We start from the raw sequence: 72089 nt of genomic DNA, 5'->3' as shown, positions 1-72089 counted from the left end.
CCTTCACTCTCCCTATCTCAATCTCATCTCTAATAAAGTGCAACTTTATGTCTATATGCTTGCTCCTTTCATGGAAACCCGGATGTTTAGCCAAGCATATAGCTGAACTGCTGTCACAATGAATCACCATTGTTCCTTGGTCAAAACTAAAATCAGAAATCACACCTTGTATCCAGAAACTCTCCTGTACAGCTGCAGTGAGAGCTATATATTCTGATTCTGTAGTTGAAAGAGCAACTACACTCTGCAAACCTGATTTCCAACTGATCACAGTTCCAAACATGGTAAACAAATAACCTGTTTGAGACTTTCTGGTGTCCAGGTTTGCAGCATAGTCTGCATCACAATACCCCTGCACAACCTCCTCAGATCCACCTTCCCAGCCATTGAACACAATCCCCCAGTCCTTAGTTGACTTCATGTACCTCAATATCCACTTAAGAGCATTCCAATGCTCCTTCCCCGGGTCTGCCATGTATCTGCTAGTCACTGAGATAGCATGAGCAAGATCTGGTCTTGTACAAATCATAGTGTACATGATACTCCCAACAACACTAGCATAAGGGATAGCCTCCATCTCATCAGCCTCTTGCTTAGTTTTAGGAGCTTGTTCCTTTGATAATCTGAAACTCTGGGACAAGGGTGTTGAAGCAGGTTTAGCATTCTCCATTCTGAATCTCTGCATAACTTTGTCAATATAATCAGTTTGCAGCATCCACAGCTTCTTGCAGCCTCTATCTCTCTGAATATGTATGCCTAGGATCTTCCTTGACTCTCCTAGATCCTTCATTTCAAAGCTTGACTTCAGATCTTGTTTAACTTTCTGAATTTCTGTCATAGAAGGCCCTGCAAGTAGCATATCATCCACATAGAGTAATAGGTAGGCAATGGGAGTCCTGCCTGCCTTCTTGATGTAAATACAATCATCATATTCTGACTTGGAGAAGCCAATCTTCTTCATCTGTGCATCAAACTTCTTATTCCACTGTCTAGGACTTTGCTTAAGTTCATAAAGACTTTTCTGTAACAGGCACACCTTGCCTTCTTCTCCAATCTTCACATAGCCCTCTGGCTGTTCCATGAAGATAGTTTCCTCTAGATCTCCATTGAGGAAGGCTGTCTTCACATCAAGCTGTTGTAGTTCCCAGTCAAGCTGATTCACCACAGCCAATAGGATCCTAATTGAAGTGTGCTTCACAACAGGTGCAAACACTTCATTGAAATCGATTCCCTCCTGCTGTGTAAAGCCTCTAGCCACCAACCTTGCCTTGAACCTGACTCTATCCTTATCAGTGGTCTCAATCTTTCTTTTAAACAACCACTTACAGCTTACCAGCCTCCTTTCCTTACCATCTGTACTCAGCTTGGATTTGTCCACCAAAATCCATGTTTTGTTCTTGAGTAAAGACTCTATTTCCTCATTCATGGCTTCAATCCATCTTTCTCTATCTTTACTCTGCATAGCTTCTTTATATGTGAGTGGATCTGCACCATCAATACTTTCAGCTGCACACAGAGCATAATACACAACATCAGAGAACTTTGTTGGTGGCCTTGTTTCTCTTCTAACTCTGTCCCTTGCAAGCTGATAGTCTCTGATAGAGTCTGATATAGACTCACCAGCCTGGTTGCCCTGAGTTGGAGCCTCTTCTTTATCTGAATCAGACTCACTCTCTGAGTCAGTAACTCCACCTGCTCCTAGGCCAACCCCCACAGGCTCCACCTTGAAGAAATCACCCTCATCTTCACTGGAGTATAGCTTATCTTTCAGGTATGGCATCTGATCCTCCAAGAACACCACATCCCTACTCACCAAGACCTTCTGCTTACCAGGCTCAATACACCAGAGCCTATACCCCTTAACACCCCTCTGATACCCCAACATAATACATTTCAGAGCCCTAGCTTCAAGCTTGCTTTGCCTAGCATGAGCATAGGCCACACACTCAAACACCTTGTACTTTGAGTAGTCACTATGAGCTCCATACCACATGTAATCAGGAGTTTCAGATTTCAGGGCAGTAGATGGGCATTTATTTATGAGATAGGCTGCTGTATACACAGCCTCACCCCAGAACCTGCTGCTCAAACCAGAACCAAGAAGTAGGCACCTCACCCTCTCTAGGATTGTCCTATTCATCCTCTCCACAACACCATTTTGCTGAGGATTACCAGGAACAGTCCTATGCCTCTTCATACCCTTCTCTTTACAAAACAGATCAAACTCAGCAGACAAGAACTCTAGGCCATTGTCTGTTCTTAAGCATTTAACACTTCTACCCTTCTCTAGCTCAACCTCCTTACACCATATCTTGAACTTTGTGAGTGTTTCAGATTTTTCTTTAAGAATATATACCCACAACTTCCTTGTATAGTCATCAATGATAGCTAGATAATACTTTCCTCCACCAATTGAACACACCGGTGAAGGCCCCCAAAGATCACTATGTATGTAGTCTAAAGGGGCTGTAGAAGAGTGAATACCTGTAGGATAGGGTGCCTTCTTAGCCTTTCCAAGTATACACTGCTCACAGGGGTTCATCTTGTTGAAATCTCCAGAGATCAGACCCTTCTTGATGAGTTCTTTCAAGCTTCCTTCAGCTGGGTGGCCCAATCTCTTGTGCCATAGCATTATGGAATCATCTGACACTGCATTGCTTTCTCCATCAACAGCCTTAGCCTTCAGATAATAGAGAATATGCTCTCGTTCAGCCTCCATCATCACTGCATCTCCAGATTTAACAAACAATTTTCCTTGACTCATCAATATGGTGAACCCTCTCTGCTCCAGCATTCCCAATGAGATGAGATTCCTCTTCACTTCTGGAATATACCTCACCCCAGTTAGGATCTTTATAGAGCCATCTTGTAGGCTTAGCTTTACCTTCTTTATTCCTCTGATCTGACAAATGTGATTATTACCCAGCACCACAGTGCCGGCTGCTTCTTGAAGGTCATGAAACCAGCTCCTATTTGGGCACATATGGAAGCTGCACCCCGAGTCCATAATCCACCTATGACTGACCCCACTGTCACTAATATTCATGAGTTGAGCCGGGGGATCAGCACTCTCCACACAATCAGATTGGTTGTGTCCCTCAGAGGCCATCTTTCTCTTCCATGCATGACAATCTTTCTTCAAATGTCCAGGTTTCTTGCACCAATAGCAAGCTCTGGTTTCCTTCTGAGCATCAGAACTTAAGGGTTTAGAGCCCTCAAACTTCTTCTTGAAGTTCTGCTTTTTGAACTTCTTTACATTCAAGGCCTCTGCAGCTTGAACATTGGAGCTTGCAGAGCCTCTGCTGGCTGTCTTCTGGAGTTCTTTGGCCATCAAGGCTTAATAGACTTCTGCATAGGTGATAGGTTTATCTCTTCCATAGATAATTGCATCACTTAACTGGTCATACGAGCTAGGCAAGGCATTCAATGTGAGAATGGCCTTATCCTCATCTGAAATCTTGACATCAACAGATCCCAGGTCATCAATGATCTTGTTGAACTCCTCTAGCTGCTCAATGATGGACCTATCTCCAGAAAAACTATAGGCATACAGCCTCTTCTTGAGATACAGCCGGTTAGCCAAGGATTTGGCCAAGTAAACTTCATCCAACTTGTCCAAGATCTCCACAGCAGTCTTGGCTTCTTGAACATCCCTCAAGACCTTATCTCCAAGGCACAGAATCACTACAGAATGTGCCTTGAGCTGCATCTCTTCCATCTTTGCCTGGGCTTTATCATCAAGCACTGGAGCCTTTCCTTTCTCCTCTGGTTTTGCAAGAACTGTGGCCAAGCCTTGTTGAATCAAAACCGCCTTCATCTTCATCTTCCACAGGCCATAATCATTTTTGCCTGTGAACTTTTCTGCATCAAGCCTTGCTGCCATCTCTGAAACCGATTGATCCTCTGCAAAACAGCTTCAATCCCTTCCCACAGACGGCGCCACTTGTTAGGATTTAAACGCACAAGACTTTCACACACTCAGGTAGATCACACACACTCTCACAGTTGTATGAGAACTCACAATGCAGAAGAACACACACACTCACACTTAGAGTATTGAAGATGGTAATCTTGGAGAAAAAACTTGAAAACTCTTTATTGAATGAATCATCTAAACTACATACAAACGAGCTATTTAAAGCTCTACAATTCAGGTAGCAACTGCCACTAACAAACTACAACAAGAATCAAGAAAGCAAGAAAGCTAACTGTTACATTGAACTAACTAACTGCCATTTCCAACGGCTAGTTCTCTAGGCTGCTTCTTCCTTCTTCTTACAGCTGAGATGAGTACTCTATTATTACAACATCTTTGAAGAACCTACCCTCATATTGTTCTTGTAATTATAATTGTTTTGTCAATTAATTTTACCATTCATTTGGATAGCCATGCAATTTAACATACTTCATTCTTTAAAAATAGATACTGATCGCACTGATAAAAATATAAATTTTAATACCAAATTTATGAAGTATGAAAAAAATGAGATCCACATTGTAATGTGCAGTAAAAAAAGAATTTGAAAAAAGAAAGTGAATAATATTGGGGTATATTGTAAAATGGCAAAAGAAAATTAAATTTTGAGGACAGATAGAGTATTTTTTTTCTAGGTAAATCAAATATGTTTGAACATTCGTTACTTTAAAAAATTTCAACGATATATGTAAAGTGCTAGTATCTTGATTTCTACTATAATTGTATAAATAAATCCATATAATATTATTTTTCAAGAAATTTCTCTGAGCTTTTGATCTTAATAGGATATTTTTGAGAAATTATTTTGAGGTGATTGTGAATTCAACTAATGCTTATTAGTTCTTCTTAGTAGTAGTTCATGATTTAATGAATGATTAAGCTATCTTGGTTTTTAATGTGTTTTTTTTCATAATATTGATGAAGATATATAACTTTTACATCGGGACAATGATAGTATGATACAATGTAGGAATTTCCACATGCCAAGTGTAATTTTCTCATTGTTGATAGCACAATTTTACCATGTCAAGTGTAATTTTTACATTGTTGATAGCACAATTTTACCAAGAGTGAATGCATACAAATGCAGAGTATGTTTGAGCACTATTTTACTGAGAGCTGCAAATATATTTGCTTGTTGCTTCATCTAGCTACCAATCAAAGATGTTCACATTATTTTACAAAAAAAACTTTGTATTAGTTCTGTAAAATTTGGTGTTTGATGTTATTCAACTAGTTTTATGTTCGACTTTGTTTCAATCTCTACAATTTCCACGATTAAATTATGTAAAAAGTAATTCTACAACCAACATCGCATTTATAAGTTTCTCTTCACAAACTGTGCTTATATAAGATGTAATGATGATTTTAGAGTGATTTTTCACTGGTTAGAACAAGAAGGCAAGCACAAGTTTTTTTTTATGTAGTACTCCCTCCGTTTATGAATAGGAGTCTCATTTCTTCTTGGCACAGATTTTAAGAAATTTTAAGAAAAGTGGATGGAAAAAAGTTAGTGAGATCTATATAAATTTACTTGCAAGACTTTACTGCTAATAGGCCTATATATGATTGAAAAGTAGAACAATATTTATTTGTGCAATCCATCTTATAGTTGGGCTGGGCTGGGCTAAACTCAAGTTCTAATTCAGCCCACACTAGAAAGGCCTAGACTAGTCTTCTCATGTAAATTTTACATTTGATCATTACAGTATAATGTGAATTTAAAACTTTAATACTACCACTATTGATAAAGTCCCTGTAGTGCTTAGCCTGTATATGTGGATATGTTTTGAATTAAAATAGATGGTGGATTTAATCTCCGTGCATCATTATTTTAAGTTGAGATTTCTTTCCCATTAACCCTTCATAAAAGATAGAATATTTATATTTAATAGGAGTATGAATAAATAATAAGGCTCATTTACAAAATATAAGAAAAAAATAAATAATTAAAGATAACTAAGCTCATTTAGTGAAGGTGATCTACAACTACAAGATCGTGCGTGTTGACTATTTCAAATGTGGATGACTACAAGTAAAATTCCACTAATGGCGTGCAAAATCGACTAATTATAGTTAAATATTTTAATCCAGTGCGTCAAAGAAGCTTCTACTACTAATTATAGTTTAGGGCACTTGTAGATATATTAATTAGTTTAGAGCACTTGCAGATATATTAATTAGTTTAGAGCACTTGCGGATATATTAATTAGTTTAGTCTAATGAGGATTGACAACTTACACTATCCACCTACCTTTTTCTTTTCTTATTTTCTATAAGACTTAAAAGGTCCATTTTAATCCTAACTATATGACTAAAATATAAATTAGTCTAAAACATTCACTTTTTAAAAAATAAGTCCATAAAAAATGAAATCTTTGTCGGGGTGGTCCTTTTTTGTGTTTCGTCAAAAAAACAACGGTCATGTCACTGTGCAATTAGAGCTAACTGTTAGTTTTTTAACAGAACCATAAAATAAGGAGTGACATCTTCATTTGTTATGGACCCGTTTTTCAAAAAAGTGAATGTTTTGGACCAAATTTCTTATTTTGATTATATGTTTAAGACCAAAATTGACCTTTACTGGTTCTATAACTATTTATTTATTTAGCTGAAATACTACACAAATAAATATAAAAAGTAAAAGTTAGTTAAAATTTAGAGTTAGGATGTATATATGAACAAAGGGGGTTATACTAAAATGACCGCCACAGCTAAAATTACAATGTACCACCAATGAGAATCCTTAGATTTAGGAGCAGATTCAATCTTAACCAGCCACGTGGCAGGTACCACCAATGAGAAATCTTATATTTACGAGCAGATTCAATCTTAACCTGCCACGTGCCAGGTTTGCCCTATGTATCGTAGATTGCTTGATTATCTCTGATTCCGTTTCGCTGATTGTTGTGAACCATGTGTCAAGTTATGTTTTCTTATGTATTTCAGATTGCTTGCCTAGGTTATTATTTTGACTATAGTGTCACCATAATGCTCTGATTTTGTATCACAGATTGCTTGTTTAAGTTTTCATTTTAACTATGATGTCAACATAGTGCACTCCTATGAACAAAAGAACAGAAATTGACTAAATTACATTTTTGATTTCTAAACATATGGCTGTGTTATAAAATTGGTCTAGAATATTTTCAAAAATCCAATCCCATACAAATAAAAAAGTCCCAAACAAATAAAAATGTAGCCAAAGTCATCCCTTTTTAGTGAAACCGTAAAAAAACTAACAGTTAAACGCCAATTAAGCGTGATTTTGACTGTCAAACAAACAAGAGAATTTTTGGACAAATATTTTAATCCACCAATCAGAAATAGGAAATGTGTTCACAATGCATAAAATTACGTGTGAGTGTAGTAATGGATGAAATTTCAAACTTGGATAACTAATATTCCACTATAAAAGCATCTATGACAGTCAATCTAAAGAAACCAATCACCAAATTAATGGGGAATTTCACCTTTTCCGTTGTTGTTTCAATCTTGTTATTACATAGCTTTGCCCTCTCCTTGAATTCTATCACCACTGATAAGCATGCACTTATTTCCTTCAAAAACTCCATCACTTCCGACCCTTATGCTATCTTGAGCACCAATTGGTCCCAAAACAGCACATCAGTCTGTAATTGGATTGGTGTGTCGTGCGGCCTCAAACACCACCGTGTCACAGCTCTTAATCTCTCTGGCTACGGTCTTGTTGGAACTGTTGCTCCACATCTCGGAAACCTTACGTTTCTCAGATATTTGGACATCAGTTTCAACAGTTTCACGGGGATCTTACCCTTTGAGCTCTCTAAACTGCGTCGCTTGAAGGTGATGAATGTGGGAGCAAATTCATTCACCGGAAAAATACCCACATGGTTGGGCAGTTTACCTCAATTAGAGAAACTCTATTTGTACAAGAATTCTTTCTTAGGTATAATTCCTTCATCTTTGTCCAACCAGATGTTACAAATATTAAACTTAAACTATAACCAGTTGAGTGGGTCCATACCATATGCTATTTTCAATGTGTCTTCCCTTAGAGAAATTAGAATTAGAAATAATAGCTTATCTGGTTGGCTACCGAGTGATATGTGCGACAATCTCCCAAATATTGAAGCACTTGATATTTCGGCCAACCAACTTTCTGGACAAATTTCACCCAACATATGGAAATGCAGACATCTTCAAGAGCTGGTATTATCTATCAATCATTTCAATGGAAAAATCCCAAGTGAAATTGAAAGTTTGAGTATTCTTAAAGAGCTGTACTTGGGCTTGAATGATTTCAAAGGTAAACGCATCTCTATTTAACTACCTCTGCATTTGATTTCTATATTACTATTCCATAATTTGAAATGGATAAATTATTTGAAAGCAATTATATTGTCTATTCTGTATACCACCTTCATCCTTAAAAAATAATCATATTTTTCCATTTTACCATTTTAGTATCTCTCTAGCTAAGTGAGTTTCATTTATTAATAATATTTTAGAAATCCTATGCAGATGCTCGCAGAACGGATTTACAGTTTAAAGCAGGAGACAAGGTCTTTCTGAAAGTATCCCCATCAAAAGGGATAACCAGATTTGGCGTCAAGGGCAAGCTGAAACCGCGTTTTATCGGACCTTATGAGATCCTAGAAACAGTCGGCCCTGTGGCGTACAGATTAGCGCTCCCGCCAAGTTTCGGGAATGTTCACAATGTGTTTCATGTATCACAGTTGAGAAAGTACGTGTTTGACCCCAAACACATAGTGCACCAAGAAGAAATGGTGTTAGAACCAGATTTGAGCTATGAAGAAAAGCCAGAAGCAATTCTGGACAGAAAAGTTAAAGAGTTGAGAAATAAGAATATTGTAACAGTGAAAGTCCTATGGAAGCATCACGGCCGCGAGGAGGCGACGTGGGAGCTCGAGGACCAGATGAAAGAGAAGTACCCACAGCTTTTTACCTAACCGAGACAAAATTTCGGGACGAAATTTTTGTTAAGGGGGGTAGAATGTAATAGCCGAGACTTAGATTCCTCGGGAGTTATGAAATAAAATACTAGAACTTTTATTGACGAATGAAAGAGTATTTTTATTTCTTGAATAAGGGTACAAGTACAACTTCAGAAATTTCAAAGCCACCAAATTTCAAGTGTTTGGAATTAAATACACACCAATAAACTTTTACATGTTAAGAAAAAGAGAGAATTTCAAATAGAAACCCTATCTCTTTACAAATGAAACTACTAGCTTCGGGCCCTTCTTCTAGCATGGTTTCGGCCCAATTTCCGATGGCCCGATTGGGCTGAACAGACGAGACAGCAACCGAGAAGAGTCAGCCTCTTGTCCCTGCCAGAAAGCAACAAGATAAACAAGAGGTTACATAAGACACTAAAGCTTTTAGTTGGCAAAGTAAGCAAGGATAAGGAACAAACCTACTTTAAGCTTTGAAGACCAAAACTTACCGAAAAAAAGAAAGGTAAGAGGTTGCTTTATCCCTGCACTCCACGGCTCACACCAGCCAAACGAGCAGCCACCAAGCACGGCAGTTCGGCACGAGCTCGGCAGTTCGCCACCAAGCACGGCAGTTCGGCACCGAGCTCGGCAGTTCGCCACCAAGCACGGCAGTTCGGCACCGAGCTCGGCAGTTCGCCACCAAGCTCGGCAGTTCGGCACCAAGCTCGGCAACTCCGTGATCTGGAGAGAAAGATCAAAACATGAAGAAGAGCTCGGCTGTTATGACAACTCGTTTCAACAGCCGTTAGATCTCCTCAATCGTTTACAGAGACAACAAGAGAAGTGTACTAAGAAAGGGAAGGGGAAACAATACCTTGCAGAAATGTGAGTGGGTGTTGGACCGAAAGAAGCAAACTCCAGCCAGCAGGCTCCCCTCCAGCTAATACTCTGCAAAGCTGCAAGTAACAGCCCTTGCTTTCCCTACCCAAACCGGTTATAGTCCGGAAATCAGCCCCCACAGTGTCACCTCTAGTGTGCACCTGCAAAAGAAGACAAATTCATGAATGAATCAGAGTACAAGGCAGCACAAAAAACACCAAAATCAGTTAAAGAATGCTGCAAGGTCAGCCAAGTACCTCAGTCATTGTGCAGCTTTCAGTTACAAGCTGTGCATAAATATGCCAATCTCCTCCTCAGTTCCATCCCCCACCACACAACAAACTAGTTACTAAACGGAGCAGCAAGCGGAGGAGCAAGAGAGGTCAAGACCAAGGAAGGGAGTAGCTTAGCAAGTTCAGCGGAGGTACAAGGGAAAGGTAACACCCATCAGCTTAAATCTCAAGTTTAATGGCATCATTCGAGCATGATAGAAACAAAACATGGAAACGATTTATGATAACATGAGAATCTGAGAAATCAGTAAACCTCCCTTGCACATACCCCAGCCTCATTAGGATGCATGTCTAGGGTAGTGTAGCACTTTTAAGACTGGAGGAAAGGAACCATGGAATGGTGTCCTCCACACAGAATCAGTCACATAGAAGCACAACCACATTGCTTTTCAAACGCGAACTAGGACTAGACTATGACAAGAGAAAGAAGATAACTAGTAGGAACTTAGCTTCGGCGAGGTGACTGCCTGATTAAACGGCGCACTGCTACGAGGGTCTCCGCAGCGGCAGAACCGCCGTCTGCGTGTCACCCCTAAGCCGAGGGGTCCAGCGTCGCCGAAGGGAGGAAGATGGAGGCGACGGCAGCGTGGACCGAGGGATGCCGCTGAAGGACGGAGAATACGACGTCTTCCCTCCACGGGTGACCCCTCCGCGAACAAAACGTCGTCAAGATTGCCCGTACAAGGTTATGCCTCAAAGGGGGAAGAGATGGTGGGTAGTGGGTCGCCGGTTAGACAGCGACGAGTCCTCCACCTCCCCAGGTTTCCGAATTTTAGACCCCTTCTTGCCGAGTAGGAGACAGAGGGTGGGAGCGGTCGTGCGATGCGGAGAGGAACGGAATAGAAATGGGCTGACTCCGGTTCCTCACACGCCGGCGAGGAGCGCTGAAGGTGGCGGGGTGCGAAATCGCCGAGAGGAAGGAGAGAAAGGGGGCTAGGGTTCCTCATTTTCAATTTGGGGATTTTTGAGAAATGAGAGAGAGATAGTGACGATGGTTGGTGAAGGGGGTATTTGGGCCTTTTCCACTATTCATCACTTGGGCCTGGAATTAATTAAGCTGGGCCAGATTAAATGAGAAGAAGAAAAGAATTGGGCCAATTAGTTAAGCTGGACCGAAAATGCTTAATGAAATAATACCTTGGCCCAGATTAAGTAAACGCCTTGCTGGACTTAAGAAATTAGTTCTTGGTTTAATACTTTTAGTGAAGAGCCTCTTTTCAAGTATAATGGAAATTATTTCCTAAGCCACGGAAGAAAAGAACTTATAAGCCGTGAGTGAAATAAAAGCCAGTGAATAATTAAAGCGGACTTTAATAGTCACAGAAAGTATTTCTTAAAATACTTAAGATAATCCGAGAATTCTAATACCGAACGGGTCAGCCGGTTACAGAACAAATTAAATCACCGGTTTATTTAAAGATTTAAGACTTCTAATTTTAGAAGGCAGAAATTAAAATAATAAGCACACGCTTAGGCATGCATTCATGCAAGATTTTTGAGGTCTAATTTAAATATATTAATTTTGTAAAGGAACGTCGTCGTTCGACGCATAATTTCAGAACAGGGGAAAGCACCTATTTTGCAAGAGTTAAGCAATTGAGGTGTGGGCTTCTTTCCTTTTTATTTACAGAACTCTATGAGAATAAGTGTGAACTTTTGAATGAATTGTCATGCCATGTTTTATTTTGTGATTGCCATTCATGGTTAAAACGAATTCGGGTCCCAGTAGGTCAGTAAATCCTACTCGGACTAGTGTACACATAGGGACCGTGAGCTAGCGCAAGGTTGGCCGGTTCGTGGGTCGTGAGCTAGCGCCAGGTTGGCCGACCCAGTGATCGTGGAATGTGGCCACATTCCCGATTCACACAGCTTGACATGGTATATCATCAGAAAGTTAAAAGACTGCAGTCTATTTCAGAAAGAAATAACAGATTTTAGTGACCGGGACTTGTTTTCAGAAAAACCCCGCGTTCACTCAGCTTGGCAGACAATTAAAAAAGAAAACAGTTTTCGGCATAAGCCACTGAGTATATCAAGTACTCAGCCCTGCATATTGTTTTCCTAAATGTGCAGGTTGATCGATCGAGGCAGAGGAGGTGTTGGGACTGAAGATGAAATAAAAGAAGGGTAGCTAGTGTAGTATGTCTCCATACATGTTATACTTGTCTTGGAACTCTTCCGCTGCATAGACCTAGCTTTGTCTCAGTAAAGACAATGTCCCCCTTTTCACTCTGATGTAATAATTTGCTATTTTGATGACTTTTAGACAGTATTTCCTTAATTTCAGTAATTATGATGATGTGTTGAGACAGTTTAGAATTTTTAGTCGCGAAATAGCTGCGCTTTCTTTGACTAGGAAGTTGTGGTCGTGACAGAGTGGTATCAGAGCACTTTTCTTTCGCTCTGACCCAAGAACCTTCTTTCTAAGCCTTAGTCCAGAACAGTAGCACTAGGCTAGGAAGTGAACAGAATGATCAGTACAAGATCCCAACACCTCAGCTCGACACGATCAACTGCAGCAGAAACAGGGGTCGACGCCCGCTCGTCCAGAAAAGAAATTTTTAAGAAAAGAAAATATTTTTCCACTTTGAGAAGGAAGATGAAATTTTCTAAGTTTTCAGAAAAAAAAAAAAGAAAAGAATTTTCACAGCCCTTATGGGAATGAAAATGTTTTTTTGAAATGCTTGCAAGATGCAACGTGATAGCTGATACTTTGCATGAGATATGCTTACTGTATCTGTGTTTTATGAGCTTGACATGAATGTATAGATGTCATGGGGACTATGTATGTGAACCTAGAGTGCTTTAGAGAAGTACCTTAGGTGAGACATGCAGAATCAAGTATTAGCAGAATGAGAACTTGTTACCGCCTTCCACGGCGACGAGACCAACTGAACTCATCAGTTAGGAAGAACCCCTAATTCCACAGAATTTCAAAAAAAAAAAAATATCAATCAACAACGAACCAGAAAGTATCGTTGCAATATCAATAGACAGCAAAGAAAGGAAGTCCATTCCTTTGAGCATACAGATAGTACACATATAGATATATGTGTATACCAGCCGGTTATGAGACATAGCCACAGACAAATCTAGTACGACCTCTTCGAGAGACAACGACTCAGTTCATACCATCTTTTACAGCTTTTCGCATACTTGTATATGCATACTTTCAGTTACGAGCCGTTTTGAGGGCTTTTCTTCTTTTATGTAGAGATGGCACGACAGCGTTTTACCCACCGACGCCCACTCCGGACAGGTGCTGATCCAGATGCGGTGGTACGTTACTACAGGACGTACCGGCATTGCCACGGGGACACTCTCGCCGAATTCGTCGCCCATTATGGTAAGCTATGGGAGGAGGCGAATTGGCATGGGGTGAAACCCTACGAGGGCATCGTGAGACTGGTGGAGTTGTTCCCACCGGAGTGGCAGGGGTGGATGGCAACCACAGCCCAGTTGTACACTTCTTCGCGGCCTCCGACCTATGAGCCGATAGGAGACATGCCGGGCTTCTTGAGTGCAGTCTCGGCAGGGTGTTTCCACTTTGGGAACGGGCCCCCGCCAGACATGCAGGCCCCGGGGAGTGAGCGGTTCCGTAGCCTGCCACCTTTGGCCCTGATGCGGGCGGCAGACGGGGTATTTGAGGAGGGACAGTCGTCCCGAGTTCCCGGCCGTCGCAGGAGTAGGGCAGAGATAGGAGATGTGTCGGAGTCCGGCGACGAGTTTGAGCCGATGGAGAGTGGCACAGGAGGTGGAGAGAGCAACGAGGATCCCGAGGAGGATCCGGAAGAGGAGAATCCAGAGGAAGAGGATCCCGAGGAGGATATGGTGGGGGATGATGACGACGACGAGGAGCCACAGACTGGCGGCCTCACGGACCTGATGACAGATACCAGACCACCACAGCCTCTTGAGCCTCCACTAGAGATTCCTCCGCCCCCTGTGGAGCCTTATCCTGAGGAGCCGCAGCTGCCGCTCCATCCGGTAGACCAGGCTTTCTACGGGAGCCTATATCTATACGCGAAGTACGTGGATCCCAACTTTGCCGCCGATCCCAACATACCAGTGGCGCCTTATGTGACCCCAGTAGTTCCACAGCCTGTCGCCATTCCCAAGGACGAGGAGGAGCTGTGGTCACCACTTGAGATGCCCTTCCCAGGGACGAGCCACGGCGACCCGGTATGGATCAGCAGCGACTCGGAGTAGGGCTCGGTCAGACGGGTCATAGCCGTGCTAGCGTAGTAGATTAGTTTCCTTTCTTTTGTAGAACTTCGATGATGTCATATGTAAAAGATATTAAGACCTCGCGAGAGGCAATTTTCCACTCTATGATGAATGCATATGACGTTGCACAAATTATGGCTCCTATTGATTTATTTTAAGTATATGCATGAAAGAAAATGCATAAGATATGAAATGAATCCTAAAGAGATACACACTTTGTTATTGAAGAAAGTGAATAACTAGTACTAACATCACTTTATAAACAGAATGCCTCCCAGAAGACAGGCAGGCAGACCAAGAAGGTACGCGCAAGTACCAGGGAATGTATCCCGGAGAAATCAAGCTGGGGAAGCAGGTGCACAACCGCCACCTCCTCCACCACCGCCTCCTGCAGTGCCGGAGAGGCGAGTGGAAGAAACATTTCTCAAACAGAACCCACCTGTGTTCAATGGTCTGGGGAATTCTGCTGCAGCAGAGACCTGGGTGCGTGCGATCGAGCGCATCTTTGATTTTCTTCGGTGCACCGACAGAGAGCGACTCTCATGTGTGAAGTTTCAGCTGGTTGAGTCCGCCGACTTCTGGTGGGAAGCTAGGCGAAAGGTTATGACTCGCGAACAGTTGGAGCACCTGACCTGGGAGGAGTTTAAGAATGAGCTGTACGGCAAGTACATCCCCAAGAGCTACCGCAAGGCCAAAGAGGTGGAGTTTTACAGTTTGAAACAGGGAAAGATGACAGTGACCGAGTACGATAGGTTATTCTGTGACATGTCACGCTATGCGCCTGAACTAGTAGACACGGACGAGAAAATGGCCGAAAAGTTTTGTACTGGCCTGAGATCGGAAATAAGAATGGCTCTGGCCAGTCATGGAGGTCTGTCTTATGTCGAGTCATTGGGCCGGGCCCTGGACATTGAGGCAGCTATGCCCAAAGAGAGGCCGACGACACATGTCACCACTGCTCCACCGCCGCCACAGCAGCGGTTCCCTCGAGAAAAGAGGAAATGGGAAGGAGACCGAGTCCCGACTGATGCTAAGAAACCACAGTTTGCCCCTAAGCCACAGCAGAACCGTTGGTACCAAACTGCCCCGACTCCAGCTGCGGAGCGCGGAGCCCAGGCACCTCTATGTGCGAGATGCTCGAAGAGACATGACGGCGAGTGTAAGGCCGGGACTGGTGGATGTTTCCACTGCGGGCAGAAGGGACATTTTGCCAGAAACTGCCCGAGCAAGGCGACTGGAACGGGAGGACAGCGTCCGCAACTGCGGGCACTCCAGGTTGAACCAAGGAGAGAGAAGGCGATGCTCCCTGCACCACGTCCTCAGCGACAGCTACGCCCGAGACTTCCCCCACAGGCAAGAGCCTTCGCACTGCAGCAGAAGCAGGCCAGGGCCGAGGAAGGGAAACGGGAGCAAGGCAATTTGGCAGGTATGGGAACTCTCCTCAACGTACCAATCGCCCTTTTGTTTGATACCGGTGCATCACACTCCTTTATATCAACATCTTGTGTGGATACTTTGAACTTGCCTACGGACGTGATGGAACATAGTATGAGGGTGTCCTCACCCGTAGGAGGCCTGATAGATATCACACGAACGTGCTCAAACATAAAATTTTCCATGGGAAACCTGAACCTAGTAGCTCATAACTTACATGTGATGTTGATGTGGAGCGTCGACATTATACTAGGAATGGATTGGTTAGCCGAGAACTACGCCACAATCCGTTGTAAGGAGAGACAGATAGCGCTACAATACCCTGGGACAGAACCCGTAATGTTTCATGGGATCTCCATGAGGAAACGAAAATCGATTATTTCTGCCCTGCAAGCAACAACCATGATGAGGAAAGGATGCCCTGCATACCTCGTCTTTTTGAACGAAGAAGAGAAAAAGGACAAGAAAATTGAGGACGTGGCAATAGTACGAGAATATCCTGATGTATTCCCAGAAAAGCTACCAGGCTTGCCACCAAACAGGCAATTGGAGTTCAGCATCGATCTGGAACCAGGATCAGCTCCAATATCAAAGGCGCCTTACAGAATGGCACCAAGGGAGTTAGAGGAACTCAAAATGCAATTACAGGAACTACTAGACCTGGGCTTCATTCGACCCAGTGTGTCGCCGTGGGGCGCACCAGTACTTTTTGTAAAGAAGAAAGATGGCACCTTAAGGATGTGTATCGACTATCGAGAGCTGAACAAAATAACCCTCAAGAACAAGTATCCTTTACCGAGAATCGACGACCTCTTCGATCAGCTGCAAGGAGCTGGAGTGTTCTCGAAGATGGATTTGAGATCGGGTTATCACCAGTTGAGAGTTCGACAAGACGATATACCAAAGACTGCGTTCCGCACCAGATATGGCCATTATGAATTTACGGTAATGCCTTTTGGGCTTACCAATGCTCCAGCTGTGTTCATGGACCTAATGAACCGCGTGTTCCACCCGTACCTGGACAAGTTCGTTCTGGTCTTCATAGATGATGTGCTCATCTATTCGAAGAACAAAAAGGAACACGAGGAACATTTGAGAACCACCTTGGAAACGTTAAGAGCCGAGAAACTCTATGCTAAGTTCAGCAAGTGTGAGTTCTGGCTCAATGAAGTGAATTTCCTTGGACACATAGTGACAGCAGAAGGGATCCGAGTAGACCCCGCTAAAGTTGAAGCCGTGCAACGTTGGCAGTCACCAGCAACGCCCAATGAAATTCGAAGTTTCCTAGGACTGGCAGGATACTACCGAAGATTCATTGAGGGGTTTTCTAAAATAGCAAGGCCGATGACTCAACAACTCAAGAAAGGAGTTAAAGTCAACTGGACCCCAGAATGTGAAGCAAGTTTCCAATTGCTTAAGGAAAAGTTGACCACAGCGCCGGTGCTAGCCGTACCAGAGGCGGGAGTCGACTATGTGGTGTATACAGATGCATCGAAGGTCGGACTCGGGTGCGTGCTGATGCAGAGGGGTAAGGTGATAGCATATGCGTCACGCCAATTGAGGCCGCACGAGTTGAACTATCCGACGCACGATCTGGAATTAGCAGCAGTGGTCTATGCGCTGAAGATTTGGAGACATCACCTCTACGGAGTTCGGTGTGAGATCTTCACAGATCATAAGAGTCTCAAATACTTTTTCGAACAGAAAGATCTGAATATGAGACAGCGCAGATGGCTGGAACTAGTCAAGGACTACGACTGTGGTATAAACTACCACCCAGGCAAAGCCAATGTAGTAGCAGATGCTTTGAGCAGAAAGACAGCGCCTCAAGCAGCTGTTTTCCTCACACGAGAGGAAGAGCTTATCCGGGAATTCGCCAAGATGCGGCTGGAAATAGTAAGAGCCCCGGAGACAGTGGACAGCAGAATATCCACCTTGGTCATAGAACCAGATTTAAGAGCCAGAATTGTGGAAGCCCAGAGAGACGATGACGCTCTAGAAAAGATCCGTCTCAGAGTAAGGACGGGAAAAGGGGAATACTACCACGAAGAGGCGGATAATGCTCTCACTTTCAAAGGGAGATTATGCGTACCCAATAAGGAGACACTCAGAAATGAGATCATGAGTGAAGCTCATGAGACACCCTATACTGCCCATCCTGGAAGTACGAAGATGTATCAGGACTTGAAGAAGCAATTTTGGTGGGATGGCATGAAGAGAAGCATAGCGTCATTTGTGGAAAAATGCCTGGCTTGTCAGCAAGTGAAAGCTTTGCATCAACGACCCTATGGAAAGTTGCAGCCTCTCGAGATTCCAGAATGGAAATGGGAGCATATAGCAATGGATTTTGTGACAGGATTGCCAAAATCACAACGGGGAAACACGGCCATCTGGGTTGTAATCGATCGCCTCACCAAAAGTGCTCATTTCATACCAATTCGTATCACATACGGTTCAGACAAGTTGGCACAGATTTACGTGCGAGAGATCGTACGTTTACATGGTGTCCCAGTAACGATCACCTCAGATCGAGATTCAAAATTTACTTCTAGATTTTGGATAAGCCTACAGCGAGAGTTAGGCACTCAGCTGAATTTCAGCACAGCGTTCCATCCACAGACGGACGGACAGTCCGAAAGGACGATCCAGACATTGGAAGATATGTTAAGAGCTGTAGTGCTCGACCGTGGAGTGAGCTGGGAGTCAGTACTTCCACTTATAGAGTTCGCCTACAATAACAGTTACCAGGCAACTATTGACATGGCTCCATACGAGGCATTATATGGGAAAAAGTGCAGATCACCACTTTACTGGGATGAAGTTGGTGAGAGAAGGATTCTCGGACCGGACTCGGTAGAGGAAATGATAGAAATTGTCCGACAAATCCGAGGGAGAATCAAGGAAGCTCAAGATAGACAGAAATCCTATGCAGATGCTCGCAGAACGGATTTACAGTTTAAAGCAGGAGACAAGGTCTTTCTGAAAGTATCCCCATCAAAAGGGATAACCAGATTTGGCGTCAAGGGCAAGCTGAAACCGCGTTTTATCGGACCTTATGAGATCCTAGAAACAGTCGGCCCTGTGGCGTACAGATTAGCGCTCCCGCCAAGTTTCGGGAATGTTCACAATGTGTTTCATGTATCACAGTTGAGAAAGTACGTGTTTGACCCCAAACACATAGTGCACCAAGAAGAAATGGTGTTAGAACCAGATTTGAGCTATGAAGAAAAGCCAGAAGCAATTCTGGACAGAAAAGTTAAAGAGTTGAGAAATAAGAATATTGTAACAGTGAAAGTCCTATGGAAGCATCACGGCCGCGAGGAGGCGACGTGGGAGCTCGAGGACCAGATGAAAGAGAAGTACCCACAGCTTTTTACCTAACCGAGACAAAATTTCGGGACGAAATTTTTGTTAAGGGGGGTAGAATGTAATAGCCGAGACTTAGATTCCTCGGGAGTTATGAAATAAAATACTAGAACTTTTATTGACGAATGAAAGAGTATTTTTATTTCTTGAATAAGGGTACAAGTACAACTTCAGAAATTTCAAAGCCACCAAATTTCAAGTGTTTGGAATTAAATACACACCAATAAACTTTTACATGTTAAGAAAAAGAGAGAATTTCAAATAGAAACCCTATCTCTTTACAAATGAAACTACTAGCTTCGGGCCCTTCTTCTAGCATGGTTTCGGCCCAATTTCCGATGGCCCGATTGGGCTGAACAGACGAGACAGCAACCGAGAAGAGTCAGCCTCTTGTCCCTGCCAGAAAGCAACAAGATAAACAAGAGGTTACATAAGACACTAAAGCTTTTAGTTGGCAAAGTAAGCAAGGATAAGGAACAAACCTACTTTAAGCTTTGAAGACCAAAACTTACCGAAAAAAAGAAAGGTAAGAGGTTGTTTTATCCCTGCACTCCACGGCTCACACCAGCCAAACGAGCAGCCACCAAGCACGGCAGTTCGGCACGAGCTCGGCAGTTCGCCACCAAGCACGGCAGTTCGGCACCGAGCTCGGCAGTTCGCCACCAAGCACGGCAGTTCGGCACCGAGCTCGGCAGTTCGCCACCAAGCTCGGCAGTTCTGCACCAAGCTCGGCAACTCCGTGATCTGGAGAGAAAGATCAAAACATGAAGAAGAGCTCGGCTGTTATGACAACTCGTTTCAACAGCCGTTAGATCTCCTCAATCGTTTACAGAGACAACAAGAGAAGTGTACTAAGAAAGGGAAGGGGAAACAATACCTTGCAGAAATGTGAGTGGGTGTTGGACCGAAAGAAGCAAACTCCAGCCAGCAGGCTCCCCTCCAGCTAATACTCTGCAAAGCTGCAAGTAACAGCCCTTGCTTTCCCTACCCAAACCGGTTATAGTCCGGAAATCAGCCCCCACAGTGTCACCTCTAGTGTGCACCTGCAAAAGAAGACAAATTCATGAATGAATCAGAGTACAAGGCAGCACAAAAAACACCAAAATCAGTTAAAGAATGCTGCAAGGTCAGCCAAGTACCTCAGTCATTGTGCAGCTTTCAGTTACAAGCTGTGCATAAATATGCCAATCTCCTCCTCAGTTCCATCCCCCACCACACAACAAACTAGTTACTAAACGGAGCAGCAAGCGGAGGAGCAAGAGAGGTCAAGACCAAGGAAGGGAGTAGCTTAGCAAGTTCAGCGGAGGTACAAGGGAAAGGTAACACCCATCAGCTTAAATCTCAAGTTTAATGGCATCATTCGAGCATGATAGAAACAAAACATGGAAACGATTTATGATAACATGAGAATCTGAGAAATCAGTAAACCTCCCTTGCACATACCCCAGCCTCATTAGGATGCATGTCTAGGGTAGTGTAGCACTTTTAAGACTGGAGGAAAGGAACCATGGAATGGTGTCCTCCACACAGAATCAGTCACATAGAAGCACAACCACATTGCTTTTCAAACGCGAACTAGGACTAGACTATGACAAGAGAAAGAAGATAACTAGTAGGAACTTAGCTTCGGCGAGGTGACTGCCTGATTAAACGGCGCACTGCTACGAGGGTCTCCGCAGCGGCAGAACCGCCGTCTGCGTGTCACCCCTAAGCCGAGGGGTCCAGCGTCGCCGAAGGGAGGAAGATGGAGGCGACGGCAGCGTGGACCGAGGGATGCCGCTGAAGGACGAAGAATACGACGTCTTCCCTCCACGGGTGACCCCTCCGCGAACAAAACGTCGTCAAGATTGCCCGTACAAGGTTATGCCTCAAAGGGGGAAGAGATGGTGGGTAGTGGGTCGCCGGTTAGACAGCGACGAGTCCTCCACCTCCCCAGGTTTCCGAATTTTAGACCCCTTCTTGCCGAGTAGGAGACAGAGGGTGGGAGCGGTCGTGCGATGCGGAGAGGAACGGAATAGAAATGGGCTGACTCCGGTTCCTCACACGCCGGCGAGGAGCGCTGAAGGTGGCGGGGTGCGAAATCGCCGAGAGGAAGGAGAGAAAGGGGGCTAGGGTTCCTCATTTTCAATTTGGGGATTTTTGAGAAATGAGAGAGAGATAGTGACGATGGTTGGTGAAGGGGGTATTTGGGCCTTTTCCACTATTCATCACTTGGGCCTGGAATTAATTAAGCTGGGCCAGATTAAATGAGAAGAAGAAAAGAATTGGGCCAATTAGTTAAGCTGGACCGAAAATGCTTAATGAAATATACCTTGGCCCAGATTAAGTAAACGCCTTGCTGGACTTAAGAAATTAGTTTCTTGGTTTTACTACTTTTAGTGAAGAGCCTCTTTTTCAAGTTAATGAAATTATTTCCTAAGTCCACGAAAAAAGAATTATAGCCGTGAGTGAAATAAAAGCCAGTGAATATTAAAAGCGACTTTAATAGTCACATAAAGTATTCTTAAATCTTAAGATAATCCCGAGAATTCTAATACCGAACGGTCAGCCGGTTACAGAACAAATTAAATCACCGATTTCTTTAAAGTTAAGACTTCTAATTTTTAGAAGGACAAATTACAATAATAGCACACGCTTAGGCATGCATTCAGCAAGATTTTGAGGTCTAATTAAAATATATTAATTGTGTAAAGGAACGTCGTCGTTCGACGCATAATCTCAGAACAGGGGAAAGCACCTATTTTGCAAGAGTTAAGCATTGAGGTGTGGGCTTCTTCCTTTTTATTACAGAACTCTATTAGAATAAGATTGAACTTTTGAAATGAATTGTCATGCCATGTTTTATTTTTGTGATTCCATTCATGGTTAAAACGAATTCGGTCCCAGTATGTCCAGTAAATCCTACTCGGACTAGTGTACACTAGGGCCCGTGAGCTAGCGCAAGGTTGGCCGGTTCGTGTGTCGTGAGCTAGCGCCAGGTTGGCCGACCCAGTGATCGTGGAATGTGGCCTAAGAAAGTGACAATATTTTGACATTATTGGGCATATTATTGCACATATCACTAGGGAGCCAACCTGATAATCTATTGTCATTTAGACACAACTGTGTCAAGGAAGAAATGTTGAATATTGAAGATGGAATTTCTCCTGTTAGAGAAGCGCTTGCAATGCTTAATATCTCTAGTCTTGAAAGATTTCCCATTTCAGCTGGAATTCCTCCTGAAATTATTAAATGAGCATAAGAAGAAGGCTTACACAAATAATTTGTAAAGTGTAGATCATGCTCAATTTCAATGATTGCAATAGAATCGTATATGGGAATAATTAAGAATAAAATTATACCTTGAGAGCCATTATTATACCCCAAGTACAATCCTATAAGAGAGCTCAATCTTCCAATTTCACGCGGGATGTTTCCACTGAAATTGTTGAAGGATAATGATAACCCCTCAAGATGTTTGCATTTCCATATATTTGGCGGAATCTGCCCTTCAAGTCGGTTATAAGAAAGTGACAATATTTTGACATTATTGGGCATATTATTGCACATATCACTAGGGAGCCAACCTGATAATCTATTGTCATTTAGACACAACTGTGTCAAGGAAGAAATGTTGAATATTGAAGATGGAATTTCTCCTGTTAGAGAAGCGCTTGCAATGCTTAATATCTCTAGTCTTGAAAGATTTCCCATTTCAGCTGGAATTCCTCCTGAAATTATTAAATGAGCATAAGAAGAAGGCTTACACAAATAATTTGTAAAGTGTAGATCATGCTCAATTTCAATGATTGCAATAGAATCGTATATGGGAATAATTAAGAATAAAATTATACCTTGAGAGCCATTATTATACCCCAAGTACAATCCTATAAGAGAGCTCAATCTTCCAATTTCACGCGGGATGTTTCCACTGAAATTGTTGAAGGATAATGATAACCCCTCAAGATGTTTGCATTTCCATATATTTGGCGGAATCTGCCCTTCAAGTCGGTTATAAGAAAGTGACAATATTTTGACATTATTGGGCATATTATTGCACATATCACTAGGGAGCCAACCTGATAATCTATTGTCATTTAGACACAACTGTGTCAAGGAAGAAATGTTGAATATTGAAGATGGAATTTCTCCTGTTAGAGAAGCGCTTGCAATGCTTAATATCTCTAGTCTTGAAAGATTTCCCATTTCAGCTGGAATTCCTCCTGAAATTATTAAATGAGCATAAGAAGAAGGCTTACACAAATAATTTGTAAAGTGTAGATCATGCTCAATTTCAATGATTGCAATAGAATCGTATATGGGAATAATTAAGAATAAAATTATACCTTGAGAGCCATTATTATACCCCAAGTACAATCCTATAAGAGAGCTCAATCTTCCAATTTCACGCGGGATGTTTCCACTGAAATTGTTGAAGGATAATGATAACCCCTCAAGATGTTTGCATTTCCATATATTTGGCGGAATCTGCCCTTCAAGTCGGTTATAAGAAAGTGACAATATTTTGACATTATTGGGCATATTATTGCACATATCACTAGGGAGCCAACCTGATAATCTATTGTCATTTAGACACAACTGTGTCAAGGAAGAAATGTTGAATATTGAAGATGGAATTTCTCCTGTTAGAGAAGCGCTTGCAATGCTTAATATCTCTAGTCTTGAAAGATTTCCCATTTCAGCTGGAATTCCTCCTGAAATTATTAAATGAGCATAAGAAGAAGGCTTACACAAATAATTTGTAAAGTGTAGATCATGCTCAATTTCAATGATTGCAATAGAATCGTATATGGGAATAATTAAGAATAAAATTATACCTTGAGAGCCATTATTATACCCCAAGTACAATCCTATAAGAGAGCTCAATCTTCCAATTTCACGCGGGATGTTTCCACTGAAATTGTTGAAGGATAATGATAACCCCTCAAGATGTTTGCATTTCCATATATTTGGCGGAATCTGCCCTTCAAGTCGGTTATAAGAAAGTGACAATATTTTGACATTATTGGGCATATTATTGCACATATCACTAGGGAGCCAACCTGATAATCTATTGTCATTTAGACACAACTGTGTCAAGGAAGAAATGTTGAATATTGAAGATGGAATTTCTCCTGTTAGAGAAGCGCTTGCAATGCTTAATATCTCTAGTCTTGAAAGATTTCCCATTTCAGCTGGAATTCCTCCTGAAATTATTAAATGAGCATAAGAAGAAGGCTTACACAAATAATTTGTAAAGTGTAGATCATGCTCAATTTCAATGATTGCAATAGAATCGTATATGGGAATAATTAAGAATAAAATTATACCTTGAGAGCCATTATTATACCCCAAGTACAATCCTATAAGAGAGCTCAATCTTCCAATTTCACGCGGGATGTTTCCACTGAAATTGTTGAAGGATAATGATAACCCCTCAAGATGTTTGCATTTCCATATATTTGGCGGAATCTGCCCTTCAAGTCGGTTATAAGAAAGTGACAATATTTTGACATTATTGGGCATATTATTGCACATATCACTAGGGAGCCAACCTGATAATCTATTGTCATTTAGACACAACTGTGTCAAGGAAGAAATGTTGAATATTGAAGATGGAATTTCTCCTGTTAGAGAAGCGCTTGCAATGCTTAATATCTCTAGTCTTGAAAGATTTCCCATTTCAGCTGGAATTCCTCCTGAAATTATTAAATGAGCATAAGAAGAAGGCTTACACAAATAATTTGTAAAGTGTAGATCATGCTCAATTTCAATGATTGCAATAGAATCGTATATGGGAATAATTAAGAATAAAATTATACCTTGAGAGCCATTATTATACCCCAAGTACAATCCTATAAGAGAGCTCAATCTTCCAATTTCACGCGGGATGTTTCCACTGAAATTGTTGAAGGATAATGATAACCCCTCAAGATGTTTGCATTTCCATATATTTGGCGGAATCTGCCCTTCAAGTCGGTTATAAGAAAGTGACAATATTTTGACATTATTGGGCATATTATTGCACATATCACTAGGGAGCCAACCTGATAATCTATTGTCATTTAGACACAACTGTGTCAAGGAAGAAATGTTGAATATTGAAGATGGAATTTCTCCTGTTAGAGAAGCGCTTGCAATGCTTAATATCTCTAGTCTTGAAAGATTTCCCATTTCAGCTGGAATTCCTCCTGAAATTATTAAATGAGCATAAGAAGAAGGCTTACACAAATAATTTGTAAAGTGTAGATCATGCTCAATTTCAATGATTGCAATAGAATCGTATATGGGAATAATTAAGAATAAAATTATACCTTGAGAGCCATTATTATACCCCAAGTACAATCCTATAAGAGAGCTCAATCTTCCAATTTCACGCGGGATGTTTCCACTGAAATTGTTGAAGGATAATGATAACCCCTCAAGATGTTTGCATTTCCATATATTTGGCGGAATCTGCCCTTCAAGTCGGTTATAAGAAAGTGACAATATTTTGACATTATTGGGCATATTATTGCACATATCACTTGGAAGACAACCTGATAGGCTATTGTTCCTAATTCTAATTTCAATAACGGAAGATAAATTGAAAATAGCATGTGGTATGGACCCATTCAACTGATTATTGCTCAAGTATAACATTTGTAGCTTAGAATTGTTGGACAAAGACACAGGAATTGTACCGAAGAAAGTGTTGTTGAACAAATAGAGTTCCTCCAGTTGAGGTAAACTGCCCAACCATGTTGGTATTTCTCCGGTGATTGAATTTGCTCCCACATTCATCACCTTCAAACGACGCAGTTTAGAAAGTTCATAGGGTAACATTCCCGTGAAACTGTTGGAACTGATATCCATATATCTGAGAAACGAAAGGTTTCCGAGATGTGGAGAAACAGTTCCAACAAGGTCGTAGCCCGAGAGATTGAGAGACGTGACACGGAGGTGTTTGAGGCCGCACGACACACCAATCCAATCACAGACTGATGTGTTTTGAGACCAATTGGTGCTCAAGATATCATAATGGTCGGAAGTGATGGAATTTTTGAAGGAAATAAGTGCATGCTTATCAGTGGTGATAGAATTCAAGGAAAGGGTAAAACTACTTAAGAAAATGATCCAAAGAGCAAAGGAAAATGTCAAATTCTCCATTACTTTGCTTTTTCGCTGCTTCGTTTCTTTTGATAGGCTGACTTATTTATAGGTTTCATGGAATCTAATAATTTAATATCACATCTCCTTGTAGGCTTCTGACTTAAATAACGAATGTAAATACGTGTGAAGTCGTTGATAAGAAATTTAGACAGAGAAGCCGTTTTACATGATCATGAAATCATGTACCTCGTTAATCTCGAGATGGTTGAACATTACCCATATGTTAACTCTGATTATTATCTTGAATATTAAAATAATGTTTAGATTTTATAACTATATTTAAGCTTGTAAGGATTTTTTTTCATCACAAAATAGAAAATTAAACAATTCCTAATTAATTAATTTGGGTTTATGTGTCATTTTAGGAAAATAGCTCACCTTTAGAATTTGAACACATTTTATCTCTAAGATCGCCTCTCATTTTTCACGCATGATCACGTAGTATTTGTATGAACATCATTAAATTGATTCTAAAAATTCTGTCAAATTCATTAGTATCTAGCGGGCTTGAGGTGCTTCTAGTCGTTGGGAGACAGGTGTTTTTATCATTGGGCACAATACGTCAATCCCACGGTCCTGGCCGGAATATAATTGCATAACGAAGACTTTCATTGACTCGCTTTATAGTTGTTTTGTTTTATTGCTTCCATTATAGTACTTCCCCTGTTGTCAGCTCATAGTTGGGGCGTAACTTTTCAACAAGAAATTTAAGAAATGAATGTTTAGTGTGAAGTAAATAGATAAAAAAGTAAAAAGAATAGAGAAGAAAGTGAATAAAGTAGGAAAGAGTAATGAAAAAGTAGAAAAAGTGTTAATTATTACTATATATGGAAATGACTCAAGTACGAGAAACTTCCCTAAATGGAAAAAAAATCAACTATGAGGGAACGGACGGAGTAAATTTTATTCTCTTGTTAATTTTATTTTCGTCTTGTTCGAGTATCTCTTGTACATGGCTTAGAATTTTCTGTATATTTCTAACAAAAAATGGCTTAGAATTTTGTGTATATTACTAGCAAAAAATTTCATCTTTTTCCAGTGCAATTGATTTTCACTAAATATAATAATTTTATAGACAAAATGCAAGAGTCCTCCTTATAAAACTGGTTTTTTTAGGGTTGCGGCGGCGTGGATGGTTTGTCCTGTTGTGTACGTGTTAGCAAATGTGAAATGCAAGAAAATGGAGAACATTGGTTGTGTTGTGTTTCACTAAACGATTGTGTTTCTTCAACTTGTCCGTTAAAAGTGTGGTTTTGAATTTGGACTTTTCACTATAAGAAACACCATCTATGTCACATTCGACTAAATTTTAGTATAATTGATCACATAAAATACCAATAAAATCAGTAAATTGAACTAATTTCTGAAATTCCTTTACACTAATTAAACTATGTGATTCAATTGTTTGTGCTAAATAAATCAGTAAATTAAATTCTCATCCTTTTTATTAAAAACAAAGATTTAATATCATAACGAAATAAATAATTTACTCTGAAAACTAATCACATTGGTATTAGTTTGATAAGCCTGATAAAATCTAAGCGAACCCAACTTTGAATTTGGATATCAAAAAGCTCATTTGACTTAGTCAAACGAAGATAGAGAAAAGAGTACAAATCCCTTCTCTGCTTCTCTCTCACAAAATTTTTGGAGTTTACTCTTGGGCTTATTGGGCTTCTCCAAGTGGACTTCATCACCATGAGTTGGGCTGAAGAGAGTCTTTATTCCCTTTATTTACTTATTCTCTCTCCACTCCTCGACTTTTCTCTATTCATTTTAACTATTTAAATATCAATTCTTTAAATTTTGTGCCTAAAAAAGTGTTGAGGGAGAATAATTGTTGATTCACATAATAAGACTAGTGTAGGCCTTTTAAGTGTGGGCTGAATTAGAACTTTAGGTATGGTTAGCCCAGCCCAACTGTAAGATGATTTGTACAAATAAATATTGCTCTATCTATCTATTGTAATATAAGCAAGATGAAGCAACAAGCAGATAAATTAGCAACTTTCAGTAAAACAGTGCTCAAACATCAGCATTCATTCTTGGTAAAATTGTGCCATTAATTATCACAGTGAAAATTACACTTAGGCATGTGGAAATCTGATACGAGAACCCCGACACCAGACGCAACAACAGAGGAGCCTGCCGAGCTGGAGCGTGCCGAGCTGGAGCATGCCGAGCTGGAGCCTGCCGAGCAGCACGACGCAGCGCGTCCGGAGCCGAGCAGCACGACGCAGCCGAGCAGCACGACGCAATGCGTGAATGACCGAAGTGAAGAGTTGACTGTGACGAAGAGATCCTTGAGACCAAGAGACAAGCTCAAGGCGCCGAACAAGTTCAAGAATTAGCCGATTCTTTTTGTTTCCTTTTTATTTCTTTCCTTTTATGTTTTAGTATTTTTGAAACATTAATTTACTTATTGTTGAGTCGGGCCTGATTTATAAGCCCCGTTCGGGTTTTCTTTGCGGTTCTTTCCCGGATGAATTAGGTTACGTCGAACCGCCCTAGGGTTTCTAGTATAAAATAGGGTATTTCATCAACACATTATTTTTATGAATGAAATATTTTCCCTAAACCTATCTTGTGAAACAAGCAATTATCTTTACGTTTCTTGTTGCTTTGTGGAAAACGTCCACCAAATCAGCAAGGTTTTCGGTCAGTTTCCGCGAGCTTGTCGTGGAAATTGCTTGTGGTTCCGTCGAGAAGGAAGATCACGGAGCCGTTGCGGAGAACGTCCGTAACAACTGGTGCTTTCATCCCGTACTCATGACGTCAACATACCATGGCCCATCTACGTCGGAACGGCCGACGAGGGAAGCAACGCCGGCGCTGCATATAGGCCCGCCGCGTCGTCCCGACCAATCGGGGAAGGCTTCGGTCGACCCAATCACATTAGGGTTTGATAAATTAAATGCACGCCTCGACAGTATGGATCGACGGGTGGACAAATTGGAGTCGCGTATGAACGCGAACGACCGGCCACCCCCACTTCTGACTCCAGCACCACCGTACGCGCAGCGAACCCACCACAACTATCTGGCCCACAGTCGGCCGCCCTACCCGCCGGACAGGTACAGGGGCGGGAAGATCCACCGAGCAGGTACATGGGAGCCGCCTTATTGGCTACATGATTTCACGGCCAACGATGGAGACCAACATTGCCGCGCAAGACAATCATGGCGAGAACCACCGTCGCTCCTGTTCTCGGATGGACAAGATCCTCCACAAATTCCTAACAGGAGGTATCAGGGGCGCTTTCATGACCAACCCCAACCTCGAATCATTGATAACAATTGGGATCAAGGGGGCTGGCACGATCGTGGAAACAACCGTCAAAGCCAGAGTTCTGAACACTATTCGTGGCGACACCAGCAGCCTCAATACGGCCACGCCGAGCAGCTCCATCAGCCCTCGTGTTGGGACCCACCCGACAATCTCCGCCAGGGGACCTTCCACGCAGGATATCAGCAATGGCAGCCGACTTACCACCCGCCGGAAGTGCTGTACACGCAGCCTACATACCAGCCACCACGGTGCAACCGATCGTTGGATAACCGCACGGAGCCGTTGCCTACTGTCGCCCCGCCACGATCTGGCTCCACGCACCGGCCTCAACAGTCCAGCAAGTTTATTGATTCAGGGAAGCAACATGGTCTTCCCAATATTTCCAGTCTCAAGGTTCGTTCGCCTTGCCCGGCCCAACCAGCTGCCGTAAGTGATTACAACGAGAAATTGCGTATTTATAGATTGGAGCAAGCCGCCCTTCTCGTCCAGTTGAATTGCGTATTTGAGGAGAATATTGATGACGAAAATCTAGTTGAAGATGTTTCCAACAACCCCGCTCACAACGGGGGCGCTAATCTTGATGTTCCAAACGACGAGTCCCTGGAAAAGATCGTGAACGTCAAAACCGACAATATGCCTCGGCAAGTGCTCGTCGGGGTATATGATGAGAAGATTGGTGATTTTATTGTTCCACCACATCAGGAATTGGAGATGACAGATGTCGTTGATTGGAGGAAATTTACATTTGACGTGGTGTTTGATGATGTCAAAAGTGGTGATCTTCTTAATCCCACACAATGGGAGTTAGAGATAAAGGAGGAGGTAGGAAACGGATCCGCATTTGCTCAACTCCAGCGACCAGGCACATTTGATCCGGGAGGAGATAAATCACCAATGCTTCTTCTTTTAACTCTCTTTGTTGCTTCGTGGTTTCCACCTTGAGGACAAGGTGAATTTCAACCGTGGGGGAGTTGATACGATCATCCTCTACATATTATTAGGGAATATTCATAGGATATTATTCTATTTAGTTAATTGTGATTCACCATATCTTTCCCATATTTGTTTAGATATTTGTTTCTTGTTCATTAAGTTAGGGTAGTAGTATTATAGTATTATAAATAGCAGAGCTTGTTATCATTCAATCAATCAATGAATTACATATTTTCCCTAAACTTGTCTTGAGCAACAAGAATATTATCGTTCCATATTTGCTGCCCAACGGAGAACGTCCGTGGAACCGCAAATCGTGGCCTTTCCTTCGAGCACGTCGAAGGTTCGATCACCTTATCTCTCCGAGAAGTTAGCCATCCGGCCTCGTTACGGAGGGGGGGTTTTACCGAGGGTAGTAGGATCCACAACGTGTTTCACGTAAGTTTGTTGCGCGAGTTTGTGGCAGGGGACGGCGATGTTGACGGGGTAAAGCTCCCACCAGAATTTGTTGGGAATAGGCCGGTGGCACGGCCAGTAGCGCTGCTGGAAGAACGCGTTAGTTGGCGCGAGGGCCGACCAGAGAAGCAATGCCTGGTGCAGTGGGACGATGATGCGTCCTCGCCAACGTGGGAGCCGATTGAGGCGATTGGTAGGCAGTTCCCGGAGGTTCGCCTTGTGGACAAGGCGATTTTTAACGGAGGGGGGGTTGATACGAGAACCCCGACACCAGACGCAACAACAGAGGAGCCTGCCGAGCTGGAGCGTGCCGAGCTGGAGCATGCCGAGCTGGAGCCTGCCGAGCAGCACGACGCAGCGCGTCCGGAGCCGAGCAGCACGACGCAGCCGAGCAGCACGACGCAATGCGTGAATGACCGAAGTGAAGAGTTGACTGTGACGAAGAGATCCTTGAGACCAAGAGACAAGCTCAAGGCGCCGAACAAGTTCAAGAATTAGCCGATTCTTTTTGTTTCCTTTTTATTTCTTTCCTTTTATGTTTTAGTATTTTTGAAACATTAATTTACTTATTGTTGAGTCGGGCCTGATTTATAAGCCCCGTTCGGGTTTTCTTTGCGGTTCTTTCCCGGATGAATTAGGTTACGTCGAACCGCCCTAGGGTTTCTAGTATAAAATAGGGTATTTCATCAACACATTATTTTTATGAATGAAATATTTTCCCTAAACCTATCTTGTGAAACAAGCAATTATCTTTACGTTTCTTGTTGCTTTGTGGAAAACGTCCACCAAATCAGCAAGGTTTTCGGTCAGTTTCCGCGAGCTTGTCGTGGAAATTGCTCGTGGTTCCGTCGAGAAGGAAGATCACGGAGCCGTTGCGGAGAACGTCCGTAACAAAATCCTACAGTGTTCATTATCCTGCTGTTTGTCATGAAACTAAACAAAGCTATCCATCTTGAAAGATTTCAATCAAAATCAATTAATAGACCAGTTGCTTGAGACAGGGTTGGTGTTCACATAACAGTGACAAACAAAGTGATTTCAGCAACTATACATCTGAGATTATTGGCGAACAGAAAAAGCAAATCGTGGACGACGAGTACCTGAAGCTGCCACAATTGTAGCATAGATGTTGTGCAGAACTGATGCTACTTCAATCATGTTGATTCTATCATCTGCTGAATCAGCTAAACATTTCATGACCAATTCAAACACTGATATCACGCATTTCCCCTTCGCAGAGTAATGTTGATCTTCACGTGATAATAGAGCAGGCGCCACCAATTCTGTTGCTGTATTTTTCTCTAATGCTTCACTTACCCACGCTTTTATGCTCCTTTCTTCGCCAAACATATCATGTCTTGGCCTTTTTCCGGTGAACATCAATATCCCAAAACTGAATACGTCCCCAATTGTTTATACTTTGCCTTCCATTCCAAACTCTAATTGTATCACATGCATTCAACATAATTAAATTAGAAAAGTTTGTTACATTGGGATAAACAACACAGTGAAATTCTCATGTATCGGCAGAGTGCCAATATCTTGTGGTAATTCACCTGCCATAGAAAATCCAAATTGAATATTCTAATAATACACATACCAAGTTATCATATATAATGATCCATGTGAAGCCAAAAAGGAAAAGTTGTTAAATTGGTAAAATCCATGTGAGAAATTAAGCATCCAAATTTAGGTTGAACTTCATCCAAATAATTTGAGGAAGCCATAAACAAAAGGAAGAAAGGATCAAGTATAGATACCTGTGAAATGATTATCCGACAAGTACAACTCTCTAAGCATGCTCATATTTCCAATTGTCAACATAGTCCGTATATAATAAAATTCTCTATGCCACAATCATCATAACCCATTACTGCGACTACCAACAGAAAATGCATATCGTGGACGACGTCTTTCTGTTACCTGTTGGATATTTGACACACAAAATATAGGAACACTCAACAAGGATAAAATATGGAGGATAAGTATTGATAGGCTTCTCACAAAAAGGATTATAAAAAACACTCAAACTAAAAGTGCTACAGTACTACAAATCTTTCTTTCTTCCTAACTTGAGCTACGGCTCTTCCTCTAATTCTAACTCACAATTCTAATTTTTGATTGATATTACAATTACTAACTAAACACCTATTTATAGAAGTTAAAGTCGGTCATCTAAGCCGACATAGTACATCTAGTTAATTCTAGTAAGCTCCTTAATTAATTTAATATTCCCAAATGCATGCCAACTGTAATCTTCTCGAGAACTCCAGCCCTTCATGTTAATCAACTTGAATTTATCCTTTCTTGATTTCTCCACAATGTTCACCAAGCTTCCAATACTTTAATAAACTTAATATTTCTTAATTATGAAGTAATTGAGTTTAATAATTCAACATCCTCCCTTAAACTCAATTCTTCAAGGTCTTCATTCCAAGCATAACCTTCAATCTTCTAAAAACATCATGTTTTAATGGCTTCGTAAATATATCTGCAGCTTGGTCTTGTGACTTGCAATAAACCAACTCCACATCATTTTGGTTCACATGCTCCCGAATAAAGTGATAACGAGTATCAATATGCTTACTTCTTTCGTGGAACACCGAATTCTTTGCAAGTGCTATTGCAGACTTGTTATCAACACGTATCTCCGTCGGGCCTTGTTGCGCGAATCCCAGAAAAGTTAATAAATTTCTCAACCAAATGCAATGGCACACCGTTGAACTTGCTGCAACATACTCGGCTTCACATGTTGAGAGTGTCACTATAGCTTGCTTCTTTGACGACCAAGTAAAGACAGCATCACCAATATAAAAACAGTAGCCGGTAGTGCTCTTTCTTTCATCTAAATCTCTTCCCCAATCGCTATCCGAATAACCAACGAGCTTAACTTCTTGATTAGAGGGATAAAGTATACATTCATTCAGCGTACCTTTAATATAGCGCAAAATCCTCTTGGCCGCATTCAAATGAGACTGTGACGGTGTTTCCATGTATCTGCTGATTAATCCAACTCCATAGAGAATATCAGGCCTAGTGCACGTTAGATATCGTAGACTTCCAACGAGGCTTTTGAAGTAAGTTGGATCCACCTCTGCTTCACCATCATGCTTCCTCAATTCTTGACCAATCTCCACGGGAGTGTTAACAGGATTGCAGGACTCCATTTTGAATTTCTCCAAGATTTGTTTTGCAAAAAAGCTTTGAGAGATAAATATCCCATCTTCATTTTGCACTACCTCAATTCTCAGAAAATGTGCCATCAAACCAATGTTCGTCATCTCGAACTCCTTGATCATGCTCTTCTTGAATTTATGAAACATTGCTTCACAATTTCCAGTAAAGATTAGATCATCAACATACAGGCAAACAAATAACATGTTACCTGCAGCATCTTTCTTCAAGTATAGAGCATGTTCGAAAGGGCACTTCACAAAGTCATTCTTCAGAAAATACTCATTGATTCTGGAATTCCATGCACGTGGAGCTTGCTTGAGCCCGTACAAAGCTTTCTTCAATCTGTAAACTTTATCTTGAGCTCTTCGTTTCACATAACCTTCAGGTTGCTCCACGTAAATTTCTTCTTCAAGAAAACCATTTAGGAAAGCTGACTTCACATCGAGCTGATAGATTTTCCAATTGTATTGGGCAGCTAGCGAGATAAATAATCTGATCGTCTCAAGACGAGCAACAGGAGCGAAGACTTCACTATAATCAATTCCGGCCTTCTGCTTTTATCCTTTCGCTACCAACCTCGCTTTGTACCTTTGCACTTCACCATTGGCATTTTTCTTTGTTTTGAACACCCATTTCACACCAATTGTTTTTCGGCCTTCTGGCAGTGTTGTCAATGACCAAGTATCATTTTTCTCGATCGCATTGATTTCTTCATCCATTGCCATCTTCCATTTCCTGTCTTGCGCAACATCTGCATAAGCAATAGGATCAACATCCATATAAAAACAAATAAGATTCACATTTTCCTCCACAGCTTCATCAACTTCTTCGGTAGCTTCATATATATCGTTCAGATTGCGCATTCTTCTTGGCCTTTCGACTGGACCTTGAGATGATGTTGGTGAATCAGGTTCTTCAACTTCACGTGCATCTTCTTGCTGATCAGGTACAATTTCTGACGAGCTTGCAGCTTTCTTTTCTTCCCAGCTCCATGTTTGATCTTCTTCAAACACCACATCACGACTTAAGATCACCTTCTTTGTGAGTGGGTTATACAATTTGTAACCCATTACTCGATCTCCATATCCCACGAAGATACACTTTTCGCCTTTATCATCAAGCTTGATTCTTCGAGCTTCAGGAATTTTGGCATAGGCAATGCATCCAAAAACTCTGAGGTGCGCAACACTGGGCTTGAACGAGCTCCATGCTTCTTCGGGCGTCATGTTGCGAACACTTTTGGTGGGACACCGGTTCAGGAGATATACTGCTGTTGCGACAGCTTCAGCCCAGAATTCTCGGGGTAAGTCCTTCCCTTTGATCATACTCCTCGCCATATCAAGAATTGTTCGGTTCTTCCTTTCAGCAACGCCATTCAGTTGAGGAGTATATGCAGGTGTAAGCTGGTGAACGATTCCATGATCCTTGCAAAAATTTTCGAACAGATCGGATGTGAACTCGCCTCCTTGGTCGGATCTGAGAACTTTAATATAGTGCCCACTCTGCCTTTCCACAAGAATTTTAAACTCTTTGAAAATATCAAACACCTCAGATTTCCTTTTCAAGATATACACCCAAGTCTTTCTGGAGTAATCATCAATGAAAGTTAGAAAGTACTGATTACCTCCGGTAGAAATAGGCTTCAGAGGACCACAAACATCTGTATGAACGATCTCCAATGGGCGTGATGCTCTCCATCTCATTTCTTTTGAGAAACTTGGCCTGTGATGTTTTCCCAATATGCATCCTTCACAAACTTCTTCAGGATGATCAATATGCGGCAAGCCTTTCACCATATTCTTTGTGGACAATAGTTTTAAACCACCAAAATTCAGATGTCCAAGACGCAAATGCCATAGCCACGATTCATCGTTAACAATTGCATTCATGCACTTCAACATATCATGTTTCATGTTAAATGCAAATAATCTATTTTTGGACATCTTCACAGAGGCAACCAAATTACCTCGAGCATCATTGATAGACAGATAAGAATTCTTGATACTCACATCAAAACCTTTCTCCAGCAATTGACCAAGACTCAAAATATTGTTCTTCATGGCAGGCACATAATAGACGTCGTATATAAAACCATGATTTCCATTCTTCAACTTAATCAAGATATTACCTTTTCCTTGCACCGCAACTTTTGAGGAATCTCCAAAAGTAACATCCCCATAAGATGTCTCATTCAGCTCCACGAAGAGTTCCTTGTTCCCGCACATGTGGTAACTTGCTCCAGTATCCAAGTACCACGTGCTGCACTGATCACCCTCAAGTCCTTTATGAGTAAAAAGAGAGGTTGAAATTACCTGCTCATTATTGTCTCCACCATCTGCATAATGGACTTGTTGGTTGGACCTGGTATTTCCGGCTGTTGGACATTCATAGCTGTAATGCCCGAATTTGTGACAAGTATAGCACTCCACATTTGCTTTATCAAACCTTGGTTGATTATAGGTTTGAGAATAACCGCCTCTGTATTGCCCTCTTCCTCGTCCTCGTTGTCCATAAAAATTTCGACCTCTGCCTCGATAGGTAGAATTTTGACGTCCTCCCTCGTTTTGATAATTTTGGCCTCGTCCTCCTTGATTTTGGTAATTCTGGTTGCGTCCTCCTCGGCCACGATAGCCTCGACCTCGGTTGTATCCGCCACGTGATATCCCAAGCTCAAACTTCTTGTCTTCTTGTATCGACATCTTTGCTTGTAGCATATGCTCAAGTGATGTAGTCGCCTTTTTCTTCATACGTTGTTCGTGAACTTCCAAGCTACTCTGCAGCTGGTCGATAGACATAGTGCTGAGATCTTTTGATTCTTCGATAGCCGCAACGACGTGCTCAAATTTTGACGTCAAGGAACGAAGAATTTTCTCAATGACACGAACATCTTCAACTATTTCTCCTTGCCTTTTCATTTGATTCACAATAACTAATGTTTTTGTGAAATAGTCTGAAATGCTCTCCGTTTCAGACATGGCCAAACTTTCGAACTCGCCACGTAGGATCTGCAGTCGAACTCGTATCGCCTTATCAACGCCGGTGAAAGAATTCTTCAGAATCTCCCAGGCTTGTTTTGACGTGGTGGCTGCACTTACTTTCTCGAACGTGGATTCATCAATACCTTGATAGATATTGAACAACGCCTTCTTGTCTCGTTTCTTTGCATCTCTGAGGGCGTTCTTCTGGTTGTTCGTCAGGGCATCTTCAGCTTCTTGGGAGGCAGGTTCGGTGTAGCCGTCTTGAACAATATCCCACAACTCTTGTGATTGCAACAAGACTCGCATCTGAATACTCCAATTCCCATAATTGTGTTTCTCTAATTTGGGAATCTGGGATTGAACCATATTCAACGTTGCCGCCATAGGTAGGATCGAGTGGCTCTAGATACCAGATTTGTTGGATATTTGACACACAAAATATAGGAACACTCAACAAGTATAAAATATGGAGGATAAGTATTGATAGACTTCTCACAAAAAGGATTACAAAAAACACTCAAACTAAAAGTGCTACAGCACTACAAATCTTTCTTTCTTCCTAACTTGAGCTACGGCTCTTCCTCTAATTCTAACTCACAATTCTAATTTTTGATTGATATTACAATTACTAACTAAACACCTATTTATAGAAGTTAAAGTCGGTCATCTAAGCCGACATAGTACATCTAGTTAATTCTAGTAAGCTCCTTAATTAATTTAATATTCCCAAATGCATGCCAACTGTAATCTTCTCGAGAACTCCAGCCCTTCATGTTAATCAACTTGAATTTATCCTTTCTTGATTTCTCCACAATGTTCACCAAGCTTCCAATACTTTAATAAACTTAATATTTCTTAATTATGAAGTAATTGAGTTTAATAATTCAACATTACCCTTGTTGCATAGATCCTTTGGAGAGTGTTCGCTGCTTCAATCATGTTGATTCTCTCATGAGGTGTAGTGGCTAAACATTTCATTGCCAACTCAAAAATTGACAACACGCATTGCTCCTTTGCACATAAATCCCGATCTTCGCTAGATAGGAAAACGGGTGCAATAGGAACTGAGTTTTCTTGTAATGATTCACTTACCCACTCTTTCAACCTCATTTCCCCATCAAACATATCATCTGTTGGCTTCTTCCCTGTAAACAGCTCGAGCAACATTATCCCGAAACTGTACACATCTCCTTGTGTGGACACTCTCCCTTCCATTCCCAACTCTATCCATGCAACATGCATCATAAGCATTCGATTAAACATTGCTATTTTTATAAAGAAAAAACTGTAATATCATTGAAGATGAAAAGTTTAGAATTATGCATCACCTGGTGCTGCATTGCCGATAGTTGCCAATGTTTGTGTTTGAACGACAACTTCTCCATCGTCAAAAAGTTTGCCAATACCAAAATCACCAAGATGAGCGACCAAGTCTTCATCAAGCAAAACATTACTTGGCTTTACATCACGATGGACAACTGGGCATGTATGGCCATGGTGAAGATATTCCAAGGCTGCTGCAACATCTATTGCTATCTTCAGTCTCTGGATAAGATCTAGACAATGCATACTGGAATATAACCATTTATCCAAGCTCCCATTCGGCATATATGTGAGAACCAAAGCTTTAAACTCTGGGCTACTGCAACATCCAATAACACGAACTATATTTCTGTGTCGAATGCTCCCAAGTATCTCAGTTTCAGTATAGAAGCTCCTTTCTGCTCCTTGTAGTTGCAAGTTAAAAACTTTTACTGCAACTTTCAACCCATTAGAAAGTGTTGCTTCAAATACCGAACCAAAGCTTCCTTTTCCTAGAAGGTTGCTCTCACTAAAACCACTAGTTCCCCGCTCTAGTTCTATGTAAGAAACTCTTCTATATTCCGTCACCGGTAAAATAGCAGTGGGAAGTAGTGTTGATTTCCTCGGTTTAAATTTATTTATAAACACAAGGATGACAATCACCATAGTCATAGCTAAAATCACAGAAGGCACTATAAATTTCATCAAGCTTTTTGATCTATGATGATTTATTGTGCATGGTGGAACTTTAAATCTTATTGGACCACAAAGGGCAAGGTTGTTGGAAAAAGATTGATCACTCAAGTTACCAAAACAACCCCTATCTGGAATTTCCCCAACCAATTTGTTGTTGGACAGATTGAAATACTCGAGAAAACGAAGGTCTTCTAATGACTTGGGGATAGATCCAGAAAGGTTATTGTAAGATAAATCCAATGAATTCAAATTTCTAACATTTGCTAAGGATTGGGGAATAGATCCGTCCAACAAATTAGTTGATAAGTAGAGAGATTCTAATGACTCGCATCCACCAATTGAGCTGGGGATATTACCTGAAAATTGATTAGAGGATAAGTCTAGATAGGAGATTGACTTCAAATTTCCAAGTAGAGATGACAATTGACCAATCAAATGATTTGAGGACAAACTCAATTTCACGAGGTCGGTAAGATTCCAGAAGTTGGGAGGGATGGTGGAATTCAACAGGTTGTAGCCTAAGTTGATGATTCTCAAGGATTGAACTTCACCTAAACACTTTGGTATTGAACCCGCAAGCATGTTTTCGTGAAGGTACAACTCCCCCAAAATATTCATTCGGCAAACGTCGTTAGAGATAGGCCCTTCAAACTTATTCCCGTCAAGATACATTCTTTGGAGTTTCTTCATATTCCCAATTGATGGTGGAATGGGTCCACGCAGCTGATTACCTCCCAGTCCAATTAACAACACACTACTTAAATTTCCAATTTGAGAAGGAATGGCACCCACGATGTGGCTGTTTTGTAGCCAAATACTTCGGAGAGAAGAGGAAAAGTTCCCAATAGAAGCAGATAGGATACCATTCAGTGAATTGTCTGATACCACCAAGTACTTCAAATTTCGACATTTAGTCAAAGAAGAGAGAAATGTCAACTCCTGAGTTGAAGATTCCTCTCCGCTCAAATGATTATGATCGAGCATTAGCATCTGAAGCTGTTTCAAATTACCAAGGTCTGGTATGGAGCCAATGAAGGAGTTACAGCTCAAGTCCAACTCCATAAGTTTAGAAGCATTGTTGACGGTGCTTGGAATTGGACCATTGAGTCTGTTAGAATACAAATAAAGTAATTCAAGATTGAGAAGTGAAATCCCCATATTTGAAGGAAGAGTGCCTGAAAAATGAAAACTCATTGAGTGAAAGATTTTATTCTTTAAGGTTGAATGTGGAAGACTTAACAATGCAGCTACTTTCTTTAAGGTTGAATATGGAAGACTTAACAATGCAGCTACTTTCTGTAATTTTTCATGTTATCAAAAGAAAATGTTAAAAGTGAATAATGGTGAAAAGAAAGTTGGTGATAAGCTAAATGTATATATAAATATAACTTACTATAGAAAACATACATGTCGAACTTTCTTTAAACAATATGCAGAAATCGTATGATAAAAGAAAAAAAATTGATGACGTACCTATTAACAGTGGTGAAGCCAGAAATTTTAAAATTGGGGACCCAAATTATCGTTAATATTTATAGGATTTTTTCAATATTCGTGACATCGATAGTTCGAAATAACTAATATTTTCAATACTGTATAATGGATGGAATTTTTTATGATGTTTAAATGTCACCATAGAAAATATCAACTAAAAAATATATTATAACGAATACTCCCTCTGTTTTTTTAAAAATAGGAATATTTGAAATGACACGGGTTTTAATGCACAATTTGATAAAGTAAGATGGAGAAAAAAAATTGGTAAAGTAGGAGAGATGGAGAGAAAAGAGTAATGGAATTAATGTTAGTGGATTATGGGGCCCACTTTAAGTTGTTAATTGTAGTAGTATAAGTGGTAAATAAATTGATGTATAGGGATGTAAAGATTTCCTAAAATAGAAAGTTTGAAAGTTGCTATTTTTAAAGAACGTACTAAAATGGAAAGAGTTGCTATTTTTAAAAAACGGAGGGAGTACTAGAATACAATAATTATTTTTTTATTATTAGCATTTTGCTCTTGCTCAGATCACTTGGGAGCCTGATATTTGAATTACTAGAATTTATTGTTGTAAGAAACAAATCAGAATTTTACTTTGCAAATTAAACTATATATGAAAGCACAGTGACCATATAGAGAATCCACGTGTTCAAAGAAGACATGTTGAATATGGAGGTTGGGATATTTCCGGTTAAAGAGGCGTTTGCAAGGTCTAATAGATCTAGTTGTTTAAGTTTCCCTATCTCGGCTGGAATTCCTCCTGAAATTGTGATATTTAAAGAAAGTCTACCATTGATCATCGCAAGACTTAGATGCAATTTCGATATGAAAGCTGTAAAATAAGATACTGGTACTATATTTGAACGGGATGTTACCACTGAGATTGTTGTCGGATAATGCCAAGATCTCAAGATGTGTGCATTTCCATATATTTGGTGGAATGTTTCCAGACAAACTGTTGTTAGAGAGGTCGATGAATTTCAATGAAGAAATGTTGAACACTGAAGATGGAATATATCCGGTTAGAGAGGAGTCTGGGATACTTAATGTCTCGAGCCGTGAAAGATTCCCTATTTCTTCAGGGATCACTGCATTTTTGGAAGTAGGAAGATAACATGAGAGGATGCCTTTTAACACAACCGTTTGGGTATGATCCTTGTTTGATACAACAACCTGGTTTCATCATATAATTATTTATTTTTTCAAAACCATGCATCATGTAAATCATACTAGCTGGTAACAAAATGACTAACAGTTTTGTAAAAAAGAAATACTGCCTCTGTCCCGAAAAAGGAGTCCATAGTTGACTTGACACAAGTTTTAATAAATGTAAAGTAAAAGAAGAAAATACTTAGTGGAATATGAGCCTGATCAATTGTATATATTTTAGTTTTATAACAAGATGGGAGTGTAATAAGCTAGTAAAATATGGCCTGATGTCTCATTTGTTAGTTGAGTGATTTTTTATAGAAACGATGTAAAAATCGTTAGAAAGAGAGGCATGTGCATAATACCTATGAAATCATTAGAGCCAATCCACAACACTCTAAGCATACTCAAACTTCCAATTTCACTTGGAATTTTTCCACTGAAATGATTAACAGATAATTCCAAGACTTGAAGGTGGGTTCATTTCCATATGTTTGGTGGAATTTCTCCAGAAAGTTGATTGGTCCAAAGAGTAAGTACTTCAATATTTGGAAGACGGTCGCATATATCACTTGGGATATTTCCAGATAAACTGTGGTTAGAGAGGTCCATGAATTTCAATGAAAATATGTTGAACACCGAAGATGGAATATTTCCGGTAAGAGGGGAGTCTGGGATGCTTAACACCTCTAACTGTGAAAGATTCCCTATTTCTTCAGGGATCATTCCTGAAAAAATATTTTTGCTAAACAATTAGGAAACCCTTGGCTTCATCTTCATTTCCCATTATGCTTTTGAGTAAGTTTAGTTTGAATAGGCGTTTATGTGCTTAGCATATGTTTGATAAAAAAACTGATTTAGTTAGATACACATTTATTTCATCTAAATCATCTTTTCAATCATAGTAGCCGGGTAAAAATTATTTCTAAACCCAACTATAGCACAGTTTCGACTTCCGAATTTATAGGAAAATAATTACAGAAAAATCAAAGAAATCCTAATTTCTTAAAAATAAAATTTAGTAATATTATCAAATTGACAGCAAAATAATAAAACCAACATTCTCTATCCAATCTAAATACCCTAGGAATTTAAAAGGAAAAAAATAAAATGACAAAAGTAAAATAAAATTTACTCAAACAATAAATTGACAATTTTGTCGTCCGACGGCCTAATTTCATTTTCTATTGATGTTTTTGCTTTGCATGTTGGAAATGCATCTAAAATTGATATCTGGACGCATTTAATTTTAATGTAAAATTGATAAAGTAAGATAATTATAAAAAAAATATATTATTAATAAATGAAACTCACTTAACTAGAGAGATACTAAAATGGTAAAATGGAAAAATATGATTAATTTTTAAGGATGAAGGTGGTATACAGAATAGACAATATAATTACTTTCAAATCGTTTATCCATTTCAAATTATGGAATAGTAATATAGAAATCAAATGTAGAGGTAGTTAAAGAGAGATGCGTTTACCTCTGAAATCGTTCAAGCCTAAGTACAGCTCTTTAAGTCTACTCAAACTTCCAATTTCACTTGGGATTTTTCCCGTGAAACTGTTGAAACTGATGTCCAAATATCTGAGAAACGTAAGGTTTCCAAGATGTGGAGCAACAGTTCCAACAAGGCCGTAGCCAGAGAGATTAAGAGCTGTGACACGGCGGTGTTTGAGGCCGCACGACACACCAATCCAATTACAGACTGATGTATTGTTTTGGGACCAATTGGTGCTCAAGATAGCATAAGGGTCGGAAGTGATGGAGTTTTTGAAGGAAATAAGTGCATGCTTATCAGTGGAGATAGAATTCAAGGAGAAGGCAAAGCTATGTAATAACAAGACTGAAACGGCAAATGACAAAATAAAATTCTCCATTACTTTTCTGTTTAGTTTTGTTTGGTAGACGGTGTTCTTTATAACAGACTCAATATAGTTATCATTTGATATGTAAAAAATCATGGATTAAATATGCCCGGTCAATGGATTTTGACCAAATAATAAATGTGACGAGACATTTAATTTTGTGAAATTAAATGACATAGCGTCGATCTACATTTTACGTAGGTAAATGTAGTATATTCACTTTCTCAAATCCGATTTCCGGTGAGTGAGAAATAGTGGATTAAAGTTGGGCATAATTAGCTTTTAATTAAAGCTTGGAGATGGAGCTTAGGGAATAATTAACTAGTGTTAATTATCCCACATTGGAGGATTAACACATCTTTAATGTGTATAAATTAAGTGACTTTATGTTACTTAATAATTATAGTGGACCAAGATGGGTGAAAGAGCCCACACGCGCGCACACGCGCGCGCCGCCGCCGCCGCCCGCCCGCCCGAGCCCGAGCCCGTGCTCGCGGGCGCGGGCCGCGGGCCGCGGGCCTCGGGCCCGATCGCGATCTCGATCTCGGACTTGGACTTGGACTTGGACTTGGATCTTGGCAATTGGTCTTTGGGCTTGGTGCTTGGCCCAAACTATTCTTTTTGGACCACCGCCGAGTTGGATGGCTTGACACGTCGTCAAGCGAGGCACAGTCACGGTTGCCACGTGAGAAATCCACACGCTCCACACACGGGTGGCACATTACAGCCACACGCCTGTAACCGACGTCGGTTACGTTTTTGCCATGATGAGCCTTCAATGGCTGGTTGACCCTGCATGGTGGTTGGCCTATAAATAGGCTAGCCATACCACTGCATTAGGACACACACCTACAAGCATTCTCTGCATAAGCTCTCTCCCTCTCCCTGCATTGTCTTTCTGTCGAAGCTCTGCCCTCTCCTCCATCCCGTTCGCCGGAGCTCTGCTGATTGCGGTGCTGCATCAGAAGAGACGTAGCCGTTTTACCTTTGGGGACGACACGCCAAACCGAGAGCACTACCGGGGCGTATCTCGTCTTGCGGGAAGAGGCCTCCTCGACTCGGCTGTCATAGCATACTGGTTTAGTTGTTTCATTTTCATTGTAACTTCAGTTCTTTTTTGTATTCCTTCTTTTGGGTTGTATTACGCCCGGTTTTGTTATCTTGTAATCCCAGAAACCAACATGATATAAAAGGAGTATGATTTTTAAAATTTATTTGAGTCTTCGTCAATGAAATATATGTAACCCAAAATATGCATGTGGAATTTATTAATGGGATTCTTGTAAACGTATATATGAGGATGAGAAGGATACTTGTATGTCACTTTCTGTAGCTACAAAGCGACATTGTAATGTGGAAATTTATGAGTACTAACAAAATTAAGAACATGTTAAGAAACAAATGAAGACGATGTCTATGTATGTGTTGAGTATTCAATGGGGCAAGCGATGGTCGTCGTGTCAACTCAACTTGCCACACTTTAATTTTTTGTTTAAAATAATGCAAAATAATGGAGTATACGAGATATGAAGATTTTGGATGTGGTTTCAATTAAATTCATAGTCTAATATGATACGGACATTTTGATATATTTGATATGAACATTTTGATATATATGCATTAACGTCTAATAAACACTGATTGCTTATAGCTACAAAATTCATCTAAAGTTTTACTACCCATTACAATATTTTCTATTAGAATTATACGATCAATACTTCTGTGTCAGTGTCACTATATCTATACATCATGATTTAGGATAGTTAGAAGAAATTTAAATGTAATGACAAAATTTTGGAAAAACAATTTCTGTCTACATATGACATTACGTGATCAACAGGGCAAATGAGACTGTGATACGATCCCATATCTTAGGAAATCACAATTATTTAGTTATCTTTTATTTCACCATATCTTTTCCATATCTTAGTTTTCTTATTCAATAAATTAGGGTAGTATTCTAGTATTATAAATAGGAGAGCTTGTTATCATATTTAATCATTCAACAATGAATCAATGAATATATTATTTTGGCCAAATGCCTCGCATTATGCTTTCAATCCATAATTCCCTACGCTACCTGTTGCCCGACGGAAGGTCTCCGCGCACAACCGGAACGTATATCTGATCTGTAGTCGTTGCCCGACGGGTTGGAACCCGCGCACAGCCGCCCAGATCCATATCTTCTCCGACCCTCACGGGCGCCGGATTATCTTTATCTTGTTATTGTCCGTTTTATCGGATCGTTAGGGATTTAGGTCCTTAACAACTGGTGCTTTCATCGTGATCTCACCCTCCCACCATCTCGAGCCGAAGCTACACCGCTGCCCGACGGAAAATAGTCCGCGCACAGCAACTGCTTTGGGTGTCGAGTCCGGCCTGTCCGCCGAGCTCTAGCCGCCGGACAACTCTACTTCTGCAACGCCCGACGGGAAGGATTCCCGCATGCCGCGTCGAAGTCAACCGATCATCATCCACCACAGCCACGCCTCAGTCCGTCAACATGTCATACGACTATCACCGTCGTCAATACGACCCTCCTCAGGTCGCGCAGCAGTTACATCCTTACCAGCCGGTCCGACCACGACGTGCAACCTGCTGGGACCCTCTGGGCAGCCGCGATCCACCGGGTATTCCGCCCCATGATCAGCCGCCGCCCAGGTACAGGCGTGAACCCTACGGTCCTCCGCCACCTCACCAAATGGGGTCTATCCAGACGCGCCGTCCCATCTGTTGGGATCCTCCCGGTACCCGACCACTACCGAGTTTCCAACGTTATGACCCACCATAGTCAAGGCAGCCTTCGTGTTGGGAACCACCACCCCACCATGCATCGCAAGGATAGTCGGATTATGAACCCGTTTCCAGTAAACTAGATCGCGTTTTGGACAGATTGGACAAATTCGATGCTTGGAGAGACGACACAGATCGCCGCTTCGAGAATCTTGAGACCGAACCTCCTTCCGGTTTCAACGACGACGATGGTTGGGATTATGAGGATGTGCGTCGGCAGAGATCGGGAAATAGGGGTTTGCGTGGGAGAATCTTAGGAAATCACAATTATTTAGTTATCTTTTATTTCACCATATCTTTTCCATATCTTAGTTTTCTTATTCAATAAGTTAGGGTAGTATTCTAGTATTATAAATAGGAGAGCTTGTTATCATATTTAATCATTCAACAATGAATCAATGAATATATTATTTTGGCCAAATGCCTCGCATTATGCTTTCAATCCATAATTCCCTACGATACCTGTTGCCCGACGGAAGGTCTCCGCGCACAACAGGAACGTATATCTGATCTGTAGTCGTTGCCCGACGGGTTGGAACCCGTGCACAGCCGCCCAGATCCATATCTCCGCCGACCCTCACGGGCGCCGGATTATCTTTATCTTGTTATTGTCCGTTTTATCGGATCGTTAGGGATTTAGGTCCTTAACAGACTGAGTCGTTGTCAACTCAAGTCTTTCAACTATTGTTTTTATGTCAAAACATGCACGAACATAAATCTATCAAATCGTTCAATATTATTGCAATTATATGTGCTGTGAACTAATTTCAAATTGATATTAACAAGTGCAAGCTTCATCATTTCATTAATATTATTGCATTTATATGTGCTGTGAATTAAGTCACTCAGTATATGAGATATGAAGATTTTGGATGTGGTTTCAATTAAATTCATAGTCTAATATGATATGAACATTTTGTTGGAAACACTAACCGGGTGTAATACAACCCGAGAAAAGAGAAAAGAAAAACAGAAACGAAAATTACAATGGAAATTCGAAACTATAAAGATAAACTTAGCCAAGTCGAGGAAGGCATCTTTCCGCAAGACGAGATACGCCCCGGTAGTGTTCTCGGTTTTGGCGTGTCGTCCCCAAAGATAAAACGGCTACGTCTCATTCGTTGCAACACCGCAGTTGGAACGAGCTCCGACGAACTGGAAGAGGAAGAGGGCAGAGCTTCGAAAACTATGCAGAGAGAGGAAGTATGCTTGTGATTTGCAGTGTGTGAAATGGCTAGCCTATTTATAGGCCAAGCCACCATGCAGGGTCAAGCCATGAAGGCTCATCATGGCAGATTCGCAACCGTCGGTGGTTACAAGCGTGTGGCAGGAGTGTGCCTTTCGCGTGTGGAGCGTGTGGATTTCTCACGTGGCAGCTCTGACTGTGCCACGCTTGACGAGGTGTCAAGCCACTTGGATTGCTGACTCAGCGGTGGTCTAAAAAGATTAAGTTTGGGCCAAGCACCAAGCCCAAAGACCAATTGCCAAGATCCAAGTCCAGGTCCAAGATCAAGATCAATATCGAGATCGAGATCGGGATCGGGCCCGAGCTCAAGGCCCGCGACCACGAGCACGGGCTCAGGCTGGCTGCGGCGGCGGCGCGCGCGTGTGGGCTCTTTCACCCATCTTGGTCCACTATAATTATTAAGTAACATAAAGTCACTTAATTTAAACACATTAAAAGATGTGTCACTTCTCCAATGTGGAATAATTAACACTAGTTAATTATTCCTTAAGCTCAAACTCCAAGCTTTAATTAAAGCTAATTATGCCCAACTTTAATCCACTATTTCTCACTCACCGGAAATCGGATTTGAGAAAGTGAATATACTACATTTATCTACGTAAAATGTAGATCGACGCTATATCATTTAATTTCACAAAATTAAATGTCTCGTCATTTTTATTATTTGGTCAAAATCCATTGACCGGGCATATTGTACACCATGATTTCTACAATCCCCCACATGAGTGGAAATAGCCAAATGCATAAGAATAAGGATACACAGGCGGCTTAGTAGCGCGATGCTTTGAACTAATCCCCCACGGTGTGCACCGAGACAATGGTGTTAACGCTTAAACACCTCAACCTCATCCGTTCTCACGTTTTGTGTCCATTGCGGTCTTGGACACCACATTGGATTCATAAGTGCGTTTTTATGAAGCGACCACACTTCGCACTTACATAGGTGATTCTTAGTCAAGTACCTTGCCATACTTGGTCTCCTTGAGAACTCCATCTCTTTGAGATCCTTAAGAACCATTAAAAGTCATAGACTTAGCCTTTACCACTAGGCAAGTTCTCCAACACTCTATTGCTCTCTAGGGAATAGATATAGTTGAGTGTTTCTCATGAACTCTCATAGCTTAGTTGTCCCTTTGAACCAAGTTCTTGGGATCTCCAGTCATCATGGTTGGGTTACCACTATGATAATTCTTTGGTTTGTGGATTTCAAACCCATTCCCTCTAGCAACTTATTCATTTGATCACGGTTTAACCCTTTGGTTAGGGGATCCGCTAGATTATCTATTGACTTCACATAGTCAATTGTAATCACCCTTGTTGTGATCAAATGTCTCACGGTGTTATGTCGTCGACGTATATGTCGAGACTTACCATTATAGAAGCCATTGTTTGCCCTTCCAATAGCTGCTTGGCTATCGCAGTGGATCAGCACTGGTGGTACTGGCTTAGACCAACATGGAATATCTTCAAGGAAGTTCTTAAGCCACTCGGCTTCCTCACCAGCCTTATCTACGGCAATGACCTCCGATTCCATTGTTGATCGGGCTATACATGTCTGTTTTATGGATTTCCACGATACATCACCACCCCCAATAGTAAAGACGTATCCACTTGTTGAAAGTGAGTCTCTATTATCGGATATCCAATTTGCATCACAGTACCCTTCAAGTACCAGGGGGTTTCTCGAGAAGTGTAGCCCATGATTTTGAGTATGTTTTAAATATCTCAAAACCCTCACAAGAGCTCTCCAATGCTCTTTGCTTGGATTGCTCGTGTAACGACTCAACTTGTTCACGGCACAAGCAATGTCAGGTCGAGTGCAATTAGTCAAGTACATAATGCATCCGATGACCCGTGCATACTCTTCTTGTGCAACGGGCTCGCCTTTGTTTTTGCTCAAGTGAACGTCGAATTTGTTCAATATCTTCTCAACATAATGCGATTGTGTTAAGATGATTCCATCAGACGTTCTTAGAATCTTCATTCCAAGAATTACATCGGCTAGACCCATGTCTTTCATGTCAAAGTTTCTCTTTAACATGGCATTTGTATCGTTAATTACTTGAGTGTTGCTACCCAAGATTAACATATCATCAACGTATAGACACACTATAACATGACCGTTATTAGTGCTCTTGATGTAGACACATTTGTCGCACTCGTTGATTTTAAACCCATTTGATAACATCACATTATTAAACTTCAAGTGCCATTGCAATGACGCTTGTTTCAATCCATATAGAGACTTTACGAGCTTGCATACCTTTTTCTCTTGTCCAGGTACTACAAACCCTTCGGGTTGTTCCATATAGATTTCATCCTCTAGTTCACCATTTAGAAACGCGGTCTTTACATCCATTTGATGAATCTCAAGATTGTGCAATGCAGCAATAGCGAGAAGCACTCGGATAGATGTAATCCTTGTTACAGGTGAATAGGTATCGAAGAAGTCATGTCCTTCCTTTTATTTAAAACTACCCTTTACTACTAATCGGGCTTATATTTCCTTTTAAGTGCCCATTTGCAATCTAGAGGTTTCGCAACTTCAGGTAGATCTACCAACACCCAAGTGTGGTTTAGTAAAATTGAATCAATTTTGCTTTGAATAGCTTCTCTCCAATGTAACCCGTCTGGGCCATCGAAGGCTACTTTTATAGATGTCGGTTCTTCATCTAACATAAAAGCAATGTAGTCAGGACCAAATGTTTTTGGTGTTCTGACCCTAATACCACGCCTTAGTGTTGTATCCTTTGGATCGGGCCTTGCACGCTTGCGCGATTCAGGTTCCTCATCCGCTGATTTAGAACTAGTGGCTTCTTCTTCCACTGGTTTAGAACTAGTAGTCTCTTCTTCAATTCTTGTCTCAGAATTAGTTGAGACTTTTTCCTTGTCTTTGCAAGGACATGTATTTTCGGGAAATACAACATTCCTCGACTCAATTGTTGTTCCTGCTGTAATAGTCGATATTTCAGACTTGTAAACAATAAATCGATATGCACTACTCTTAAGTGAATATCCAATGAAGATACAATCAACTGTTTTAGGTCCAATTGTAACTTCTTTGGGCGGAGGAACCATCACCTTTGCCAAACAACCCCACACTTTGAGGTATTTGTAGGATGACTTCCTTCCCTTCCACACTCATAAGGAGTAACATCTTTTTCTTTGAGAGGGATTTTATTCAAGATATAGTTGGCTGTCAAAACAGCTTCCCCCCACACGCTATGTGGTAATCCTGAAGTTAGAAGCAGTGCATTCATCATCTCTTTTACAGTTCGATTTTTGCGTTCTTCAACGTCATTAGATTGTGGTGAATATGGTGCAGTCGTTTGATGGATTATACCACTTGCGTTGCATAATTCCTCAAACAGGGCTACATATTCGCCTACTCTATCGCTTCGAATCGTTTTGATTTTACGACCAAGTTGATTCTCAACTTCGTTCTTATAATTTTTGAACGCTTCTATTGCTTCATCTTTACTTCTTAAAAGATAAATGTAGCAATACCTTGTGCAATCATCTATGAAAGTGATAAAGTACTTTTTACCACCTATAGTTTGCACCATCTTCAAATCACATACATCCGTGTGAATTAATTCAAGGGGTTTTGTGCTTCGTTCAACCGAGTGAAACGACAACTTAGTCATTTTTGCTTCAAGACAAATTTCACATTTATCTTGGGTATCCACTTCATTAGCCTTTAGTAAATCTAAATTCAATAATCTTTTAATGGCTTTTGAATTCACATGTCCCAATCTACAATGCCACAAATTTGAAGACTCAGTCAAATAAGATGAAGTAGATGTTTTATTATTATTAGCCAATGGCTTTGCAACACTGCGAGTTGCCACACTAAGCTTGAAAAGCCCATCGGTTACATAACCTTTTCCGAGGGATTTTCCAAACTTATACAAAGCAAACCTATCAGACTCAAATACAAGTTTAAACCCCTTATTAACTAGTATTGATTCTGACACTAGCTTCTTGCGGATGTCCGGGACATGCAGCACATCCTTCAAAGTGATAGTGATGCCAGACGTCATTGAAAGAGCAGGTTCGCGTAGGTGTCGTTCAAGCAAAGGTGTATCCTACTGATCAGGATAAAACAGTCCCCCAGCTAAACCTGAACCTGGTATCAATAATTCCTCAACCCATTTCTACTGACTAGTATAGTGGATGTAAGGGTCGAATCCCACAGAGATGAATGCGTTTTGGGAATTGTGGTGATATTCTGGAGGGTTTGGTTAGCTACCACGCTTGGGTTGAGTCTCTACCTAGGCAAGAAATTGAAGGTGGTATCCTACTGGCTAGAAGGTGTGAGAGGATTCTGATATGCAACGGTGTACGTGGACATGGTGAAAAGAAAATATTCGAAAAGTATTGGGTTTCTATTTTGGGCTAAACGGAATATCAGAAGGCAGTGGTAGTTGTGGTGACTAGGCTGACAGGTCTTCAAGGTACAATTAAAGGCGAAGGACAAAAAGCAAAAAGAAACATTTAAAAAGCAAAGTGGTCCCCAACATTTGATATGGACATCATCTTCTTCAACAAACACAAACTCAGATCAGATAAACAAAACAGATTCAGCACCATTAAAACACAGATTAACAATTCATAACTCAGATCTACAACCAAAGATTCCAAATCTAAAATCAAACACCGAAACTGAAACTCCGCCTACTGATCAACATGAAAGAAGATAGGAAACACATAACAACACCTTACATTAAACAAACCTCTATGCAATAAAACAGTAAACAGACTATGCTAGCTTCGAAAAGATAAACTACGAAACTGGAAACTCACGATTCGATACTCAAAACAACCAGAAACACTAGATCTAAGCTAACTAGGCAGAAGGAAAAGAAATCAGCGAAGTAAACTGAACACAAAACAACTTAACAGCATAAAACATGTTCGGATCTTCAATCAAAGTACTTCAAAGCAGCGAAATTCAAAAGTAACAAAGATCCAGCGTAAAGGAAAACAAGCAATTTAAACTACGAAAGCGAAATAAAAAGTGTTTTGCCACGCCGGGCGATGGAACTTCTAACTACGATCTTGCTGACTGGATCGAGAACGTCTGGAACTCCGGGAACTTCTGATGATCTTCAAGTGACCATGGCAGTGGCGAGGAACGAGAAACACGAAGGATAATGCTGAAGGAGTGATCTACCGAAGAGAGATTGCTAACTAAGTGTAGGAGTTAACTAACTAATTGATGATGATTCTCTCTCCAAGTGGCTTCCTTTTATAGGGAGGCCTCCCTTGATTTTTAGGGTAGACTCTCTGCGTGAAATGCCCCTTTTGCCCCCTTGCTAGCGGTTAATCTTCCCAACTATCCTTCTTCTCCATCTCGAGCCATTTTAGCATGTATACTGGTCAGTATGAAATCTTTCTGACGCCCTTTTCACTTGAATCATTCCGATGCTTCCCTACTGGCTAAAAAACTCAACCTGCACACTTTGAGCAACTGTTTTTGCAAATATAATCAATTTTGCATATCATACTGACCAGTAACCAAGGCCTAGAATGAGACTTATCAGTCATCATGAGAATCACGTTGCCAATGCCGAGGACTTTGGACGATGCTTGATTCCCCATGTTGATCTTCCTCCCTTCAACAGCAGTGTAGGAGGAAAACTTGCTCCTATCTGAGCAGACATGAGCAGTAGCGCTGGTGTCGATGTACCAGCCACCCTTGTTAACAACAAGGTTAACCTCTTCAGTGACCACAACAATGAGGTCAATTTCATCCCAGTCTTTGAACTCCTTCTCAACGACGTGGGCTGTCGTCTTCTTCTTCTTGCTGCGGCAGTCTTTGGCAAAGTGGCCCGGTTTGCCACATTTGTAGCAGTCGCCTTCAAACTTCTTTGTAGGCTGCTTTCCCTTTCCTTTGTCACTTGGACGATTTGGGCGAGGGCGTTTGTTGGAGGGACCGCCCCGCTCCAACAGGTTGGCTTTTGTATCAAATGAGCCCTTAGCCTTTTGATCGTTTTTTTGCACGTCTGCGTCAATGCGCAGCCTCACGATCAAATCTTCAAAAGTCATCTCCTTTCGCTTGTGCTTGAGGTAGCTTTTGAAGTCCCTCCAGCTAGGTGGAAGCTTCTCAATGGTCGTGCCCGTTGTAAAGTTGTCGGGCAACGCCATTCCTTCGGCAACAAGTTCATGGATGATCATTTGGAACACTTGAACTTGTTCTATGACTGGTCTTGTATCGACCATTTTGTAGTCAAGGAACTTAGCTATTACAAACTTCTTATTTCCCGCATTATCACTGCGGTACTTTCTCTCTAGGTTTTCCCACACTTGCCTAGAGGTGTTTACAACTGAGTATACATTGTACAAACTATCATCTAAAGCATTTAGAATAAAGTTTTTACAAAGGTAATCTTCTCTGCGCCATGAATCATAGTGGGCCATGACTTCGATGTTCGTCTCTTGGTCACTTGGCGCGGGTGGCTCGTCTTCTGTGAGGAAGTTCATGGCGCCCAATGTTGTCAAGTAGAACAACATCTTTTGGTGCCACCTCTTGAAGTCCGAACTTCCAAACTTTGGCGGCTTCTCGGTGGGTGGCATCACTCTTGGTGCCATTGGTGCCGGATTGACCCCATGGAAGGAGCCTATCTCGTTGCCCCGTAGGAGCCAACAGTTGGGTTGGGCATAGAACCCCCCAAGTTCGTGTTGGGCATAGTACCCCCAAGTTCGTGTTGGGCATAGTACCCCAACATTCGTGTTGATCCCGAAAGATCCAACACTAGTATTGAGCCCGAAGGCACCAACACTCAATCCATTAAAGGATCCGAAGGAACCACTAAAAGTGGAACCAACCGAACCACCAAAGGTGGAACCAGTGGACGCCCCAAAGGGGTTGTCCCAAACCCATGGGACAGTTGATGACGCAGCTGGGAAGCCAGGGCTCGGTATCATCGAGATGGTGGATGCGTTGGATGATGCACCGGCCTTAGACAGCTATATTTTCAACCATCCCTCCCCTCGGGATCAGGTGCAATCCGGCCTTAGACAGCCTTGAACTTCCGTCGCCCTCCCTTTCTTCCCCAGTCAGTATATCCGCTTGTCAGGATCGCCCACACCTCTCGGCCAAAACACTAGGTTCACTCAGTCACTCATACCTCACCAGGAATGTTAGGACTGCATTCTCTCAATATGCTCAACCACAATTGCTTCGGACTTGGATCTCACGTGCAGCTACTGAAGGGCTTAAAGGCTTGTAACTGGGCTATTGGTTTGTAATGTTTTGGGGTGGATGTTTCTAATGCTCTAGGTTCAAAACTTCTACTTTATTGAAATGAGAGAACTGTGTGCACTTGGGCTTCAGGTTAGTTGCTTTTCTTGGCTGGCGCTTCTGGCTTGGGTCTCCAACTGGTCAGTAGCTTCTTGTGGCTTCGCCACCCTTATTCCTTCTTTCTTTTTTGTGGTCAAGTTTTTCTGACCATTTTTCTTCATATTCTTCTCTTTTCTTTTTATTTTCTTTTCTTTGTGGCTTCGCCACCCTTATTCCTTCTCTTTTCTTTGGACCTGGGATGACTCCCTAGCCGGTTTTTTTCTTCCTTGAACTTCCAATCACTCTTGCCCAGTTGGATTCTGCTTTCTTGTACACCTTTCTGGCCAGTGAGCTTTACTCGTCTTATGCCTTGCACACACAATCCCAGTGGCTAGGGGTGTATAACTGGGTATAAAGAGTTAAGAAAAATGGGTTCTAAAGGAGGGTTTTTTTTTAATATGTGAAGGGGGTCCTACTGCCTTCAGTGTTTGCTACCTGTGGTCACTTCACCCTAGGCAAATTGTGGCAGCCACTCTCTTTTTTCTCTGAATTAGTGGAAAGTGGTTCCACTTTAGGCTTTTACTCGCATTTAAAGAGGGTTGTTGTGTTTGGCTCTAAGTATGGGCTTTTCCCTCATACTCGTGTCATCTATCCTGGCTAGGAGGTACTAAAGGGGGTGGTTTCTGTTTTCCAGCATGTTTTATCTCCCTCAATTCCCTTCACCGTCAGCTCAAGACAGTTGAGTTTTAAGCTCAATCAAATAAAAACTAGACCTAGACACTACGCAAGCACAAGCACAAAAAACACATATGTACACATGCCATACTGGCCAGTGCAATCCCCCTCCCACTTCACAATGGCTGTCCTCAGATGGGCTGTGAAGTGGAAAAAGGTAATGGCCAGTATGGTTGACGTACAGACAAAACAAGCACAACGACATGCTAAAAACTAAAACTTCTCACACTTAGACTATAAAATAGGCTAAGTGGGAGAGTTTAAAACCTAAGCAAAAACCAACAATTACAAAGCACATATATACATAAATTTCTCACACTTAGACCATTCAATGGGCTAAGTGTGAGCCAACATGCTTACGAAAAACAACAAACAAGCACAAAAAACAGAAAACATGCGCCAAAGAAACAAACCCTTTACTCCTCACACTTAGACTATTAAATAGGCTAAGTGTTATGGATTGGGGTTTGCGCACAAACACAAATTATACTACCTAATCAATCATCACACAAATAAAATAGGGAAAACTAAAAAAAACCTAAAAAGAAAACTAACTGGTCAGTAAGGTGTGGTGGTCTATCGGTGTCGCCTGCTCCTTCGCGGCGCAGGTGGTGCAGGTGGTTCTTCCGGTTGTCCCTTCTCGGTTCCAGTCTGGTCCTCATCAAACTCCGCCGGCTCCTCGGCATTCGCCGGCACCTCGGCCTCTCCTTGTTCTGTCTCAGGTATTTGCGGTTCATCATTTCGGCCACCATGGCCACTCTGTCCAACATCTTCCTCTTGTCTTCCTTGTGCTAACACCATCAGTATCTCGTCTATCACGGACGCCATCCTAGTCATTTCTGCTATCATCCGGTTGTTTTCCTCTCCTACTTGGTTACTATCGTCTCCAAAGCCTCTTGCCTCTGATTCTGCCTTCTCTGTCCTGCAGACTCCTTCAGGATCCCTTCCATTACTGACTCTAACCGGGTCATCTCTGATCTCATCTGTCTGTTTTCCTCCGCTATTTCGTCCACAGCCTTTTCCATTCTTTCTTGCCTCTGCTCGTGTGCCGGTGCTCCCTGGGCTGCCTCTGCCCGAGCAGAGGGTAAAGCCTCCTCTCCCATCGCATAGAAGTGTGGCACGCCTTACCTCATGTATACCGCGTTCGTTCGGACGAACATGGGGGTATCAAAAAAACCTGGGGCATCCACCATCGTCAGGGGGGATAAGTCTTCTCCCTCCGAGATGATTATATTGTTCCTTACAAAAATTCCCAGGAAATGGCCAAGGGAAAGATTCCGTGCGGGATGGGTAGCGATGAGGTGGCACTGGTACGCGGTCTAGAATCCTAAGTGCAACTTCCTGCCCTTCTTAGAACACCACAAGAGGTACAACTCCGTCATTATTGTCCGTACTGCAGAATTCGACTGTCCTAAAAGGTTGAAATCCAAGAAAAGGTTAACCAGGCGTAGAATAGGATCGTTGAGATGTATGGAACGGGAGATAGTGGACTGGAACTGTCCTGCCCCGGGGTGAGTCAGTTCTTCCCAGGCTGTCTGGGGATCAAATTCCACATGCCTACGGGCAATCCCTCGCTCCCTATCTCTCCACTCAGGCCCTATGGCCTCTTCCAAATTGTACATTCCTAGCCGTACAGTCCATTCAATCAAACTCATCCTAATCTCACCTCCAAACAACTTGAAGCTGATACACTCTTCATCCAGATCAGTAGTGACCTTGAATCGAAAAGTCGTGAAAAATTCTTTGGCCAATTTGACCGGGACGTTTAAAACCTCATTTTCTAATAGCCATTCAAAACCCAACGCATGCAAAAGGGCGAGAAACGATTCGCGAGTTTTCAATTCATCTAAAGAAGGGAGATGAAGTACCTTCCCACACTTGATCTGCTTGCTTTTGTCGTCCTTAGTGCGGTAGGCGTCCTGGAGCTTCTTGGAGTCAAACAATTTCATCTCCTCCACCACGTCATCTGTGAGCGTCACCGACCAATGCTTATATCGGAGCCTCTCTGTAGGAGGATGTAATAGCTCCAGATGATCGTTTGGAAGTTGTTGCTCCTTGTACTCCTCATCCTCCATGGACGTATCACTGTCCTATTCAAATTCCTTATTAATCTCATACTCACTATCACTCTGCTCTCGCCGGCTTGATGGGGTCCTCTGAGCAGCCTCAGTGATTACTATGCTAGTGTTCACGATACGCGGTTTCTTGGTACTAGGCTTTTTTCTCATAACGGCTTTTCTTTTCCGTTTCCTCTCTACTTGGTATCTGGTTTCCTCCTCTGCTGTGGCTAATGACTCCTCTTGGGCAGTAGAAGTGGTATCTCCGTGGACACGAGCATCGACTTCCTCAGATCCATCAGGCCCTACTGACTCGGGGTGCGAGCTCCAGACCCTCAGCCATCCTTTCAGTTTCTCTGCCATGTTCGCTCTGTGTTGGAGAAACCACGGTATCTTCTAACCCAGTAGCATGCACAGGCTCATCCCCAGACTTTGTGGGAGTGGCCTTTTCTTCTCCGCTTACAATTTCCACCGGATTCTCTGCCGTGTTTGCCTTGGTTTTACTAGCTGTCCACTTCCCCAAGCATCGTTGTGACACCCTTTGCGGTTTTGGCAGACTGGCCTTAGGTTCGCCTTTCAACATCAACTTCTTCTTGATGGCCTTCTGTCTTGTCACCGGAGGTGCCACTGGGTTGGGTACTTCTATTCTTGCCTCTGTTTCCTTTGCTTGCATCTTATCGTCCCCTGCTTTCTGTTGGGGATCCACGGGTTCAGACTCTCTCACTCCATCCTGTACTTCATCTGCTTCTCCTACTGATTGGGAAGCTTGACCCTCTGGTGTGGTTCCTGTATCAGCTTTTTCACCCTCTACTACTGCCCGTGATGCGAGGTCCAGACCCTCAGCCACCACGTCAGTGTCATCTTCCATCCGATTGACATCATCTAAAATAGCCTGAAATTCCTCATCAGTCATTAGGCCGTGCTTTTTGGCCGTCTCATTCAGATCTATGTCCTCCCTAACTACTTCTTAAAGAACCGGCCCTGCTATCAACGTCTTCTCTGTTTCGTCGCTCTCTTCTTGAATTTTCCATGGTTGACTTGTCCTTGCTTCAAGCTCTTCAGGGTTGGAGTCGTAATGGGCGGCAATGGCGTCGAGGTCCGCCGAATTGGGTACCGAGGTTTCCGATGGCACGGTCGTCGAGGGAGATTCCCCCTCTGATTGTACTTCGGCATGACTCGCTGGCTCAGGTGGAACTTCACTGGTTGTGGGTCTTGCCGGGCTTGCTCCGGTTGCACTCCCCTATCCTCCGATTTGGCTGAAGTTTGCCAACTCCGCCGCCCAATTTCTAGTCGGATCTTGCAGCCTAGGGAACTCCGCCATTGCGTTTAAAGAAATCATCGTTCAGGCTTGCGGAGCCGGCACCGATGGTTATGGGTTTGGCGGCTGCTGTGTTGCTGGGACTTCTTCCTGGCGGGGTTTGATTTTTCTTGCGAAGGCCTTCTTACCCATAGTCGAAAAAATGGCGGTTTAGTGGTGGAAAGTAGGGTTCGGAACCGATGGAGATGGGAAAGAAATTCTGGGGGAGAAAATGTAAATGAGGGTTTGTGAGGAAGAATGGGTGAGACGGTATGGTTATTTGGGAGAGAGTGTGCAGTTGTAGGTAGTTGTAACCGGCTATGGGAGGTGTCCGGTCGCGTCGTTCAAAAGAGAGACGGTTGAGAATGCCGGCTCCTGATTGGCTGGAGTGTCTCATTTCTCTGCTCACGCGCCCCTTCTAGCCGCTCCCACCCTGCAAAAGCTGCACACAGCCTTAATTCAAATTTTCGTCCTCACCATAATTCCCCCTATACTTACCTAATAAGGAAAATAATTCAAATGGGCACTTAAATAAAACTTGAAATTGTACTAGATAAGCAATTTCGTGGGCAATGCGTACTTCAAAGTGATATTTAAGGCCCGAAAATATTTTTTGGGTTTTCTAAAAATTAACATGTAAAGGTTTAAATTAATTAACCACCATATATTTACAATATGTACATTTCTCTTAGGTAATTTAGAATTCTACTTGGCCAGTAAGTGTAGACTTTCAAAAGAATTGGCCCAGTGAATTCCAAATTCCTATCCTACTGGTCAGTATGCGGCCAAGGTACGTGGTTGTAGTAGAATTTCATCCACTACAGCCACATCACTGTTGTCTCTAAATACCTTGAGCCTATGCCCATTCACAATAAAAGGTTCAGAATTAGGAAGACTCCCTGAAATTTCTACTACTCCATTTGAACGGAGTGAGGTGATGACATAGGGCCCTGTCCATTTCGATTTGAGTTTCCCAGGCATGAGCTTCAATATTGACTGGAAGAGTAGTACTTTCTGGCCTACATGGAGGTCCTTGGTCCTCAGATTCCTATCGTGCCATAGTTTGGTTCGCTCCTTGTACCATATGGTTGAGTCAAACGACTCCAATCTAAGTTCCTCAAGCTCCTGCAACTGTAGCTTCCTTTCCTCTTCACAGGCTGTAGCATCCATATTCACTTGTTGTACTGCCCAGTATGCCCGGTGTTCAATTCCAACCGGTAAATGGCACATCTTTCCAAAAACAACCCGGTACGGGGACATCCCTATGGGGGTCTTGTAAGCTGTCTGATATGCCCAGAGAGCATCCTCTAACCTCACACTCCAATCCTTCCTAGAAGGATTGACAGTCTTCTCCAAAATCTTCTTTATCTCGCGGTTAGAAATCTCCGCTTGACCGTTAGCTTGCGGATGGTACGGGCTCGAAAGCCTGTGGTGCACACCGTATTTTTTCTTTAAGGCCTCAACTGTGCGATTACAGAAATGTGTACCTTGATACCGATATGATCGCCCTTGGCACTCCGAACCGGCTAAAAATGTGACTCTTTAGAAACTTGGCCACCTCTTTTGCCTCACACGTGCTTGTCGCCTTGGCCTCTACCCATTTGGAGACGTAATCCACCGCGACTAGGATATACAGATTGCCATAGGACGAAGGAAACGGACCCATGAAGTCCATTCCCCAGATGTCGAACAACTCACATACAATTACCGGAACTTGGGGCATCTCATCTCTCGCAGATATCCCACCGGTCAGTTGACATCGCTCGCAACTTCTGCAGAACTCGTACGCATCCTTGTTGAGGGTTGGCCAATAAAAGCCGCTATCCAGAATCTTCCTTGCCGTCTTCTTGGATCCGAAATGTCCTCCACATGCTAACGAGTGGCAATGGATTAGAACGTCTCTTTGCTCCCAGTCAGGAACGCACCTCCTGATCACTTGATCGGATCCCACTCTTGATCTTCATTCTTTGGGCTTTGGTAATACTCGGCACTTCTGGAAGCTCTCTAGTCACTAGGTAGTTGGCTAAGTCTGCATACCATGGTTCTTGCCCTACCTTCTCCTTTCCTTTTCCTGCATCATACTGTCCAGTAAGCTTCATCACTCCTTCCCAGTCAATCTTCATGTCCTCAAAAATTACTTCACATAAATGCTCTTCTTGGAACTTGTCGTGCACTTCTTCACTATTTTCATCTTGCACTATTCTACTTAAATGGTCCGCCACCTTGTTCTCGACTCCTATCTTATCTTCCACTGCCCAATCAAATTCTTGTAGCAAAAGGACCCATCGGATCAAGCGGGGTTTGGATTCCTTCTTGGCAATCAGATACTTAATCGCTGCATGGTCAGTGTATACGATGACCTTGGATCCCAACAAATACGACCGGAACTTTTCAAAAGAATACACTACTGCCAGCATCTCCTTTTCAGTGGTATCGTAATTCCGCTGGGCTTGATTCAGTGTCTTAGATGCGTAAAAAATTACGTACCTCTTCCCATCGATCTTCTGACCCAGTACGGCTCCCACTGCATAATCGCTGGCGTCGTACATCACTTCAAAATGGTAGTCCCAGTCAGGAGCACGTATGATAGGTGCGGATATCAACTTTTCCTTTAGAAGGTTGAAAGCGGCCTTGCATTGCTCATCAAAGACGAACTCCACTTCATTCTGAAGAAGTCGGGTAAGGGGTTGGGCGATCTTGGAGAAATCCTTGATAAATCTTCGATAAACCCCGGCATGCCCTAGAAAACCCCTTATCCCCTTCTGATCAGTAGGGAACGATAATTTGGATATAACATCCACCTTGGCTCAATCCACCTGGATTCATCTCTCTAAAACCACGTGTCTAGGACAATCCCTTCGGTGACCATAAAATGACACTTCTCAAAATTCAAAACCAGATTTTTTGTTTGACGGCTTTCTAGAACTATGTCCAAATGATGAAGGCAAGAATCGAAAGAGTCTCCGTAGACCGTGAAGTCATCCATAAATAATTCTATACAGTCCTCAATTAGATCGAAGAATATGCTCATCATACATCTTTGAAACGTACCCGGAGCGTTGCATAATCCGAAAGGCATGCATCTATATGCATATGTTCCGAATGGGCAAGTGAAAGTGGTCTTATCCTGGTCTTCAGGATCCACGTAAATTTGGAAGTATCCGCTGTATCCATCCAAAAAGCAAAAGTACTTCTTACCAGCTAGTCTCTCCAACATTTGGTCGATGAAGGTAAAGGGAAATGGTCCTTCCTCGTTGCATTGTTTAGCTTTCGGTAATCGATGCACATTCGCCAACCCGTGACTAGCCTTGTTGGGATCAGCTCATTCCTCTCATTTTGAACGACTTGGATTCCCGACTTCTTTGGAACCATGTGGATCGGGCTGACCCACTCGCTGTCCGGTACTGAATAGATAATCCCTAGCGACAACAATTTCAAGATCTCCTTCAATATTTCTTCTCGCATGTTGGGGTTTACCTTTCTTTGGGCATCTCGATGTGCCTTTGCTCCCTCTTCCAGCCTAATGTGGTGCATGCAGACGTCGGGGCTTATCCCCACTAAATCTGTAAGGCTCCATCCAATTACCTTCTTGTTCTTACTCAACACAGTCAGTAGCCCTGCCTCCTGTTCCCTTGTAAGGCTGCTGCTGATGATCACCGGATATGAGTTCCCCTCTCCGAGGAAGGCATACTTCAAATTCGATGGCAATTTCTTCAGCTCAACTTGGGGTGGAAGTGTGTCTTCGGGTAGAGGGTTTTCTTCAGCCTCTCTTTCTTTCTCAAATTTTTCCTCTGAAGATTCCTCTATACTGACTGGTAGCTTGGCCCCTGTAGCCCCAATAAATTTCGATTTCTGGCAGAAGTCCTTAATTGCTTCCTCTATTTCTTCATCAGTCAACCCTTGGCTACTGATCAGATCACACCATGCAGCGGCTTCTACGTCAGCTTTCTCATAGGCATCTAAAGCTTGGAGTTTCTCCTGCAGTAGTTCGGTCTCAAGAAAATCTTGGACTAAGGGGTCAATCACATCAACATAGCATAAATTCTCAGAATCGATAGGCTTTTTCATGGCCTCATTGATATCAAAAGTGAACTTCTCCCCATGAAAATCAATGCAAATCGTTCCCTCAGCCATGTCTACTATTGTCTTGGTCGTCCTCAAAAATGGCCTTCCTAACAATATGCCACTAGATTCCCTAGCCTCAGCCTCACTCATCTTGATCACATAAAAGTCAGCAGGGTAAGTGAAATCATGCACCCTAACCAACACATTCTCTAGGACACCCTCAGGACTTATGCATGATCGATCAGCCAGTTGGATCAACACTCTAGTACTCGACAATCTAACTCCCTTCAATCGGTTAATAGATTGACAAAGGCATGACATTTATCGAAGCTCCAAGATCACACATTGCATGCTCGACTCTCACATCTCATATAGTTATAGGCAAAGTGAACATACCTGGATCGACCCTCTTGGGCGGTAGCTTCTCCTGCACAATTGCGGATGCGATCCCTTCTACCATGATCTTTCCGTCCTCCTGGGCCTTCCCGGCTATGAACTCCTTAATAAATTTCCCAAGTGGGGGTAGCTTCACGGCCTGGAGAAATAGTATGGTAACAACCAGCTACCCGAAAATAGACAAGTAATCCACTGGGTTTTCCTTCTTTCTCTTAGTTACAAAATGGTAAGGGAATGGTTTCTTTCCATTCGCCTCGTCTAACGGTTCTTCAACAGCCTTTACGGAGTCTTGCTTGGGCTCATTGTGAATTAGAGCCTCAGTTATGGGTTCTGTCTCTTGAGGGGGTTCCTTCCTGGGCAGTATGTTCTCGGGTTCCCCCAAGAAAAATGGGTCCTGCATCTGGGGTAAAGGTCTGCTTAGCTCCTCTTCCGAGATAACATCTCTGAATAACGTCGCTCCACTTGGCTCTCCACTGAACTTCTTTGGCTGGGGTCCCACATAGGTAGTCCCAGACCGCAGTGAGACCTTGCTTACGTTTGCCTTTTCAGGTACATGGACTGTAGAGGGGAGTTTTCCTGAGTTTCCTTTCATTTCACCCATCGAACTGGCCAGTTGGGCCAATTGCTTATTCATCATATCCATGTTAGCCTTATGCTCCTTCTGGGCATTCTGCATCCCTTGAACTACTTCGCTATGGGACTGTAACTCACCCTTGATGCCTTACTGCGACGCGAGCAATTCTCCCATCATGTCCTCCATGGACCTCCTCGACCTGTTAGGGTATTGGAATTGACTTGGTCATTGGTGTTGGTAATTCTGGAAGTTTTGCTGGTTCGGGTTAGGTGGGTATTGGTTATACTGACCAGGAGGGTTGTACTGGTCTTGGTGATATTGGTTCAGGTTTTGGTTTTGGAACTGGCTCGGGTTCTGTTGAGGTTGTGGTCCTTGGTTAGGTTGACTCTGGTAATTTTGGAAGTTTCTCTGATGGGGTGGTACATAAACAGGGTTTTGGTTTTGGTTTTGTGGGTGTTGGTTTTGAGGTTGTTGACTGTGGGGCTGGGGGTTCCTTCCTGACCAAATGAACTGGTTGTTGGGATTTTCTGGGCCACGGTTGAAATTCAGGTTCGGGTGGGAGTTGTATTGGTTCTGACCCTGACCTTGGTTTTGATTTTGACCTCCATCTCCCCATCGGAAGTTCGGATGATCCCTCCAGGGTGAGTCCCGTTGTCTCCCCTGGATCCAATGCCCACTAGAATGGTAATACCCAGCAGCGTTGACTTGCTCCATATTCATGAAGTCATTAGGCTGATCATAGCCCGGTCCTTGGTTTCCCTGTTCTGCACCCTTGTAGTTCCCAGCTGGGGAAGTTAGTGGTGCATTCTTCTCGATTGCGCTTAGGAGTGTCTTCTTCAATTCGTCCATCTTCAAATCCATCTTCTGTTCTATCTTAAGCTCCTGGTCAGTAGACAAGGCACTCACAACTCTTTCTCTACTGTAACCATCTCTTGAATTGTCGTACTCCTTCTTCGCGCTCAAAAGTTTCCCTAGTATCACGCACAATAGCAGTAAACTAAGCCATTCATCCCCGGCAACGGCACCATTTGAAAGAGCAGGTTCGCGTAGGTGTCGTTAAAGCAAAGGTGTATCCTACTGATCAGGATAAAACAGTCCCCAGCTAAACCTGAACCTGGTATCAATAATTCCTCAACCCATTTCTACTGACTAGTATAGTGGATGTAAGGGTCGAATCCCACAGAGATGAATGCATTTTGGGAATTGTGGTGATATTCTGGAGGGTTTGGTTAGCTACCACGCTTGGGTTGAGTCTCTACCTAGGCAAGAAATTGAAGGTGGTATCCTACTGGCTAGAAGGTGTGAGAGGATTCTGATATGCAACGGTGTACGTGGACATGGTGAAACAAAAAATATTCGAAAAATATTGGGTTTCTATTTTGGGCTAAACGGAATATCAGAAGGCAGTGGTAGTGTTGGTGACTAGGCTGACAGGTCTTCAGGGTACAATTAAAGGCGAAGGACAAAAAGCAAAAAGAAACATTTAAAAAGCAAAGTGGTCCCCAACATTTGATTTGGACATCATCTTCTTCAACAAACACAAACTCGGATCAGATAAAAAAAACAGATTCAGCACCATTAAAACACAGATTAACAATTCATAACTCAGATCTACAACCAAAGATTCCAAATCTAAAATCAAACACCGAAACTGAAACTCCGCCTACTGATCAACATGAAAGAAGATAGGAAACACATAACAGCACCTTGCATTAAACAAACCTCTATGCAATAAAACAGTAAACAGACTATGCTAGCTTCGAAAAGATAAACTATGAAACTGGAAACTCACGATTCGATACTCAAAACAACCAGAAATACTAGATCTAAGCTAACTAGGCAGAAAGAAAAGAAAATAGCGAAGTAAACTTAACACAAAACAATTTCACAGCATAAAACATGTTCGGATCTTCAAACAAAGTACTTCAAAGCAGCGAAATTCAAAAGTAACAAAGATCCAGCGTAAAGGAAAACAATCAATTTAAACTACGAAAGCGAAATAAAAAGTGTTTTCCCACGCCGGGCGATGGAACTTCTAACTACGATCTTGCTAACTGGAACGAGAACGTCTGGAACTCCGGGAACTTCTGATGATCTTCAAGTGACCATGGCAGTGGCGAGGAACGAGAAACACGAAGGATAATGCTGAAGGAGTGATCTACCGAAGAAAGATTGCTAACTAAGTGTAGGAGTTAACTAACTAATTGATGATGATTCTCTCTCCAAATGGCTTCCTTTTATAGGGAGGCCTCCCTTGATTTTTAGGGTAGACTCTCTGCGTGAAAATGCCCCTTTTGCCCCTTGCTAGCGGTTGATCTTCCCAGCTATCCTTCTTCTCCATCTCGAGCCATTTTAGCATGTATACTGGTCAGTATGAAATCTTTCTGACGCCCTTTTCACTTGAATCATTCCGAAGCTTCCCTACTGGCTAAAAAACTCAACCTGCACACTTTGAGCAACTGTTTTTGCAAATATAATCAATTTTGCACATCATACTGACCAGTAACCAAGGCCTAGAATGAGACTTATCAGTCATCATGAGAATCACGTTGTCAATGCCGAGGACTTTGGACGATGCTTGATTCCCCATGTTGATCTTCCTCCCTTCAACAGCAGTGTAGGAGGTAAACTTGCTCCTGTCTAAGCAGACATGAGCAGTAGCGCTGTTGTCGATGTACCAGCCACCCTTGTTATCAACAAGGTTAACCTCTTCAGTGACCACAGCAATGAGGTCATTTTCATCCCAGTCTTTGAACTCCTTCTCAACGATGTGGGTTGTCGGCTTCTTCTTCTTGCTGCGGCAGTCTTTGGCAAAGTGGCCCGGTTTGCCACATTTGTAGCAGTCGCCTTCAAACTTCTTTGTAGGCTGCTTTCCCTTTCCTTTGTCACTTGGACGATTTGGGCGAGGGCGTTTGTTGGAGGGACCGCCCCGCTCCAACAGGTTGGCTTTTGCATCAAAGGAGCCCTTAGCCTTTTGATCATTTTTTCGCACGTCTGCCTCAATGCGCAGCTTCACGATCAAATCTTCAAAAGTCATCTCCTTTCGCTTGTGCTTGAGATAGCTTTTGAAGTTCCTCCAGCTAGGTAGAAGCTTCTCAATGGTCGTGCACGTTGTAAAGTTGTCGGCCAACGCCATTTCTTCGGCAGCAAGTTCATGGATGATCACTTGGAACTCCTGAACTTGTTCCATGACTGGTCTTGTATCGACCATTTTGTAGTCAAGGAACTTAGCTATTACAAACTTCTTATTTCCCGCATTATCACTGCGGTACTTTCTCTCTAGGTTTTCCTACACTTGCCTAGAGGTGTTTACAACTGAGTATACATTGTACAAACTATCATCTAAAGCATTTAGAATAAAGTTTTTACAAAGGTAATCTCCTCTGCGCCATGAATCATAGTGGGCCATGACTTCGATGTTCGTCTCTTGGTCACTTGGCGGGGGTGGCTCGTCTTCTGTGAGGAAGTTCATGACGCCCAATGTTGTCAAGTAGAACAACATCTTTTGGTGCAACCTCTTGAAGTCCGAACCTCCAAACTTTGGCGGCTTCTCGGTGGGTGGCATCACTCTTGGTGCCATTGGTGCCGGATTGACCCCATGGAAGGAGCCTATCTCGTTGCCCCGTAGGAGCCAACAGTTGGGTTGGGCATAGAACCCCCCAAGTTCGTGTTGGGCATGGTACCCCCCACATTCGTGTTGATCCCGAAAGATTCAACACTAGTATTGAGCCCGAAGGCACCAACACTCAATCCTTTAAAGGATCCGAAGGAACCACTAAAAGTGGAACCAACTTAACCACCAAAGGTGGAACCAGTGGACGCCCCAAAGGGGTTGTCCCAAACCCATGGGACAGTTGATGACGCGGCTGGGAAGTCAGGGGTCAGTATCATCGAGATGGTGGATGCGTTGGCAGATGCACCGGTTGATGAAGTGAGGAGAGTGATGGCAGCGTTGGTGGCCGGAACAGTGGATGCGGCGGCGGCCAGAGTGGTGGCAGAGGAGGTGTTGACGTTGGTCGACATTTCCAGCAAGGGTTTAAGTTCCGAAAGTTTTAATTCGTTTTCTGAAAGTCTAAGATCTTCTGTAGTGTCTATCTCGTCTTGCGATTGTTGGAGATATAGCTATGAAAAACACTAACTGGAAACACAACCCGAGAGAAGAGAAAATAAAAACAGAAACAAAAATTACAATGGAAATTCGAAACTATAAAGATAAACTTGTTGGGTTACAAACACGTCCCACATCGGATGAAATAGGGAAGTTGGAAGGTGTATATAATTCCTGTCCAACCCCAATTAGTTTGAGGCCTTTTGGGAGTGACCCAAAAACAAATCCGTGCGGGCTTGACCCAAAGCGGACAATATCAAACTAATGTTGCAGTCGACGATCCTAACAAGTGGTATCAGAGCCCAGGTGGCTATGGGTTGTGCCTGGATGAGCCCCGGTTAGGGTCGGGCACTGAAGGACTCAGGTTAGAGTCGGGCCCAGGATGACCCAGGGGTCAGGGTTGGAACGACCCATGTTTGTGTCGACTGCGTTCCCGATGTGGTCTCGGTTTGAGGGGAGGTTTGTTGGGTTACAAACCCGTCCCACATCGGATGAAATAGGGAAGTTGGAAGGTGTATATAATTCATGTCCAACCCAATTAGTTTGAGGCCTTTTGGGAGTGACCCAAAAACAAATCCGTGCGGGCTTGGCCCAAAGCGGACAATATCAAACTAATGTTGCAGTCGACGATCCTAACAAAACTTAGCCGAGTCGAGGAAGGCCTCTTTCCGCAAGATGAGATACGCCCCGGTAGTGTTCTCGGTTTTTGCGTGTCGTCCCTAAGGATAAAACGGCTATGTCTCGTTCGTTGCAACACCGCAGTTGGAACGAGCTCCGGTGAACTGGAAGAGGAAGAGGGCAGAGCTTCGAAAACTATGCAGAGATAGGAAGTATGCTTGTGATTTGCAGTGTGTGAAATGCAGTGGAATGGCTAGCCTATTTATAGGTCAAACCACCATGCAGGGTCAACCAAGCCATGAAGGCTTATCATGGCAGATTCGTAACCGTCGGCGGTTACAAGCGTGTGGCAGGAGTGTGCCTTTCGCGTGTGGAGCGTGTGGATTTTTCACGTGGCAGCTCTGACTGTGCCACGCTTGATGAGGTGTCAAGCCACTTGGATTGCTGACTCAGCGGTGGTCTAAAAAGATTAAGTTTGGGCCAAGCACCAAGCCCAAGCACAAAGACCACCCAAAGACCAATTGCCAAGTCCAAGATTGGGCCAGAGGCCCCCGACCGCGACCACGAGCACGGGCTCGGGCGGACGGGCGGCGGCGGCGCGCGAGTGTTCGCGCGTGTGAGCTTTTTCACCCATCATGGTCCACTATAATTATTAAGTAACATAGAGTCACTTAATTTAAACTCATTAAAAGATGTGTCACTTCTCCAATGTGGGATAATTAACACTAGTTAATTATTCGTTAAGCTCAAACTCCAAGCTTTAATTAAAAGCTAATTATGCCCAACTTTAATCCACTATTTCTCACTCACCGGAAATCGGATTTGAGAAAGTGAATATACTATATTTATCTACGTAAAATGTAGATCGACGCTATATCATTTAATTTCACAAAATTAAATGTCTCGTCATTTTTATTATTTGGTCAAAATCCATTGACCGGGCATATTGTATACCATGATTTCTACACATTTAGATATATTTGATATGAACATTTTGATATATATGCATTAACGTCTAATAAACACCGATTGCTTATAGCTACAAAATTCATCTAAAGTTTTACTACAAAATTCAGCTCCACTCAAATTATTTCTCCAAAGGTAAAGTTCTTGCATGGAGCCACTAAAGGAGTTGTCACACATTTCCAACATGATAAGTTTAGAAGCATTAGTAATAGAACTTGGAATTGAGCCACTGAATTGGTTAGTGCACAAAAGAAGCAATTCAAGATTATAGAGGGTTCAATTTAGTCACTTCCTATTGTTAGTCTGTTAGTCCCTCATGTAACTCATTCCATTTTGTAAAATTACTACATCTTCTTTCTAATTGACTCATTCACAAACAAATTATACCTAACTCGGAGGTCAAATATTTCACTCCCACCGTCCAAAATATATAGACAAGTTTTACTATTTTGGACCGTCCGCCAAATTAGACTAATCCTAAAAATCAAAAGTTCTAAACCAATACTAACGTACACATCATTCTAAATGTGGATCCCACCATTCATTAACACTACTTACCACCATATTTTCCCTCCATCTCTCTTACTATATCAATTACGCAATAAAACCCGTGTTATTTATAACTTTGTCTATTTTTGTGACGGGGGTGTGTAGTTTTTTTCTAGTTGTTTACTTTATTTTCTTTCCACTTTAACTATTTATATTATTTTTCTAAAATGGATGAAAAAAATGAAATGACTTAACTACCATGGAACATAGGAAGTATATGGGAGTGTTTTTCGAAAATCCCATGCCTCTCAACATCAAACCAACCTATGCTGACAACATGGTTGTGAAGGCTTGTATCATTTAAATGTAACGATGTTTTTTACTCGTTTGTCCAAGGCAAGCTAAAGATATTCACACACATCCACCAAGCCAGAACGAAAAGATCAGAAACAGAATTTGTAAGCAAAACCAACCTCCACTGGCGTCATCGGGCATTTTCCATTTACGCGGTTTAGACCAGCCTCAGAAATCTGATTTTTGAGCGCCAACTTTTTCCCCCTACCCCTTTTACGCGCTGCCTCCATTTCTGATTTCTCTGTTTCTCCTTCGTCGTACACACAGCAAGAGAAAGCCACCATGTCCTACTTTGAAGGCCAGTTGAAGTGGTCAGGCTTAAGACATTTTACATGGGCTAATCCGAGTGGAAAAAAGTTTACCTCTTCAAATCGGAGATGAACTGAAACCTACTTCCCTCCATAACTCGAGCTCTTATCAGTCATTCTATTGTCAATCGTTTTTGCAAGATTCGTTATGGTTGATGAGAACCTCAGGGCTTTATAGTTTGCTAGACAGCTTATATGCTGAATGTGTGGTGGAATGCTAGTCGACAATCTGATAGCGAAAGGGGAGATTCGGATGACCCTGTATCAAGAGATAGCATGAGGTGAATACAAATGCAGCACATCAAGAGATGACAAAACTACATATATAAGATTAAACATATTCCATGTTTTTCATGCCAATTTTCGAAGGAGACAAAAGATTTAGTACCACATACCCTGTCTCTTGCAAGACGGGATAAACCTCATCCATGTAATAACGAGCAGGCGCCCAAGCTGGGACTTTAATGCTTGGGATGGCACTGATGCTAGAATTGTAGCTTTCCATCAATTCGTCTAGCAGGTTACGAACCACCATAATGTGATCTTTTAGGGAGGATATGAAATGATCCTCATCATAAATATCAGCAAACTTACTGTGAAAGTACAAAGAGAGATAGATTAATTGTACAGTCAGTACTGAGACGATGCTCATTTAGCAGCAACGAATAGCACAATGTTCTTATCATAACTCACTCGGGTGTGGTTTTTTCCTTTCCTTCTTTTTTGAAAGAAGAGGTGGTGAAAGTACAAAGAGAGATAGATTAATTGATTGAGGCCACGGGTCTGCTCGCTGTTCGAACAGCCCCGAAACGACACCGCGCAGCCCCGAAACCAACCCGAACCACCCCGCAAGAAAAGTTCTTACGTTGATTTCGTGAAATTAAAGTTCGATTCTTTGATTCGCTTTTGTTTTGGTTTTCCAATTAGAGAATTATTTCAGATTCCATGAGATGCACAAGAATGGAATAGGAAGGAGGTGGAAGAAGTGTATACTTGCTGTTAGTGAAAGGTTTGGCTGGCAAAATTTGTATTCTCAACCCTCCTTAACTTGATCCGATGGGAATTGATTTGAGGGATTGATTGGGTATATATAGGCAAAAATATTGATAGATTTGGTGGTTGGAGAGATTTTAGGGAATATGAAGATATGGGGAAATCGTTTATTGATGGGTTTGGAGAAATATATTTGATCAAGTCAACTGT

General features: G+C 42.1%; 2 protein-coding genes and 1 pseudogene across 2 annotated transcripts; all 3 read right to left on the bottom strand.

Annotated features, from left to right (window-relative positions):
- Positions 1–22124: 22124 nt before the first annotated feature.
- Positions 22125–26243, bottom strand: LOC121781325 (LRR receptor-like serine/threonine-protein kinase GSO1). The gene is made up of 8 exons (XM_042179071.1): positions 25409–26243; positions 24917–25285; positions 24425–24793; positions 23933–24301; positions 23441–23809; positions 22949–23317; positions 22457–22825; positions 22125–22333 (listed from the first exon to the last, which is right to left on the bottom strand). Exons 1-8 carry the CDS (start codon positions 26241–26243, stop codon positions 22125–22127), a joined length of 3258 nt encoding a protein of 1085 aa, XP_042035005.1.
- Positions 26244–37529: 11286 nt separating this feature from the next.
- Positions 37530–54228, bottom strand: LOC121781324 (putative receptor-like protein kinase At3g47110). The gene is made up of 6 exons (XM_042179070.1): positions 54018–54228; positions 53641–53963; positions 43211–43643; positions 41450–41662; positions 38407–40251; positions 37530–38301 (listed from the first exon to the last, which is right to left on the bottom strand). Exons 1-6 carry the CDS (start codon positions 54226–54228, stop codon positions 37955–37957), a joined length of 3372 nt encoding a protein of 1123 aa, XP_042035004.1. The 3' UTR covers positions 37530–37954.
- A 5109-nt stretch (positions 54229–59337) lies between these two features.
- Positions 59338–72089, bottom strand: part of LOC121780892 — a 16563-nt pseudogene continuing 3811 nt past the window's right edge.

Source organism: Salvia splendens, chromosome 20 (assembly GCF_004379255.2).
Source record: "Salvia splendens isolate huo1 chromosome 20, SspV2, whole genome shotgun sequence".
Taxonomy (NCBI): domain Eukaryota; kingdom Viridiplantae; phylum Streptophyta; class Magnoliopsida; order Lamiales; family Lamiaceae; genus Salvia; species Salvia splendens.
This window is presented reverse-complemented; position numbering and strand designations above follow the sequence as displayed.

Bases quoted from the DNA above. Each gene is read 5' to 3' on its own strand.
- LOC121781325 (XM_042179071.1), bottom strand. From the start codon at position 26,243: ATGGAGAATTTGACATTTTCCTTTGCTCTTTGGATCATTTTCTTAAGT. The intron at 25,286-25,408 runs GTATAATTTTAT...TAATAATTTCAG, and splicing joins GTATAATAATGGCTCTCAAG to GAGGAATTCCAGCTGAAATG. The intron at 24,302-24,424 runs GTATAATTTTAT...TAATAATTTCAG, and splicing joins GTATAATAATGGCTCTCAAG to GAGGAATTCCAGCTGAAATG.
- LOC121781324 (XM_042179070.1), bottom strand. From the start codon at position 54,228: ATGGCACCAAGAGTGATGCCACCCACCGAGAAGCCGCCAAAGTTTGGA. The intron at 43,644-53,640 runs GTGCAAAAAAAC...TCTGTTATAAAG, and splicing joins GGCTGCGCATTGACGCAGAC to AACACCGTCTACCAAACAAA. The intron at 41,663-43,210 runs GTAAACGCATCT...CCAAAAATGCAG, and splicing joins AGGCTTGAACGATTTCAGAG to TGATCCCTGAAGAAATAGGG.